Source organism: Physella acuta, unplaced genomic scaffold, assembly GCF_028476545.2.
Source record: "Physella acuta isolate Inbredline_101_S28 unplaced genomic scaffold, ASM2847654v3 ptg000616l, whole genome shotgun sequence".
NCBI classification, from domain to species: domain Eukaryota; kingdom Metazoa; phylum Mollusca; class Gastropoda; family Physidae; genus Physella; species Physella acuta.
The window spans coordinates 172,660-244,748 of NW_026732135.1; the positions used below are offsets into that span (position 1 = coordinate 172,660).

The window sequence follows — 72,089 nt, forward strand, 5'->3', positions numbered from 1 at the left end:
TTGTGCATGCCCATATGAATATACATGTGCATGCTAAATTTTTAAATAGAAATAATAACTTTGTGCCATATATCCAATTGTATTTTTTACTATTGGATACCAAACAGCTATCGGGCTATTCAAATCGATCAAACAGTTCCATTGTTGGGCAACCTAAACTGAAGAGTCACACGAATGTTCGTCTTACAATTATATACAATGATAAATGGCAGCATGCATACATTAAACACATAATTTTTTTTATTGATCTTCCGTTAATAGGACAGAAAGAAACTTATCTTAAATAATAACCGTTAGCTCGATTGGACAGCCTGGCCTAAGCGTAGAGCACTAGGCTGCTAACCAGAGTTCGAATCAAAGTTCAAATCTTTACTACATCACTGAATCTACCCAGCTCTTGTGGGTACCTATCTCATGTTAGGAAAAGTTAAGTCGGCTTGGCAAAGTGCTGACCCTCACCTTCCCTTCATATGCCGAGGTCAAGAAACATTTGAAGTCTACAGTATCTGTCCAATTGATTACTAGGTTTTAAGTGGATTGTTTTATATTACAACTGCAGGCCTACATATTTTTATATAAATTTAAAAGAAAAATTGGACACTTATTAATTACTTACAATGGATGAGAAATTCCTCACATTTTGAATAAAACATCTCTTACATATATTTTAGAAGTAAGCAACTTATCATGTTATTAGTGAGATTTAAATTAAATCATCTGAGTTATAAAGATCAAAATACAACACATTCCCTACAAAAAAGCGCAGTAAATACCAAGTCAAATCTCAAAGACTAATCAGATGAACTGCAAGCACTCACTCCAGATTAAGGGACGTGTAGCTGTTGCGGGCTTAAGTTCGAGAATTGAACTCAATATATTTGAATTTGTTCGCCAGTCCATTACCGATTGGCAACGTCTCTACAAAGGGAACCGGGAGTTTTCACAAAAAGACACTTGCTCGAATGCGACAATTTGTGTAGACCCCTCTTCAAAGTATATGTGGACAAACCTATAGAATAAATAAGCTGAATTTGTATTGTTAAAAAAATATATTCCTGTCTGTTAAATTCCGAATTTCGTAAAAGATCGAGACGGGATATCAAGCAAGTCAAAAGACTAATTCATTCCATTAAATAAATCCCAAGTAGTGGGGTTGTTCAATACAAAATATTATCGTGTCAAAAATCAAACCGGGAGTGATCTCCCCTAAACTTTCTCAAATATTCTTAAATAAAATAACAGGGGATTGGAACTCGGGCTATAGACATGATTTTTAATCCATTTTAAATACTTAAATTTTTAAAAATGGAATAAAATCTCGTAGACAAAAGAATTGCACACCAAGTGAACGCCAAATAAAAAAGTGCATAATAGTGCGCAATATTATTAGTACTTTAAAAATTTACATTAGTTTTTTGAGAAATCGGAAGTAGCGTACATTACTACTTCCATTCAACGGAAATTACTCAAAATTTGACAGAAGGTAGAGAATTAGATCTTTTACTTACATGTGAAATTTCATTTATCTATCTGAAATAGAACTCAAGTTATAGGCTTTTGAAAAATTCAAAGTAGAAAAAGTACCACTTCCTGTTACCGGAAATCGCTCAAAAAATGATTCGGATTTACGATTTTGATAAAATACTTATATATGAAATTTTTATCAACCTAGCTGTAACGGTACTCAAGTTATCGTGTTTACACACAGACACACAGACACACACATACGGACAAGATTGCAAAATTATGTTTTTCCGTATCAGTGAGGTGTGAAACGTCGAGATTTGTAAAAATATCGATTTTTTTTTTGCACGATTACAAACTTTCTCTATACTTCGTATATACGAGACAGTAATAATAAGCACAATTCTGGTGTTTAAAGTGTCTGTCATTATAAACAACGATTTTAGCATCACTTAAATTAGCAACCACTTCAACGTGTCTAGACTTTTCAAACGTATTGCATTTTTCGAGTAGTTTACTAACACTTTGAGCTCATCATTGGAAAACCCATGTCGTACTTTACTTCGTAGCAAAAAAATATTATGTTTAACAATAGGAGGGCTGAACAATTGTACAATTGTGAGAAACACACGATCTAGCAACAATTTAGACATTGAGAAGTGGCTGATACTTAAAGCGATGTTTAATCGTTAGTGTACGGCTTACTGTTGCCATAAATGGATGAATTGTTTTTTGACTCCGTTTAAAAGCTTTTTGCAACTAAATAATACGAGACATTCACAGTTTAGGATTTGACAAACGTCCACATCTAATGGAGTACTCACACTTTCTTGTCGCAATTTTGACAACGTGTCTCAGTGTCTTTGGAAATACGGAGTATACCAGAAGTGAATATATTTTTACAAGATTTAATACAGTTCGCAAAGTGTCTATGTTTGTTTGTGGGTTTGTGGTAAATCCTTTTAGTCAATTGTGACCATCCTCTAATACAGCAGTTTCGTTCAACCTTTCCAGATACGTGACGTTTTGATCACAATTCAAGTCTATGTCATTTTTATTTGAACAATTTTCAAGTATTTTTTAAAGAAATTATACAATTTTAGCTTAATTTTTTTCTGGCACGTTTGTACTAATCTATTGTGATGTGACGTAGCTGGGAGGTAGAGAACTATAGATGAACCGAATTCCTTGAGTTTGGCTCGATGGATCTAGTTCATGGTTGCTAAACCGGAAAGTCTCGAGTTCGAACCATAAGGCAGATGAGTCTCGTTAGCTGGGGACAGCCACTTTTCTAGGAGAGACAACTCCAAAATCAAACAACTTCTGCCTTGTAGTTTGTTCTTGGTTGGACAAAGGCTATGGAAGCAAATCCAAAAAGAAAATCAGGCTGAAATCGGAGTCAATGGCCTCAATGACGCATAACCAGTTGACACGTATCCTTAATTGTGATGGAGGTGTGGTCGAGTCGGCAAAAGCTCATGGTTGATAAATTCGAAAAAGTCTCAAGTTTAAACCCTCTGGTAGATAAGGCTCGCTCCCATCCGATATTAAAAATTAAGAACTAAGAAGAAGAAGCTCATAACACGTTAATAAATTGCTAAATTGATGGGTACATGCATACATGGGTACTCTCACAACATAGGTTTTGGTTAATTCATGTTAAAATGCTTTATTAAATGCTTCATTGTAGTCATATTACAATATAAAAAGAATTATTATTTCTTTAGATTTATACTCATCGCTTATTTTATTTGTATCTGCTTTTCTTAACCTACAGGGGTGCCTAAATCTCCAACCAAATTGAGAAGTACTGACGTCACCTCATCTTCGATTACTATTGAGTGGGACCATGACACTTCTAATGACCCCGTTCTCTCATACATCATTCATCACCAAGACGAAAATACCTCCCACACTATTCACGGAATTTTCGCTCAAATGTATCAGTTCAAATTCTTGCCACAAAGTTCCAAGCACATATTTTATGTGGTTGCAAAAAATGAAGTCGGGCGCAGTCGGCCCAGCGAGTCACTTGAAGTCACTACTAAAAAACGAGGTAAAACGGCCAGTTTGAGCCTCTACTTTAAAAATACGTAATGACCTAGATATATACAGAACTGCGAATTGGATAACATAAAATATATAATTTCATCAACCTAGCTTTAACGGTGCTAAAGTTATCGTGCTCACAGACACACGCACACAGTTATACGAACAAAATTGTAAAACTATGTTTTTCTGGGCACCCCGTCAAAAGAGCGCACGACAAAAGAGCGCCAACATAAGAGCGCAGACAAAAGAGTGCCGACATAAGAGCGCAAACAAAAGAGCGCCGACATAAGAGCGCAGTCAATTTAAAAAAAGACATGGAGCTAAAATTGAAGCAGCGAAAGTTGTTTCGGCTATACGAACACGGGCAGTGGAAGGGGTGGAAAAATTAAGGCAGATTATACAACAAGCTAGAGCAGGAATTTCAATGTAAGTAGCACCTCATTTGCTGGCACACGTCGCTTCCCAACGTACAATAGAAAGACAGAGAAAACGCAAGCAGCTGCCATACCCAAATCCGCAGAACGTTGCAGAGATAACAATTCCTGAACCTCTTCAAACGACAACAAGAGGGCAACATTTAGTCTTGTAGGATTCCGGACCGACTGACGTTTACAGAATGATGATGTTCGGAACAATAGATATTATCAATCGTCAATACCAGTTTTTTAGTTAGAGAAACTGTACAATTAGTTTTTTAATGTAGCAATAAAGAGTTAACATCAAACAATACCTTCTGGTCTGAGTTAATTTTCTTGTTCCTATTTATTAAATATGGTTTTTCGATCTTTAGTTTGCGCTCTTATGTCGGCGCTCTTTTGTCAGGAAATTAGTGCGCTCTTATGTCGGCGCTCTTATGTCGGCGCTCTTTTATCTGCGCTCTTATATCGGCGATCTTTTGTCGTGCGCTCTTTTGACGGGTCACCGTTTTTCTGACTGAGGGATAGTGTAAAACGTCGATATTTGTGAAAATCTCGATTTCGATTTTTTAGCACTATTACAATACTTCCTCTACACTTCTTATACGAGAAAGTAATAAAGTAGATTTGTTTTTTTTATTATCCCGAAGTTATCAAAAAAAAAGTCTAGTGCGGTTTGACACCGTTCATCTGAGTGCCATTAATTTTGGGAAGTATATGAGAATACTCTGAGAAAACATTTGTAATGTCTAATGGGCGGAACCCGGGAGGGTGCGATTTACGTCAGTACACGGTTAAGCGCCGAGAGTTCCAGAGCGGCTATCTTAGCCTTGGACATCCGTTGACTGGATGTCCTCCATACTATATTAAGCAGTAAAACTATGGCGACTACGTTCGTTTTAAACAGTGCGATAAACTTTGGATATAATGGGTTGATATATTCACTAAATCGAATCAGGACTCGGCTCGCCAAAGGTTGTTATTTGGCTCCCTGGGCCTTCCTATGAGCTTCTTCCGTTTCTCTTGCCAGCAGTTCCAAATAACTCCGTTTGTCTTTCCTTATGTGTTTCTTGACATTTTTGTTCGTTTCTGTGTATTCCTCCAGTGCTTTTAATTTAGTAGCCCGTGTGCGGCTGTTTGTTTAATACTGCCTTCTTTCTTTTTCTCTCTTCAATAATTTTCATGGTATCTGCTGATATCCATTCCTTTGCTTGTCTTTTAATAGGGCCTAGTACTTCTTCGCATGCTGATGTTAATGTGCTTTTAGTTTTTTTCCATGTTTCCTCTATCGTCTCTTCTTCTATTAGTTCTTGTAGTACCTGAAACCTATTGGGCATATGAAGTTTAAATTCATTGAGTTTAGAGTGGTCCTTTAGCAGGCCTGTGTTGTATTTGTATTTCCTTTTATTTTCCAACATGTTTTTCTTCAGTTTCATTTTTACTTTAGCTACCAGTAAGTGATGGTCTGAAGCAAGATCAGCTCCTCTCTTGACGCGTACATCCTGAAGTGATCGCCTGAACTTTTTTATGATACATATATGGTCTATCTGGTTTTCTGTAGATAGGTCGGGTGATACCCAAGTAGCTTTATGTATCCTTTTGTGATGAAAGAGACTACCTCCAATGACTAAATTGTTGGTGGCACACAAGTCAGCAAATCTTTCTCCGTTTTCGTTCATCTCACCTAAACCCTGCTGTCCGATACATTAATCATATCCTCTGTTGTCGCTTCCAATCTTAGCATTGAAGTCGCCCATGAGTATAAGGATGTTTTTCTTGGGCGGTTCTGGATAATGGTCATTAGCCTGTTGTAGAATTCGTCTTTGTCCTCCTCTTTGCTGTCATTTGTTGCGGCGTAGGCCTGTATTATGTCCGCGTTTATTCGTCTTATTTTAGTTTTAAAGGTAGCTGTTATGATCCGCGGGCAGTGTGCCTCCCATCCAATGAGAGCCCTTTGTGCTTGGTTTGATAGCATGTGTGCAACTCCTTGAGTATGTGGTGCATTTTCATCCTCATGGCCTGAGTACAGCAGTAGCTCTCCTGTTATAAGTCTTTTTTGTCCTGAGCCAGTCCACCTTGATTCGCTGACACCCAGGATAGCTATTTTATAGTGTCTCATTTCTGCTGCTACTTGGGTTGCTTTTCCAGCTTCGTACATCGTGCGGACATTTCAAGCTCCAATAATAATGGTGGACCGAGTGGAAATAATGGTGGTCGACCTGGTAGTTTCCAATACATATTGGTTTTCACCACCCGGCTTCATAAATTCTCCATCGGGAGATTCATTTTTCCCCTGGTCCAAGCTGTCTTTGTTTCTCTCTGTCTGCGTTTCTGTAGCGATAGTTGTTTTAACGAGATGAGGTTGCTGACCTTATGCTCAACCCCCAACCTGGAGGACCAGGGTGTTAGCTTTGGTCTGATCCCTACCCGCGCAGACCTTCCCAGCTTGGTTGAACCTGCCAGGAGTTTACACTCCCGCTAATATAGCTCTGGGGGTCGTCAGGGTACGCAAGCTGCCAAGTTACTTTATTACATTTCGATAATATTATATGCAGTGGAGTATACGTTGCGTACAATTCATTTGCACTTATGTGTCTAGTTTTTGACAAATATTGTAAAAAGTCCAATTACTTTGTGAACGTTTATATTCAATTTACTACATCTCTAAGTTTTGCACGATAAGCATCTATTACTAAGTCGGCCGAATTTAATATTAACTAATTGAAAAAAAATAATCTTTTACGGTGGGGGGGGGGGGAGATTTGTCTTTCTTATAATTTTCATTTCTATTTAAATTAGACTTTTTGCAAAAGTAAGAAGTTTGAATCTGAACTAATTTACAAATATATTTTCATCAAAAATCATAACAACAATTTTTATTAAACTGTTTTAAACGAGAATTATTTGTTTAGACGGTTATGTTTTACATTAATCTTTCACGTTGCACTTAACTTAAATAAAATGATGCCAATACGATGTGGTTATACATTTAAATCTTAACTAAGTGATTGTATGGTCGGTTGTCTAATTTGCTCTAATCTGGCTCTTTATGTATTTACAGGACCACCGAAAATCTCCCTGGTTCCAAAGGTCGCTAGAGTTCTCGATAATAGCAAGGTCATATTTTTTTGTGAAACTTCTGGGTACCCGAGCAATAAATATTTTCGTCGGAATGGGATACAGAGTCCTGAAAGAATCTCCGTGCTCGCTCTGACAGATTGCAAGTCGATGTTACAGATTGATCCTGTAAAGGCAAAAACGGACAACACAAACTACACTTGTTTTGCAGACTATACAGTCTTTACTCTCAAAGCGGAAGCAACATTAAAGATTTATCGAAATGACAAAGGTCTACTTGTAAAACTGCATTGCATTTTATTGTTTCATTATGTATTTAAAACTTGGCCTTTATTATATTGCTAATACATACACGAATTATTTGTTTTTGTCTTTATTTTAATGACCAACACATAATTTACTTACTGAAGTAGTATGAGAAACTAATATAAATAGTTTTCTGAAGGTAGCATAATTGATTTTTAAAAATAGATTTCTTGTATTTTAATTCATGTTTTTTTTTAATTTTATATTACTTGCTTTTTAAAAATACAACTTCGAAAATGAAATGTTAATATATGTACACCACTCGACAGTTAACCTAAAGTTAACACTAACAAACGATAGCATGTATAGGTTATTTATTGCATTTAGGATTCGAATTATTCTTTTAAAATTATTATTTATAAAATTATAGTTTGATTTTATAAGCGTTTTAGCTTTTGCTTACAATTTTACAATTATTGTTTTTGTAATCATTTTTGTTATAGGCTTACTTAATTTAAGTATTGAAAAATAGTCAAACTAATATATCCTTTATAGTCTCCTTGATTGTTAGAAAAAAATAGGCTGATATTTTATGATCGATATCCATCAATAGTAAAAATAAATTGCATTGAATTAAGTGAAACAATCTATATATTTTGATTGAATTTCACTATTATGACACAGAAATAATATATTTTTATATCACAATATATTTAAAATATACTATAATTTACCTTGCTAACTTCACTGTTACAGAGATTCCAAAAGGATTTCCTAAGTTTGATGTGCATCCCGGTACCATGCACGTGGACTATTTAGCAAACATTACCTTGAACTGCGTAGCCTCTGGCGACCCCAAGCCCAAGATTACATGGTTGAAGACTTACCAGTTGTTGAAAAGTGACGACCGTTATGTCATCTCGGATACAGGTGAATCCAGTCAAGTGATACATCGATGACATCATTTCACTGCACTTTCAGCTATAACCTATTAAAAAAAAAATTAACGTGTGCTACATAATTAATAATCATCTTTTTCTTCCGTGTGTGCTCAAGACACAGATGAAGTAGAGTTAATCTATTTCAGAGAACTTCCGCATATGAAGGGATAGTGTGGTCCGCCCTACGCTGTTGGTTTCCCTACCGTGATTTAGATACTTATCATAGCATGGTGGATCTATGAACGTTCTAATAACGAACCCATATTCGAACTCGAGATTTTGAATTATCCATAGGCAATCTCGTCCCATGCTACATAATTAGTAAGACTTTTTTCACCCTATTATTATAAACATGTTATATATTAATATTCATAAAACATCCTGTAATAATATAAATCTACCAATTTGATTTCAAAAGGCGAAACAATAATGTTTCAAGCGGATCACTACAATTTAGGTTCATATTTATGTATTGCCGAGAATACATTTGGAATTGCCTATTCAAAAGCTGTTTGGGTATACCTTAAAGGTAATTTCTAACATGTGTTATAATTTTTACTAAAAGAGAGGGTTGAAAGTAGATAATACAAATGTAGAGTAAGAAATATAAAGTCGGTTAGTATTATTAAGGAAATAATTGTTACGATTGTAGAGCGGTTGATATAAAAAGTACAGTAGGCAATATAAAGTTGACGTTACTACAATTTTCCTATCATCATCGTTATTTTGTGGCCCCTGGGAAGCAAAGGGCTGTAATTACACATTTCCAGCGGACTCGGTTTTGAGCTGCTCCCTTAATCTGTGCCCACGTGAGCCCAGCTGTCTTTGCCTCTTCCTCAACCGTTCTTTTCCGTTTTTTTCTTTGGACGGCCCATTTTCCTTTTTCCATGGGGGTTTCAGTCCATAGCATGCTTTGCAATATTTTCAATTTTCCTTATTTTTTTTTCTTATCCCTTCGGAGTACTCTTTTTCTTGAAATATGTTAATTTCATTTTGAATTCTGTTGACGTTAACAGACGGACAACTGCCCCCAAAGTTTAAAAAAGTCCCTGAAGACATGATCATCGCAGCTGGCGACGACGTGCGGCTTGAGTGCTCTGCTTATGGCTGGCCGAGACCTACTCTCAAATGGATGCAAATGTATGGGCTGATTCGTAATGTTTACCGAACTGAAACAAAGTCTATCGTTCTGTATCTGATCAATGTAACATCTTCAGAAAACTACACCTGTCAAGCGTCCTCTGATTTAGGGATAGTTGCACATACTGTGAATGTTTACGTTAAAGGTAGGTTATCTTATTAGCAAATATTCCTCTTTAGGCCTAGCGATCCATTGGGCAGGTGAAGTGGGTTCATTTATTTCTTGACCTAGGCATATGAAGGGATGGCGTGGTCATCATTTTGCACAGCCGCATTTATTTTCTCTGACCTGAATTAGGTACCCACTTGGTGGACCCGGGGATATTCTACTGTCTTGAACATGTTTTCGAACTGAAGATTTTCGGGTTAGTAGCATCGCGCTTTACCGCAAAGAAAATTGTTATTGTCTTTGTGTAACATGTCTTACGTTACTACCTGCTACACAACAGTGCCTGAATCACACATAAACTATGGAAAATACAAAGTTAAATTTCCTGACAGGTGAAAAAGTTATCCCTGAGTTTGTGGTCGTGCCGAGCGACGTGAGTATTGGACCTGGTGGAGATGTGAATTTGACATGTGAAGCTGCTGGACCCACCATGCCTTTCGTCAGGTGGATGGACGGGGCCGTAGAACTAACAGGAAATGACGACTTACCGCTAGGCTTTAGCGTACTGACCTTGATCGACGTCATGACGTCAGCGAACTACACATGTGAGGCATTTTTAGATCACGGAAAAATCACGCATCTCGTGCAGGTGATAGTGAAAGGTGAGTGCATTATGTTGTATGACAATGTGAATCTTTATTACCATACTGTTGTGAACACACTGACATTTTATTACTAGTACTCAAGTGCGTCAAGCAACAGCAACATATAAGACAAACAACCACAAACGAGTACAAAACACAATACTAAATAAAAATAATTATTGTTGAACAATAAAAGAGTTGAATACTATCGACACAAATACAGGCTATTCTAAATACGATCACGAACTAGTAAACTAACTACGACGCAGTGGCTATATATAATAAACATAACTAACCTACACTAACCTGATAGATGAACTGGACTCATCATACACGTCATCACACATTTTATATACACTAATAAAACTCACCGCATGAATATTGTACAGTGTAAAACATAAAAACAAATTTTAACCCTACTTTCCCCCCTTCATTCATTCACCGCACGTGTTCTTTATCATCTAGTAATATAAAAAAGTAAGAATCTGATATCTTACATAAATTGTAAGACACGATGTGAGATATCAATAGAGTTAATGTAAGAACATTAGCGAATTTAAACATTGACTTCTTTTCATTGATTATTGTGATATGATTTTTCTTTTAACATTTTTGTAAACACATTTTAATCAACTTCTCAGTCAATAAAATCCTTGCCAAAAATATAATAGTACCGTTAATGATTTAGTATTTAGGTAATGAAATCGATATTATATTTTAGGGTGTCGTCCATAAATTACGTCACACTCGTAAGGCGAGAGGTGGGTCCGTAATTTTGTGACAGTGTGAGAGTTCAGATGAGGTGATGTCACGCTTTGCATTATAAAAAGCAATGTTTGAAAACGAGTTTGAACCGGTGATACGCGTTTTAGAAAACTATTGTAATAAATTGTTATAAAAATTGATTAAAATGCTCCATTTAGACAGAGCTCAGACAAGATTTTCGAAAAACGCCGATGTTTTCAAGAGAATTTAACTGCAATTTTGTGAGGGGTTGTAGGCTGAGTTGTAACGTCATTTTAAAGGGGGTGGCTTTTTGTTACAATGTGTGAGGAGTGTGAGGGGTGAGGTAAAACTCGACGAAACGGTAACGTCATTTAAGGATGACTCTTTTGTTTTAATCACTTTTTTCTCCACCCCGTACGTTTAGCTGATGAAACGGTACCCCAGACTCCAAGCGGATTTAGAATCGTGAAAATCGACGATACTTCCGTTGCACTGACGTGGGACTCACAAGATGCAAACTGCTCGTACATCGTGGAGTACCATGTTGGGAGTAGGGGCGACGACTCTAGATACAACCTATCCAAATCCGGCATTTACAAGACCAGCTTGACGATTACAGACCTCAAACCCAACACAAACTACACATTCAGGGTGGTGGCTGTCAACGTAATGGGTCGTAGCTGGCCGAGCCACCCTATTCAAGTGAAGACGGGAAAAAAGGGTAAAAATAAACCGGGAGTGATCTCCCCTAAACTTTCTCGAATATTCTTATATAACTTGAAATATAAACATGATTTTTGATTACTTAAACTTTTAAAAATCGAATAGGATCTCATAGAAAAAAGAATTGCGCACCAAGCAAACGCCAAAACAAAATGTGCATAATAGTGCGCAATATTATTAGTACTTTATAAATTTACATGCATTTTTTGAGAAATCGAAAATAGCGTAAATCTGTACTTCCGGTCAACGGAAATTACTCAATATTTGACAGAAGGTAGAAAATTAGATCTTTTAATCGCATGTGAAATTTCATTTATTTATCGGAAATAGTACTCAAGTTATAGGCTTTTGAAAAATTCAAAGTAGAAAAAGTATAACTTCCGGTTATCGGAAATCACTCAAAAGTTGATCAGGATCTTCGATTTTGATTAAATACTTATATATGAAATTTCATCAACCTAGCTGTAACGGTACTCAAGTTATCGTGTTTACACACAGACAGACAGACACACAGACACATAGACATACGGACAAGATTGCAAAATTATGTTTTTTCGTATCAGTGAGTTGTAAAACGTCGAGATTTGTAAAAATCTCGATTTTTTTTGCACGATTACAAGACTTTCTCTATACGAGAAAGTAAAAATACTACACGCATAAGTCGCGTGAGTTGTTATCTTTTCCTGTTCGTGACCAAGATTAAGTAGCTCATTTGTTTACGAGTCCTCAACATATAAAAGTATAGTGTGGTCAGCATTATGTCCAGCCGCCTTAACTTTATTTAACGTGGTTTGGGTACCTATCAGAGCTGGGTAGAAAAACAAACATTCTACTAACTAGCTCTCTAGAAGTCTAGCCCACTATCGTTCGGCTACGCATTTCCAACAAATTTTACAAACTGTAAACTAAAGGAGGGCAAAATCTGATAATAAAACGCGTACAAAGATTCTATTGCCAAAATTCACCAAAAACTGTTTTTATTTGTAAACAAAACATACATGCAACTACTAACTATAATGATCTTTCTACAGTAAATAGTGAAAGAACTATCCTAATTAGTTCTACAATTGTCGGTGCTGTGTTGCTTATATTAGCTATATCAAGTGCTTACTTGCTAATAGGACTTAAAGGTAAGTCATTAAAAAAAAAATTAAAAAAAAACGACAGCTGTTGAAAATGTATAGCTTAGAATATGATTATTGTTACAGAGGAAAATGCAAAAATATTAAACATTGTATGAATATTTATTTACTTTATACAGAAGCACATACATTTACATATATATATATATATATATATATGTATATATATATATATATATATATATATATATATATATATATATATATGTGTGTGTGTGTTGTGAAGCTAAACAAATTATGTTATAATTATTTCAGCAAAATATAGGTGCGTATATTTCTATATTCCTTTTTGCACCTTTTTAAATTTACATGAGACTAGAATATGTGATAATTATAATATTATTATTATATAGTGTAATAGTTGATTATCACTAACATGATGTATATCTATTATATATATATATATATGTATGTATATATATATATATATATATATATATATATATATATATATATATATATATATATATATATATATATACATATATATATATATATATATATATATACATTCATATGTTACAGAATTTGTATTCATAGTGACAAAGTTCCCCAAATCAAATTTACGTCGCTCAACGATGATACATTCTCTATTACAACTGCATATACTGACAACACTTGCCTTTTAAAGCAGGATTTGACAGAATCAACAACCGAAACAAATGACTTCCAGCAAACTCATGTTTAAAATAAATCCAATGTATCAGATTTCTGGAAAAGTTTGAAAATTTTATAAACGCCTTAGTTTTAATTTTTTAAATATATATATATATATATATATATATATATATATATATATATATATATATATATATATATATGTTATAATCTATTATTAACTACATAATGTTACAATTGTTTCGTTAGGAATATTTTTATAACTTGTTGTATAGTATTATTAATTTGAATTTTTTGAAGAATTATTGTCTGTTTTTATTTTTTATTTTTAACTGACTGCTATGATTAAAAGTGTTATAAATGTAACACTTTTATTTAAAATAGTTAAGTTCCTTAATATTTTTTTGTGTACAACGCATTTAAAGTTTTTAAATTTTTAATAAACTAAGTGAAATAGCTTTGTTTGGCATCACAAAAATATCCCAATTTAAATATTTTTTGGAGAAAAGATAGAATCACTGTACTTTAAATATCGATACATTAGTGAATTAATATGTTACTTTTGCTTATAATTTTGTATGATAGTATTTTACTGAAAATAAATTACATAAGAAGACTAACTAAAAGAATGACTGATTGAATGACTTGCAAGCTGAATGAATAATTGACAAATTGCCTGTTAGCTTGCTAGTTAACGTATAGTTAACACAATAGCCGTCTCGACCAGGCCTGCACTGGCCTCTGTTACAAACCTAACTGAAAGTACCGTAACTTGTTTGTTTATTTATCATCATAAACCCACCATGCCCGGGTTTAGGAAATATATTACTTTTTAAATGAAATGTCTATTTGCAAATATGGACGTTTAAGTAAATCACACATAACCCTAAGCGTACTGTTAACTAACCCTAACCACAACCAACTGCTGGTGCATTACTATGCTCACCATTCGACATAAGTTGACTTTTGTAGATTTACATCGTAAGCTACTTCTTTCACTGTATAGATGTGTACATACTATGCATATTAATTTTATGATAATAAAGACTATGCCAGGAGGGAGCGAAGAAAGTTGTGTATGAATACCCCAATAGCAATATAAACATAAAGTGGTATTACAACGCCAAGGGTTGACAAAGGTACAGAATATTGTCCAAGTAGATACAGAGCAGTTTTAACCCCAAAGGGATTCGAACCTAACAATTCACGCCACACCAAATCGCCTTGCCCTCCCACCAGTCAGACGTTCGAACACTTCTCCAAATCAGCTCTACAAAAATAGCGCTTTCATGGCAGACCACTATCATTACTTGTACACGTAAGAGTTTAGGGGTCATCCATAAATGACGTCACGCTTTTTTTACGCTTTTTGCCTCCCCCATCCCCTCCGCCACACATCGTAAAAAAAAAGCAGATCCCCACTAAAATGACGTCACACCTAATCCTACACCCCCTTCAAAATTGCAGTTGAAATTTTCTTAAAACATCGATATTTTTCTAAAATCTTGTCTGAACTCTCTCGAATAGAGTATTTTAATCAATTCCTATTACAATTTACTAAAACAGTTTTCTAAATCGCGAAATAACGGCTAAAATTAGTTTTCAAACTTTGCTTTTTTATGATGCAAAAGTGTTACGTCCCACCATCTGAACCCCTCATCACACACCGTTACAAAATTATGGACCCCCTTCCCCCTTTGAGTGTGACATCATTTATTGACGACTCCTTATATTGCTATTTCAGTACAACGCCTGCATCCATCACTCTATACGTATAAATACCCTAAAAGGGAGAAATCAGTGGGCCATCTTAATGTACATACAGACGATAGTTTAATCGTAACGAACATGTGCGATAAATCAAGAATGGCTTCTTGTATACCTTTTTTATGTTTAATAGATTTCTTCGCACATTTACTCCATTAGAACCAGGAGCTTATAGTGTAGATAGGTTGCACGTTAATACATTAAAATACATTAAAAACATAGTATTGCATACCGTTTTATTAAAGTAAAACAGTTTTCATTTCTTGAATTTTCTCTGAAGTTTTTCTTACATTTCAAATAAAGTACATCACATTACTAAACAGTATATGGTCTTTATGTGTCTTTGTATTATTTGGCTGACTTTGTAGTTGTAGGTAGTGTTTGATCTTCGCTGGTAGTAGTAGCTGGGTCGTTTGATATATTAAGTAGTAACCTACACATTCGGCAGTTATTTTAATACATTAATGCATGTTATTCAAATATATATACGATTCGTAGCAAAATCTATATATAAATATCAATTATAGATACAACAGTTAGTATAATACCGTCACTTCACATGTATTACGATTGTCGGATTTACGTTTAAGGTGATCGTCTTTAGCGGGTATCAGTAAAGTAAAGTTTCCCTTTCAAACCTGACGGTCTATTGGGCAAGTGAAGTAGAGGTCACTTGTTTCTGTGACCTCGGCATATGAAGAGATAGTGTGGTCAGCACTATGCCCAGTCGCCTTTACTTTCTCTAACGTGAGTTTGGTACCCATCAGAGTTGGGTGGACTCAGGGACGGGCTACTGACTTGAACTCTCTACCGCTAGACCAGGGGTTTCCAAACTACGGCCCGCGGGCCGAATGCGGCCCGCGATGTCCTCTCATCCGGCCCTCGGAGATCTTTTTGTCGTAGGTGACTGTGGAAAAATGCCACCCCAATGAGATGCCTGGAAGAACCTCTGGCCCCCGAAGTTATATTTGATAGTTAAGGCGGCCCGCAGGCTGAAAAGTTTGGAGACCCCTGCGTTAGACCACTCCGTCATTATCGGGTACACCATTGTAAATAATGACTTACAATAGCATGGTATATATTTAACGTTAATGTATAAAACACATTATTCTTAGCACTCGATACAATAGGTTGTGGCATGGATATTTTGTTTTTGTCAAAACAAAATTACCATGCGCATAAATATTTGGTCGTTTATTTGTTTAAATTTTATCAGTACAGTAAAATATTTAAAAAACTAAATTGGAATTTTGCTTAGGACATCCAGATTTTGGGTAAATATCCAAAGAGGCGTTTGTCGTTTACGAATAAAAACACGGTTGGGTGTTTGAAATTATGATTTAGGCTGTGGGGTGGTGTTTAAGCGTGTGTTGACACGTGTGTTGACACGTGGACATGGATTTTGTAAATTTTGGTTTGGGGTGTTTGCTGTAAAAAAATATTGATACTACTTTAAAATATTAAATGAAATTTTTAAAATAAGTAACTACTTCTTATACACATGTAAAATTTTAAAACATTTCAATTCAAGCAGTCTGTAATAAAAATCAGTGCAACTTTATTTTAATTATCACATACACAGTGTTTTAAAACTATAGATTTTAAAAACCAAATTTACATTTTGATACTAAATAAAGAAAGATGTGCAAACGAGTATAATTTGTAAAAATTAAAAGAGGTGTTGTGAAAATAAAAACATTCAAGGAATAAAAGCAATGTGTTGATTGGTTGTAACAATTTTAAAATAGAAAAAGTATAATAACAAAGTCGTTTATAATTAATATCTGTGTCCTTATATCAAATATTTCAAGTTAACTATAAGCATGGACAAATGTATTGAAATTTATTCTGATAATTGCTTAAGACCTCCTGTTTCTGTTTTTGTTTTTGCTACGTCCTTAATGCCAAAAGACGAGCTTCATCAGGTAATATATTTTTTAGGAAAATACCATCATCCTTGTCAAACTGTCTCATGAATTACAAGGTAGGAACTTTCACCTTCATTAAATACAAACAGACGCCGTTTAAATCTCACAAAGGAAGTGAAAATGTATCATAAAATACAATAATGAAGAATGAATGTTAAATATGTATAGGAGACTAATAAACATAAACACATAAGTATATATATATATATATATATATATATATATATATATATATATATATATATATATATATATATATATATATATATATATATATATATATATACATACATATATATATATATATATATATATATATATATATATATATATATATATATATATATATATATATATATATATATATATATATATATATATATATATATATATATATATTTTTTTTTTTTTTTTTTTTTTTTTAATTTTTTTTTTTTAATTTTATGTATTTATTTATCTATTTATTTATTTATAAGATAATTTTACATAAAAGTATCGCCTTTTACTGAGTACAACAACATTTGCTTCTTTTACAATAACCCACCTTTCAATCAGAAGAAAAAGAACCCAAATGATGCCGCCGATACAAGCACTACAGCCAAAACAATAACGGAACTGATGAGAACAGCATTGTGACTAATCACTGAGGAGAAAATGTTACGTTTAAAGACTGATTAACCATCATATTATTTCATGAAAAAATGTTATTATTGAGAAACAAAAATAGAAAAGTTAACCTTAAGACAGTTGAATTTGCATGCTTAAAAAAATAGAATTTGGTATTAGTAAAAGAGTAGTAATCGTAGTATGTGAGATCAATCTGTTTAGTTGAAGGGTGTAACTCTATAATGTTTGTCTACTCACTAGGTTAGGATGTGGTAACTGTATTGTAGAAACATGATGTGTTGTTCTACCAGAATCAACTCACCTTTCACCGTTACCTGCACGTGGTGCTCGACTTTCCCGTGATACGACCAAGCCTCACAGGTGTAGTTTGCTGACCTTCGTACGTCGGTCAAGGTCAATGAGCTAAAGCCAAAGGTTGAGTTATCATGTTCAGTAAGTTGCACGCCATCTTCCACCCACCTGACATAAGGTACAGGTGACCCAGTAGCGCTGCACGTCAAATTTACGTCTTCACCAGGTAGAATACTAACGTCGTTGGGCGTGATGACAAATTTTGGAGGATCTTCAATCACCGTAAATGAGAAAAAAAATCCTTTCTTCAAAAATCACATGAAAATTAAAAATCCATTTGTTTCTATTATATTGAGCCATTTAAAAATAACCTTCAATGAAATTCCTCTTTCTATCATTCACGTTCCTTATTATCCATATTCGATTAATTGGTAAAGATAACACAACTTACTGTCTCATAAGTTTTAGAATTTCTAAACAAGCATTTAATAACTTTTTTACAAAATATGGTTTACCTGACAGGGACGGTAGTTACTTGTTCAAGTTTTTAGAATTAGGAAATAAAATACCGATTCCAGATATCGGAGATACCTTAAATTTATAGTTATACATTTATTTTCGTCTACCTAGCAGCTAGCTGAAAGATTAGGCTATTCTAGTTAACGTGTACCCACGACAATAGAGTCAACTATCCTGTTATCGAAAATCGTTCAAACTTGACAGAAAACTTTGCATTAAATCTAATACGTCGACGTACAGTATATAAATATATATATATATATATATATATATATATATATATATATATATATATATATATATATATATATATATATATATATATATATATATATATAATTTATTATTATTTTTAAAAATTAAATTGTATATATTTTAAATGTATATGTAACCGACCTGATCCCTTAGTTGTCACTTTCACAGACTTGCTAGACAAACTGAGTCCATTATGGCTGGAAGCCATCACTTCGAATTCGTAGGTTGTGTTAGGCTTTAGATTTGTTATCGTAAAGCTGGTCGACTCGATGCCACTTTTGAATGAATCGAAATGTAATGGATTCCTGCCCTTCCTCCAAGTTTTGTACACAATCATGTACGAACAATTGGCAGTCTGAGGTTCCCAGCTCAGTGTGACAGACGTCGCAGAGGTCTCCACGACTCTTAAGTTGCTTGGTGGTTTAGGCACTGTTTCAACTGAAAAATAAACCGGGAGTTATCTCCCCTAAACTTTCTCGAATATTCTTATATAAAATAACAGGGGATGGGAACTCGGGCTATAGACATGATTTTTAATCCATTTTAAATACTTAAAGTTTTAAAAATAGAATAAAATCTCGTAGACAAATTAATTGCACACCAAGTGAACGCCAAATAAAAAAGCGCATAATGGTGCGCAATATTATTAGTACTTTTAAAATTTACATTAGTTTTTTGAGAAATCGGAAGTAGCGTAAAGTACTACTTCCAGTCAACGGAAATGACTCAAAATTTAATAGAAGGTAGAGAATTAGATCTTTTACTTACATATGAAATTTCGTTTATCTATCTGAAATAGTACTCAAGTTATAGGCTTTTGAAAAATTCAAAGTAGGAAAAGTACCACTTCCGGTTATCGGAAATCGCTCAAAAGTTGATACGGATCTACGATTTTGATTAAATACTTATATATGAAATTTCATCAACCTAGCTGTAACGGTACTCAAGTTATCATGTTTACACACGGACAGACAGACACACAGACACACAGACACACAGACAGACACACAGACATACGGACAAGATTGCAAAATTATGTTTTTCCGTATCAGTGAGGTGTGAAACGTCGAGATTTATAAAAATCTCGATTTTTTTTTTTTGCACGATTACAAGACTTTCTCTATACTTCGTATATACGAGAAAGTAAAAAGCAAGGGGGGAATGTTTAGAAGAACACTGTACATTGTATATTGCAGTGCAGTAACATACAGCTAGTATATATAATAAATAAAGTATATATATATATATATATATATATATATAATTATATATATATATATATATATATATTGTAGATATATTTAATTTTTTATCAGTTTAAATGTATACAACTTTTCTAAAATGAAAGGATGTGATTATTTACTAAATAGCCAAAAATATATTCTAGGAAGGGTTACATTTTTTTTACATTAGTTACATGGTGTTAGGTTACAGTTTCATTAGGGTTGTCATCATATAAGAGATGGACACTAATCTCCGAATTAATCAAAACAAATTAAACCTTGTTAATGACGTATGAAACGGTCTCTGCTGTTTATACTGGTTTTAATTTGTTGTTTTTGTACCTTCAACGGTCACACGCACGTTGCGCTTGATAGTCCAGAGTGCAGATGTAGCCATACAGGTGTAGACGGATGAACTTCTCAGGTTGGTCAATGGCAGATCTACGGAGCCCGTTGGAGTGACGACAACATCATCAATTTTCTGGAACCGATCCAGCCACGTGATGTTAGGCGTCGGCCATCCATCGGCTGAGCACTCTAAACGAAGATTTTTTCCGGCTGAAACTGTTACGTCTTCTGGGACTTTTGTAAACTTAAGGAAAGTCTTTCCATCTTGTAAGGAGGGAATAGTTCAAACGTATATAACAAATAACGATTTACGAGTTTATTAGACTTTATTATTTCTACACGATTTACATAATCACATTATCTTCAACACTTTTAGATAATTTCTTTATACATTTGTGATATTTTAAAATGTGAATCTAATATTGTTTTTTTTTTGTTACTGAATATGTTGATTTTTTCAAAAATTTCAGTCAATGTAGTAGGGCTATGAGCAATTAAACCGCATTCCTTTTTTCTTCTCTTACCTACTAGTGACTACTATCTTGAAGAAGGTTGTGTTTAACATGTTAAAAAACACATTTCCCTAATACATAAAAGAGGTTGATGAATTCTAAAATTATTTTTTTTTCTTACTTTGTTTTTAATTCATCGCAACTTTAACTAATTCTATTCCAAAAAAAGTATATAAATTTAAGTCACTTTCGATAAAGTTAAATTTAGAAACGACACATTTCTAGTTACTTCCCACATCGGTATGTCATTTAGCGAGTTCATCTAAAGCAGGGGTCTCCAAACTACGGCCCGCGAGGTCCTCTCATCCGGCCCGCGGAGATCCTTTTGTCCATGGAAAAAACGTTTGTTGGTGATGGCTGAGGAACTTTGCCCAGAACAATCAAAGACTTGCCTGGAAGAAACTGGCCCCCGAACTGAAATTTGATAGTTAATGCGGCCCTCGGGCTGAAAAGTTTGGAGACCCCTGGTCTAAAGAGTTCCTCCCATTTTCTATGACGATTAAGTGAGCGCTATGGCCTTACATTATAGCATTGATTAACTGTATGCAAGTTTAGGGATTCATTTAGCCACTCCCCCAATTTGTCATGGTTTCTACTGCTCCATTATTTATCTATATATCTTTCTAGCCTTCCTTTTCACTGCCAATACGAAACGATTGTCAAGCCCGCTCACACGTCAAATAAATTTAGGATATTCTCTGTTTCCAAAAAACATCTGTTGGTGCATATTTATGTTTATAAAAGCAAATGGAGTGGATGTTTGTTTAGTCGTTTGTTTGATTTTTATAACTATTCGATGAGTATTTGTGTTAACTTACAATTTGACATGGTTTTACATGACTGGAGCAAAGCCTATCCGATAACGGCTAATACAACTATAATATTATCAACCATATTTCCAAAGAATCCCTAAAAGTAAGTAAAAGTAAAGTTCCCTTTTCAAACCTGACGGTCTTGTGCAAGTGAAGTAGAGTTCACGTGTTTCTGTAACCTCGGCATATGAAGAGCTAGTGTGGTCAGCCACATGCCCATCCGCGTTTACTTTCCCTAACTGATTTGAACCCGGATTCGAGACTAGAGGTTAGCAAACCAACTCTCTACCGTTAGACCATTCCGTCACATAAAAGAACCCTACTTAGTTAATACTTCACCGTCCACCTGTCACATTTATTCACTGTTTCAGTTAACAGCTGCACGCATAAATCTTAATTCCCCATATAATTATAGTGAAAGAGAAAGCTATACTTTTTTAAAGATGAAGAAATTCCAAATGTTTACTAGAGTTGTAGTGATAATCTTTTACTTTCAATAAAATTCGCTAATTAAAATATATTTAGGCCTATAACCTTTAATTCCATATAATATATTCAAATGTCGATGATTATATATATATATATATATATATATATATATATATATATATATATATATATATTTATAGGCCTTTATGTGTGTGTGTGTTTATGCATATGTGTTACCGCGGGGTTTGGGTCAACTCAGGAAACGATTCGTGGTTATCTTCTATACTTTCATTTGGACTCAATTCTTCACATAACAGATTAGCCCTCGCTCTATCCGTTACCAACTAACCCCCTTACAACTATTCACTCCAACTTTTATACGGCATTCGACCCTGGGATAACAATATATAAACACATCGGGGTTAACAAAATTCTAGGGTAAACTCAACTCTCTAATTCTGACCCGTAACAATATATATATACACATACAATCGTGTATTTCTGGGTATATTATATACGATTTAAGATTGAGGCTATACTACTGACCTGGTTCTCCAGTGGTAACTTCTATTGGCTGGATAGGCCACATACGGCCTAGTAGGTGCTCAGCCGCAACCCTGAATATGTAGGTTGTGTTAGGTTTTAGGTTTCTGATTGTGTAGGCTGTCGCCATAGTACGTTGGGTCAAGGGTTTGACATTTGTGGGACTACTGCTGTGGTCAGACTCTTTGTACTCGATTGTGTACCAACACGGTTCAATTTGATGGCCCCAAATCAACGTGACACTTGACGCTGAGACTTCGCTAAGCCTGATGGCGTTTGGAGGAACCGTAAAGGCTGACACTGAATAGAGCAAAAAAAAAAATAAATGAAAGAACACGGTTATAATACCAGTCCACTCATATATTAGCAAGGGGCCTTATGGTCTGTTTCAGTTTTTATAAATGATAGTTATAAAAACTGCAGCCTTACTAATACACTTTATATACTTTTGAATCTGGCACTGCCACCTCTTATTTAACTTTGCAACCTTAGGATTTATTTGAGAAGTAAATCTAATATATTTAGTTGAATTATGTATGTGGCGGACCGTCAAAAATGTTTAAAATATGTATCACTTTTTACAAACGTTCAAATTGTGTCTAAAAATATTTAAACTTAGTTTTCTAACACTTATTACGTCCCTTGACAAGATAGGAAAACACAATTACTTCCCTTTACAAAACCATTACGTCGGAGGAAAAATTATTTGTTATTACTTTGTTTTAGTGTCGGGAAAAAGTAAATACATAATAAGCATGGATTGATCAAGTGTAATGTGGTAGGTATTGTGAATACTGCCTTTATTTATTTTATACTCTGTACGTACTATTTACAAATTATTATTAGACATTTTTATTCGAGAACGAGAATTCCAGCAGGTTTCTGTCTTTTTTTTTTGGGCAGGAAGGGGAACTCGTTTATGTCTGCCGCATTACTTATAAACGTCGTCTTTTTTTTTTTATCTTACCATAGTGCATACCTTTTTTTTTTAAGCAGACGTTTTAACAGTTTATTTTGCAGTGTAAAGTTTTACTACGTTCTCGATTGTAAAGGCAAGATTGAAGAAACAATTTCTTTTAAGAGCTATGTTTATGTTGTATACCTATAAAGTTTCCATCAGATGAAGTTGTTCTTTATGTTTACTTCTTTCCGTTTGAGGATAAACTTGGGGTATTATAATTGTTCACTTAATTGAAACAGGGGGCGCAGGGTTCGATTTAGCGCCCCGGGCTATCTTGTGAGCGCTATGGCGCATACTTTTGTTTTAAACAGTGCTATAGACTGTTGATACGAAATGTTACTATAGTCTTTAAGTGAATCAAATCCCTGCGTCCTCCGGCGCCTCGACTGTGAGCTATTTGGCGCCCCGGGCCTTCCCGTGTGTAAATGACTATGCATAAGTTGGGGTACTATAGTCGTTACTTAGCTAAAACAGGCGATACCGCAGGCGCCCCAGCATGGTGTGATTTTGGCGCCACGGGATAGACTGAGACAACTTTGCGTTTATGTTTGCGTTTGTGTTTTCTTTAGGTTTGTGTTGTGTTTTTTTCGTTTGTGTTTGCGTTTATGATTGGGTTTGTGTTAGCGTTTGTGTTTGTGTTTGTGTTTTTGTTAGTGTTTGTATTTGTGTTTGTGTTATGTTTGCGTTTTTTGTGTGTTTTGGTTTTGGTTTGTTGTGGGTATATGCTGGTTTTTTAACACACATGGCATGGTCCTTTACAGATATGTCTTCACAAAGGCCAGTGCAGGGCCTGGCCAGGACAGCTTGTACACTATTTAACACGCTAAAGTTACGTCTTAAAGAAATGTAAATTTAAACGATAATTGATTGATAAAAAAAACATGGTCAATAGGCCTTGATACCGATATGAATGGCATCAACATTTTAATTGTGAATTTTTGCAAGTATCCTCTCTTAGATTTATAACAATTTAATTAACAATAAAATGATTGTAATAATAGGCCTACATATTTAAAGTAGTATGTGTTCATAAAAGTTTTGTTTTCTTATACAGCTAAAATGTGTACACATAGGTTCACATTCGTAAATAGAAAACGTTCGAAATAAATACTCATTTTAAAGCAATTTATTCTTACATGTTGTAATTCCGATACATATTTTTTGCGAATTTTTTTTTGTTTCAGAAGAGGAAAAATTAAAAAATAAGGCATAATATAACCTTCTGTGACGAAAAAATCATTTAGTAAACTGCTAAGTCTTGTTCTCTTTGTTCTACCACATTACTAACCTCTGTGTGTCTTCAGTAAAGTAATTTTAAAGTTCAATAATTTAAAGGTGTATTGGATGTTTCAGAAATGTATGAAATAATATATACATTATCCTTTATAATTGAAAATAGTTTTTTTTAATGTCTAATTTTAAGAAACGATTTACAAACATTTTAAGGTAAGGAAAATGTTTATGATTAGTTTTTGATTGAGAATTAGCATTTCAGTTATGTAACAAACTGCAGTGGCGTAGAGAGGTCGGGTGTCATTCGGTGCGGCACTTTATGGTGTCACCTCCCAGAAGCGTAGCGACCCTTCCCGGAGACAAACTTTCAATTTTCGATTTGCACCCCCCTTCCCTCAAACTTTCGATTTGCACCTCTTAAAAGACTATTTAACACTCGAATTAATCACTTAATTAAGTGGAATTATCATTTTTCTGTATATATTTTGCTATTTTTTTCCTAGGTGTCACCCCCTAAATGTTGTCATCCGGTGCGGTCCGCCCCCCCCCCGCCCGCCCCTTCGCTACGCCTCTGACAAACTGTGTTAATGGTTAAATGTAATTAAGTTTTTAGAATCACAAAAATTTTGCCGTGTTTACTTTAAAATTTCAGCATTGTGTTATATTTTAATTTTTTTATTAAAAGATTTTAAACAAACTAACAAATCTGCATTGAAAAATATAATAAGACACGACAATAAAATGCTGGAGCAAAGCCTAGCTAGATATCTGCAATATTATAATAATATATTGTATACTGCCTTATCTGCAGCCCTATTAACACGTACTAATTATAATTTGTATACATAATTACCTACAACGTAAGCGTAGCATTTTGAAAATAGGTGGCATTCGCTTCTTTACAATGCCACTTTCTTACCACACCCATAAATGTTCACCGTCCCCTACCTACCCAGAAACATCCACCAAACTATTACATCACACTCACCAACCTACTCTGACACATCCACCATCCTACCCTACTACATTCACCAACCTACCAACCTGCTCGGACACATTCACCAACCTACCCTACTACATTCACCAACCTTCTCTGACACAATAACCAACCTACCCTGATACATTTACCAATCTACTCCGACACATTCACCAACCTACTGTGACACATTCACCAACCTACCCAGACACATTTACCAACCTACAACGATACATATACCAATCTACCCTAACACATTTACCAACCTACCATGACACATTTACCAACCTACAACGATACATATACCAATCTACCCTAACACATTTACCAACCTACCATGACACATTTACCAATCTACAACGATACATATACCAATCTACCCTAACACATTTACCAACCTACCATGACACATTTACCAACCTACAACGATACATATACCAATCTACCCTAACACATTTACCAACCTACCATGACACAACCTACTCTGACACATTAACCAACCTACTGTGACACATTTACCTCACTTAATCTGACACATTCATCAACCTACCCTGACACATTTACCAACCTACCCTGACACATTCATCACTCAATCTCGACACCATAATTCATCTTTTTTTAATCTCATCTCTGTAGTGTTTGAAGATTAATAGAAATATACATCTTCGCCTTAGCGTTAGGTATTGAACATCAATAAAATCGCCAATATTTTTATGACCAATCGTGTAAAAGTTTAATATGGGCATTTATATATGAAGTCGCCTTAACAGTTCACTGCGAAATTAATTAAGCTGTTTGAGATAAATATACAATCAGTGAGTGGATTGTTAATTATCGTGCTCTTTATTCCCAGTTTTAGTCACCACACAGTTTAAAGTAAGAAAATGATAGACACCCATTTCACTCCACTTGTATAATTAAACTAACAAAATATAATCACCTGAAGCAAATGCAGTATTTCTAAATAGCCCCAGAATGGTAACCAATAGTGCAACAAACAAGAAACAGTTATCCATTTTGGTCCTACCAGAGGTTACAGATGTGCAATTATTAAACAACTCGTGTAATTCAGGAGCTTACTGTTCAGGATGTGTATCATTAATAGTGCGGCCCCATTAACACGTCTAGACAGTTGTCTACATTTAATGACGTGTTATGGAGAGTGTTACAAGTGTCTACTTATCACAAACTCTCATAAGAGGTTTGTGTACATGTACATGTGGTCTGTTATGGACAATTCTACTAATACTGCTTTAAAAATTATGTCTTTTACAAACGGAGTGTTTGAATTTCTGTACTTTAAGTATAGGACACATACTAATACTGATATCTTATGGATCCACAGTCAAGCTTGCCACTTGCAAGTTTGTATGCTTAGAGTGGGTTAATATGTCAGATTTTGAAATGCGACTGTTTTACTTCCAATAGCTACATAAAGTGTAGATCCACATTCAAGCTTACCACCTAAAGTGTGTGTTTAGTGGCGTAGCTAGGTCGGGTGAAACCCGGTGCTGCTCTTAATGGTGTCACCCCCCCCCCAGAGGCGTAGCGACTATTTCCGGGAACGAACTTTCAATTTTCGATTTGCACCCCTTGAAAACTATTTAACACTCGAATTAATCACTTAATTAAGTGGAATTATCATTTTTATCTATATATTTTGCTATTTTTTGCTTTGGTGTCACCAACCTAAATGGTGTCATCCGGTGCGGTCTGCACCCCCCGCCACCCCCCGTCGCTACGCCTCTGTGTATGCATACACAGCTATATCACCTGCCACATGTATAGGCTACTATTTGAGTATAGAAAAAGAAACTACGCCAGTCTCTTTTGCGAAGTTTGTTTTTTCTAGACATGAACAGTATACATGTCGTGATGGAGGCCAGCGAGTTGACGAGAATCTTTCTATCTTGTTGTTTACATGAATGAAATTCATTTTTTTTTATTTTGATTTCATAACGGCCGTAAAAATAATAAAAAATACAAACGTAAGCCTAAAAATAATTCAGAAATTTAATATTTTTAAAAACACAAGCCTAAAAATAATTCAGAAATTTAATATTTTTAAAAACAATGTTACAAAAAGTTGCAAATGCAGAGAACTTTAAATTTCTTTAGTTTAATGATAGATTTCTATTTATTTTCATCGAGCCTAAGTTATAACAGGATTTTTCACTTTCGTAAAAACAAACATTAATTGGCTGTACAGGAAATCCGTGATCGATAGTTATTTGTTTACAAAATTGTGCAGTTAAAGTTATAAAATAATATACTGCTATTTAAACCACATGACCTAGTTCTGCCATATTGTCTACATTTTGTATAATACAGTTTAAGATAGCCTATAAAATGTCCTTGCTTAAGTCGCCATTACCTCGTGAAAACCAAATTGCATTTGCCTTTTTTTACTTTCTCGTATATACGAAATATAGAGAAAGTCTTGTAATCGTGCACCTCACTGATAAGGAAAAACATAATTTTGCAATCTTGTCCGTATGACTGTGTGTCTGTCTGTGTGTCTGTGTGTATGTGTATGTGTAAACACGATAACTTGAGTAACGTTACAGCTAGCTTGATGAAATATATAAGTATTTTATCAAAGTCGTAGATCCGTATCAACTTTTGAGCTATTTCCGATAACCGGAAGTGGTACTTTTTCTACTTTGAATTTATCAAAAGCCTATTACTTGAGTACTATTTACGATAGATAAATGTAATTTCACATGTAAATAAAAAATCTAGTTCTCTATCTTCTGGGAAATTTTGAGTAATTTCCGTTGACCGGAAGTACTAATTTACGCTATTTCCGATTTCTCAAAACACGCATGTAAATTTATAAAGTACTAATAATATTGCGCACTATTATGCACATTTCGTTTTGGCGTTCGGTTGGTGCGCAATTCTTTTTTCTACTAGATTTTATTCTATTTTTAAAAGTTTAATTAAACAAAAATCATGTCTTTATTCCGAGTTGCCATACCACGTAGTGTTATATTAGAATATTCGAGAAAGTTTAGGGGAGATCAGTCCCGGTTTATTAAAAATTGTGTTAAATTACCGAAAATACTAAACCGTTAAATACTCTTTTTTAAAGTCCGAAAAAAAAACTCCAAACAGCCATGATTTTATAACCATGATTTTTAAAGCAATTTTATGGGCCTCTCGAATAACTTTGATACTATTCTCGCTCAGGTCCATTATACACGCGGTGTTTGAGTGTGCGAATAGGTTAACAGTGTTGTCTTTTCTCTAAACCGAACCCTAAACCTAAATACCCTCCTCAATCTCAAATTTAATCTTAAACGAAATATGCAGAGTTTCTTCCAGGCATCTCTTCGGGGGGTGGGGGGGCGAAAGCCCCCCCCCCCCCCGAAAAATTTTTACCGCCCCCCCCCCCCGAACGAAATTAAATTTATATAATTTATATAGAAAATATATACTTTTAACAGTGTCCGCCCCCCGGAAGAAAGTTTACCGCCCCCCCCCCCCCCCGAAAATTTAAAGTGACCCCCGGAGAAAAAAGTCTGGAAGAAACACTGGAAACATGTAATTAAAACAGATTTTATTTTTCCAGAACCGGCGATTTAGCCAGATCCTGAAATATAACTTGAATTAAAACCACCCACTAAGCCTATCCTTAATCCTGATACTAACGCTTACTATATAATGTATGTCTTTTCAGAATTAGACAATTAAATTAGGTGGTTTTTTTGTGTCTCTATTATCAATGACGTAAATAATATTGTGTATCTTTTTTCGGCATTCTATTCTTAATTATATTTTTTTATTGAACAATCAATGAAGTCATCCTGTTTTGTGTATAGTCGCTATATATAGATACTACCACAATACTTGATCTAATAACCTTGATCTAAACGTAGTTGCTACACATTAATTCTAAATAAAGCAGTAGTCATACCCCTAAAACTTGCACCAAAGCTCAAACTTGAAAAAATTAGCATTTAGAGTTTCTTTCAGGAATCTCTTCGAAACTCTATATTAAAAAACACGTATACCACGCCTGAAACAAAATCGAATTAATATAGAATATCAACTTTTATCAGTGTCCCCCCTCCCCTCTTCTCCATTTGCTAAAGAGTAAGGATACGATAAGCGATAAATTATACGTTTTCATTAATCCACGAATACCACATTCATGTAGTCAGGATAGAACATTACGTTTCTGTACAGATGAATGTTTAACACCAACAAAAAACATTTCTTACATCAGTTGCTAGTAAACGTACATCGAGCAAAAGTAATAAACACAGCCAGATGCGTAGCGATGGAGGGGGGGGGGGACGGGGGGGGGGGCAGGGGGGGGGGGGGCATATGTACCCGGGCGACGACCATAGGTGCGCCAAAATGGGTTTGAAAAAGTAATCGAAAGTTTGAGGGGGTTGCAAATAAAAAATCAAAGTTTGATGAGGGGATGGGGGGTGCAAATCGAAAGTTTTAGGGGGGGGGGGGGGTGGTGGTGTGCAAATCAAAAGTTTGAGGCGGGGTGCAGATCGGGAAGGGTCGCTACGCCTCTGGACACATCGTCTATACTAGTATTATCTTTTTTGTTTCAAAACATAGTTTTGAGAAAAACGCATTGAACTTACATAGGGTGCGATTTACCCTTATTCTTTCTTCTTCTTCTTCTTCTTCGTTCTTAATTATTAGTGTTGAAGGGGATCGAGATTTATCTGCCAGTGGGTTTGAACTCGAGACTTTGTTCGAATTTATAAACCATGAGCTTTTTGCCGACTCGACCACGCCTCCAACACAATTAAGCGTTACGTGTCAACTGGTTATGCGCCATTGAGGCCATTGACTCCGATTTCAGCCTGCTTTTCTTTTTGGATTTGCTTCCATAGCCTTTGTCCAACCAAGAACAAACTACAAGGCAGCAGTTGTTTAATTTTGGAGTTGTCTCTCCTAGAAGAGTGGCTGTCCCCAGCTAACGAGCCTCATCTGCCCGTTTGGTTTATTATAAATGTTCAAGGGCATTAAAGCGTGAGCATTAAAGCTATTTTCATGAATTTTGTAATAATAGTCCGTTATAGCTGTCTCACTTTTGATGAGATACGATCAATAATATAACGATTTGAAAATTGTATAATGTTCTAATACATATTTTACAGGCAGTTTCAAATACTTTGCCAAGTTTCAAATTCTATGCGGTACAGTTAAAATATTAATAACGAGCCGACCCGCGGCGTATCATACGCCGCTATTTAGTTTTTTTTTTTTCTACTTTTCAGTAATTCATAATTTGTGAATTCGACAGTACCAACGCTGCCACTGAAAATATTTCTTTAAAACACTATTAGTAGCTTGTTAAGGACGATAACCCCCCTCCCCCCTACTTCCCCGCTCTCCGTTAAAGTAAACTCCACTTAGTTACCCCCCCCCCTACTTTTAAAATCGTTTCAAACTAAATTATCTGCCCCTAATAGTCGTCACTAAACCCGCTCTGCTTGTAAATATTTAACGTGAACCACAGCTCACCAGACCATGTAGGGGTGGGGGTGGTAGGGAGCGCGTTTACAGCTTGTTTTCTAGCGTCTCCCAGAAGAGAATTATATATATAGATCATTATAGGCTACTGTTCTATAACGAGCTTTTATTGTTTAATCAGCTACCCCGAAGTCGTGCATACTTAAAAACATATAAGCTCTTATTCAGCCTAGTGGAAATATACTTATAGAATTTTTTAACCTAGAAGCTTCTAGCAACAACGAAAGTTTTGTTTATTTTTTTTTTGTTTGTACTTTTGGCAATGTAAAATAAAGCATGTCTGGTTGCTGGTAAGGTAAGTGAATTAAGTTCAGAGACTTCAACAGACTGTATAAAGGCAGAACAAACAAAAATTAGGCAAAACAAAAGTAGAGAAGATATGATTTGATATGGCATCAAAGAATAATGTAAAACAAGAATGGATAAAATTGAATAAAGAAAGGATATAAAATACACTTCAAAGAATTTTTTTTAGGAATGGATAAAATTTAAAACCTGTAACAACAAATAAATGCTTACATTATCATAACTGTCTATTACAAACAACAACATTATTTTCAATTTCTTTTAAATTACAAGAATAATCAATGATATTTAAGATAAGTATTGCATTTCCTAAAACATCATGTTTATTTACATTTTATTGTTGAACGATTATCATGAAAATTCGATTACTTTTTGTGTAAATAGAACAATGTGTAGTCAGGTCACAAAAACACACACATCGATACAAACACATTTAATCAAGAAATCACAATACATTAAACGAATATCATTTGTATGGGGCATCTATAGCCATCAAAATCGTTACAGGCTTCAAAAAAATTGATTACCGGAAATCACTCTAAGTTTGACAGAAAACTACTAATTTGATAAAATACGTTTATACACAATTCGGTAACTTAAACAGTACTCAAGTCAACGTGTTTACACACACATAAACACACACACACACACATTAAATAGAGAGAGAGAGAGAGAGAGAGAGAGAGAGAAAATTGCAAAAGTAAGTTTTTCATCACCGTAAGATTGTAAAATGCAAAAATGTATCAAAACATTTTTTTTTCACGATTGCAATACGTATTCCAATTCCATATACGGTATAGTATAAAGAAGTTAGATGTCAAACGTCGAAAACTGTCAAACTTCCATTTAATTTTAGTGCTGTGCACGATAACGATAATTTCTCTACACTCTATACGAGAAAGTAAAAACAGATTTAAAAGCTGAATTTATGTATTGTTGTAAAAGCAACCAAGTAAATTTGCTTTATGTTCGCTAGGCTTAAGTAGTGGGCTGAATCGCAGCAAAATGTATCGTCGATATAAATAACAAATCTCGCTGACGTCACGAGAATAAAGTGGTCAACTGTCCTGTTCTGGACGCGTGACTTTAGAGTCAGCGTCTTCCCTGGCGCCCAGGCTCCGTTAACTTTAGATAAGACGGTGACTGTTAGTTTTCCTGTTGTTTTGTTGGGTTTCAGCTTCAATAGTAAGTTGTAGTTTTTCCAGTCGCTTATGATGAACAGATCAAAGCCTTCGTCAGTACCATACTGGGCAGATATGTAAACCTAGGATAAAGGAAACAAAATGTGAGATTAATTGTTTTGTGAATGAGACACGGTTATATATCTATATCTATATCTATATCTATATCTATATATATATATATATATATATATATATATATATATATATATATATATATATATATGTGTGTGTGTGTGTGTGTGTGTGTGTGTTTGTGTATGTGTGGTGTGTGTGTGTGTACGAAATCGTTTTTTTTTATGCGTGGTCAGATCACAGTTCATATTTGAGCTAAGTTTCCTGGCTCGAGTTATTAGGACGACTTAGCTCAGATGGGATAAAAGACTCACGTTATGATGATCATTGAGCTGACCGTTTACACGTTGAGGTCACATTACTGGTGGAATATAACTTTATCTGGCCCAAAGATATATGTGATGGCGTGGTCTAGCGGTAGAGATCTAGACTGCTAAGTATATCTACATTGAGTTCGAATCCGAGTTCTAGTCAGTAGACCGTAAGTGGGTCCACCCATTTCTGACGGGTACCTAACTAACGTTAGGGAAAACAAAGGCGGCTTGGGATAAACAAAACACAATACTGGCCACGCTAGCTCTTCATATGCCGAGTTCACAGAAACAAGTGAAAGCTACTTCACTTGCTCCATAGACTGTAATAGACGTTAAAGTACAAATAATATTCCGAACTATTATGCACATTTTATTTGGCGTTCACTTGGTGTGCAATTCTTTTTTCTACGAGATTTTATTCTATTTTAAAAAGTTTAAGTATTTAAAATGGATTTAAAAATCATGTCTATATCCCGAGTTTTCATCCCCTGCTGTTTCATATAAGAATATTCGAGAAAGTTTAGGGGAAATCACTACAAGTTTATTTCTACAACCAAATATCGTCTGGTCTGAATGACTATTTAACTAATGTAAAACAAGACATCGTCTACTTACCATAGATCCAACAGAAAGACCTTGTACTGTTGTCTGTTTATCTGTTAGCGGTGGCAACTTCCATTCAAGTTTCCGTGGTAGAAAAATGGACGATGACGTATTGAACGCTATCCCAGACACGTCTACATCAGCGCAAGGGAAGCAACTCTGACTGTTGTAGTTGTAAGATATCTTAGAGCTCTGGGGAAAATACTTCCTGACACAACCTAACGCTGTGCTAACACTTGTGTAAGGGACACAACCGCTGAAGTACACACCAGGAAACTCTTGCAACTGTGTTTTACATCGGGTCGTAATTTTTGTACTGTCGCATACTTGAACGCTGACAGACGAGAGCGAGGCTGCTTTGCACAGAAACATGCAATGCACTTTCACAAAAATTGTCAACAATGTTAACTTTATCATCATAAGGTCTAATCTAGTTGAACATGAAGCTAAACCACTGCACCATTCAATGATAAAAAACCTATTATTCCGAGGTTAAAAAAATAAAATGAAACATAAAATTATTTATAAAAAAAAAATTCACAGATTAATTTGCACGGATTATTTTAGTGATATTAATACAATTAATTGAAATGCACTTCCTACATTTATTTTACTTAGAAATAAGTAGAAGCGAATTTTCATTTCTAAATACAATGCCTTAGCTGATATTTAAGCAACCATTCTTCCCCTCATCTTCTAGTCAGTTTGTAATCTAGCCTTGCTAGAATAAGGTGTATTGAATCTCCGGACGGAAGGCTTTAATTAAAAAACAGCTAGTGCCTTTCAAGTTGCATTAAATATAATTTATTTATAATCAGTTCCTTGTACTTAATATTTCAATTTTAATCAAATGTTTTTTTTTTATAAAAGATATTTTTTTTATATTCCATTTTAAAAAATCGATTCATGTGAAGATCGGTATCGACTTCTTGCTGTTCTAAAGCCAGTTTCTTAATTTTAGCTTCCCGTTCGATTTGTAACATGAGCTGAGTATTATTTATGAGTGTGTTGTTTCAAAAGGATATCCTGCGAGGCAAGTCTGCACGGGCACTGATTGAACCGAAGCCAGCCATGCATACAGAAAATACACAGCTCAAAATGACAAAATATGTTTCAAGCATAAACATAAAAGGCTATATATGCTGTTAAATTAGTTATAACATTATTTTTTTAATTATTTTAGTTTTTCATGAACAGTTTTCTGAAATACCAAGTTAACTAAAAATCTAGATATCTTTATTTCCTATAGCAGCAACTAAAGAAAATACGACATTTCTATAAAATTTGAAAAATTAAAATTCTTCAAATTTTTCTCAGCTTAGAGACAATAAACATTACAATATTTAACATTTCCTAATTTAAAAAAAAACAGTGTGTTCCACAGTATGTGATCTATAGTGACACTTTTTACCTTTCAATGTTTGCTTAAGTTTTACTATTTCCTACATTGGCTTCTAAGAACATATTCAGATTTACAATAGTAAAGCTTCTTTCTCACATGTAATTCTATTCATTGCTAATGGTTTACTGTTAAACTATACAAAACGTGTAATTGTATTTATAGAAATGTTGAATTGCGATATTAGAATAGCTGCATTTTAAACTAGTTATAGAACTTTTTTTGTAGTTCGGCCAAAGCTTATTATATGAGTAAAAAAATGCAAAATATGAAAAATATGAAAAAGTTTGGTTTTTTGTGAGTGAACAAATAGTATTTATACAACAGGAAACAGTAAACAATATACAAAATATGAGTTACAATTATTTTTTTCAAATACGTTTTTCCTTATAGAAAAGTTTATAATTATATGCTCTAGGATTATCATTACCACTGTAAACAAGTAATTAAAAAAAGTCTAGTGACAATTTTAGCGCAATTTACTTGTGTTATCTAAAAATAGCTCTGTCGTAGCGTAAATCAAGAGCAGGGTTAGTAAAACCATTGGTTAGTTATTAAAACGTTTTTTATTAATATTTTTTCAGTATTTTACATGTTTTATTTACAATAGAGTAACATGACTAAAAACCATTGCGCGCCTAGCTACCGAACGTGACGTCGCAGCCATTGAACGTGATGGCGCAGCTATTGAACGTGATGACGCGTGTGGTGTGGTTGCATAAAATGCCTACTTATTGGGTCCAAATTTTAATTAATTCAAAAAATTTTTTGTGACCAAACGAAAGGATATTTTTGAAAACTTTCTTCGGCAATATTGTTCTAAATTATGGCAGGAATTGATAGGTACATGTTTCAAGTCGCTAAGTGGTCCGGTTGCCGAGATATGGGCCAAAAACTGCATTTTTTTGAGGTTTTTTGGCTTTTCCGGGAAATCCATGAAAGAAACCCGGAATTTTTATAGCCTATGTTCATCCTCGTAACTTGCTTAACATAATTGCTTTTGGAACTAGTCCTCGATATTGCTTCGTTGAGGAGGAGATACGACTTAAAGCTGCGGACACACATCCATCCATCCATCCATTCATCCATTCCCAGAAAAGACGAGTTAATAAACGCAATTCTCCAGAATGGAAATTGCGCTAAAAAATGCAAAATATGAAAAATATGAAAAGTTTGGTTTGTGAGTGAACAAATAGTATTTATACAACAGGAAACAGTAAACAATATATAAAATATGAGTTACAATTATTTTTTTTTTCAAATACGTTTTTCCTTATAGAAAAGTTTATATTATATGCTCTAGGATTATCAATACCACTGTAAAAAAATATAACGTGTACTTTTAACAGAGTTTCATTTTTGCGAAATGTTTTGTTTCTCTCCCTTTGTTCCGTGTACTACTTTACTGTTGTTTCAATATGCCGCACTGTTAAATACTATCCATTTTTAAGTAAACCGAGTAGGCTTTATTGATAGACTATCAGGCATCACATTTGGCCGTCTCCCGCTCACTCTCTCTCTCTCTCTCGTTTAGATCCGGTCAGTTAATTTCCATGTTAGACAACAGAGGATCAACGTTTTGGTATGAAGATCTTATCATCTTTGTCAGTAAGCGACTTAAATTTCATTTTAGGAACTTTGTCCGTTGGTACAAGTGTCCTGGCATATTCAAGATTAGTATTTCGTTGGATAAAAAGTGCATTTAAAAGGGAGAGAGATAGACATAGATAGAATTATTTTAAAATGACGGTATTGCTTATTCAACTTAGTCAGTGTTTTTTCCAGATTTTTTTCCAGACTTTTAAAAAAAATATTCGTGGGGGGGGGGGGGGGGGGGGGGGGGGCAACATGTTCCGGGGGGGGGGGGTCGTTCATTGGGGGTTGGGGGCGGTAGACTTTCTTCGGGGGGGGGGCTCCGCCCCGAGATGCCTGAAAGAAACTCTGAACGTAATGGGGGCTTTGATAACAGAGTTTCTTACAGGCACCTCTCCGGGAGGGCTCTGCTCCCCCTCAGAAAGTCGGGATGGTTATTGGTTTTGGTGGCCGGAAAACATAAAGAACAATTAGCCGACCAATCAAAACAGCCGGTAGAAATGAATTTAATTTTATTTATTTTGAAATATCCTATAACTTTCTTTAGGTGAGGCTTGATTTTAAAGAGGTAGTAAAATATAAAATAACTAGCATTTCGTTGTCCCCGCTGATAATTTCACCTTCCCTGATCCGACAATTTCACCTGCATTGCCCTGATATATACACAGCCCTTTCACTGCCTAACATAGTCAACATCTTCCCGTCCGTCCTCAACATATTCACCACCCTCCGCCCCACACCCAGCATATTTACAACACACCCTTACCCTCAGTTACACATTCACCACGCTTCACATCTCCCTAAGATATTCACCACCACAACGTCCCTCCACTACATATCCACCACCCTCCCAGCACTCGCTAACATATTCACTATGGGGCAAGTGAAGTAGAGTTTATTTGTTCCTTTGACCACGGTCTACTTCTAGGCTCCGCCGTCCTCTAAAATTGAGAAAGGGCTCCATGACTAATGAACTCAGGATAAATGCTATCATTGACAAAATATGTCACAACAAAATATTTATAGTATTTGTGAAAAGTAGCTGTCATTTGGTTTTTATTTTCTTTTTACTCATAATAACTGTGAGAAAAGATTTGTCACATAGGTTTTTCACAATACATTAATCATATTACAATTGTAATTAGATTATTTAAGAAAAGTTGAGCTGAAGTTATAATATTTAAAATATATTCACCATGGACATTTTAAATATTTCCAAAATTAAAAGACGAAACATGATTATGATAACAAAGAAAACAAAGAACCACATTTGGCCTAAAAAATTTTCAGATCCTACAGTATAGTGGTAAAATATAATTCATTTATATAAAGCGTTTTATATCGCGTAACGAAATTATTCGCCAATGTCTGGAACAAAAATGATGGTGTTTTTTTTTTCTACAGATTGTACATCACATGATGTCGAAGCCACTTTAATATGTCTAGACTGTTGTTACAATATATCTAATCACGTGATGGTCAGATCTTTATCAGAGATGTATACTTTAAAAAAAATATCGAGTATGCATGCGTTGAACGTATGTTTTTTTTTTACATACAATAAAAAACGTGACGGATTACTGTATAGCCTATTTAGCGTTGAGAATATACCATATATACGCAACTTGGTCTTCCAAGTTACATACATCTTTTATTGCAACACAACATCAAATCAACTAATTTCCTTACCATGCTCAACGGGTTTCCTTAATACTACATCAAGCACAAAAGTAAAAATCAAAATTATCAGACATTTTTGCATGTGAACTAAATATAAGGAAATGGTCGTTGATGAAGTCTCTTACAAGTGTTAAAGATATATATTTATTTTTTCTTCAGTGCATTTTAAAGCTTATTAATATAAATGCATTTATATTTGCTATTTTACTGTTATGGTGAATCAACTTTTCTTCATAATCATATTACATTATAATTACAAACACTTGACTGACAGATTTTCCAATTGTATTGCCTTGTGTTTAAGTGCGTCAGCTCTATTTTAAGGGCGCCACTTAACTACACAGCATCATCTGCTTACTCTAGCTTTGACAGCTGAAAGATGATCTCAGTTCCTGGCGTATGTGTATGCGTATGAGTATGCGTATGCTTAAATGAATGTATATATGCTTTCGTGTGTATATGTGAGCATGTGTATACTTGTACGTGTACGTGTAAAATATCGGAACGTGTACTTTTACATGTACCTGTACTTTTAGTAAAAAAAAAACTTCTACCCATTTTTCAACGTCTGCGTCTACATACACATCTCCGTTAGCATCTAAAAGGTGTTCGCCGGTGGTATATATGCATAATGTGTTTAATAGTACGCATTCGCATACTGGGGACAGCGTGGCCTAGTGATAGAGAGCTTGATTGCTAACCCTAGAGTTTCAAGTTCAAATCCAGGTTCAAATCAGTAGAACGTCCCGGATTCCACCCAGCAGGTCATAGTGGTGACCATACTATCCCTTCATATACCTAGGTTACTGTGTGTTGGGCACAATCGGGAAATGATAATGATGATAACTACATAAGCGACTCCTATCATTAAATTTGAATGGACTTATTAACAGTTAACTATTTTAAATATAATATGATAGAATCAATGATATATATATATATATATATATATATATATATATATATATATATATATATATATATATATATATATATATATATATATATATATATACATATACATACATATATACTTTTTGGGCCCGAAAAAAAATGCTGGGGGGGGGGCGGGTGGTGGGGGCGTTTTAATAAGTTTTGCCGAGGGCGCTAAATAAGCTGGGCGGTTGGGCTGAGTGCTGATAACACTATCCCTTCATATGCCGAAATTCAGTGAAAAAGACTAACTCTAATTCATGTGAAGCAACTGTCATAGGCACGAATATGTTCACTCAACGTTATTCTAACTAGTATATTAATCGTTCCTACCATTTACATTTATAATCACAAAGTATAATACCATAAATAATAATCATTAAAAAAGTTTTAAAAAACCCACGTTTTCTGATTGAACTAAAAAGTAGAAAATAAATGCTATAGGCCCTACATCACAATAATGCAAGCGATCACTCTACTATAAGCGATGAAAAACGTGGGGCGCCGAAGTAAAAGTTATATTACTATTGATTAGATAATACTATTGACTTTTATTAGGGAGCTTGTAGAGAGTCAACAGTATTAGAAACTGTAAGAAAATCACGGCGCCCCACGTTTTTGCTCGCTTATAGTAGAGTGATCGCTTGCATTATTGTGATGTAGGGCCTATAGCATTTATTTTCTACTTTTTAGTTCAATCAGAAAACGTGGGTTTTTTAAAACTTTTTTAATGATTATTATTTTCTACTTTTTAGTCTTTGTCTGTTTGTTTGCATTAAAATCTTGCTATCGATTTTATCTTTTCACTTTTTTTGGGTAAACGAAGACAACTCGTAAAAAGACAACTCGTAAAAAGACAACTCGTAAAAAGACAACTCGTAAAAAGACAACTCGTAAAAAGACAACTCGTAAAAAGACAACTCGTAAAAAGACAACTCGTAAAAAACACGTTGTTTGAATACGTTACTGACTAGAACACATAGATTTGAACCCGTGTCGAGTGGGATAGCAATCGTGTGCCCAACCACTCGACCATATCGTCTCCCCCAAACTGGTCTACCTCCTGTAAGTTTAAACTCGGTTCAAGCTAAATTCTCTGCCCCTAAGCCTGTGGCGACATGTGATCGTTCGCTTCACTGCGCGCGAGGTACGCGTCGCTGGTTTTTTTTCTAATGGCTAGCAGAGGAGAATTATATATATAGATTATATAGCGGTCTAAAATGCTCAATAAAATGTTTCCATTGATCAATTTAGTAATAATAACAATTGAATATTCAATGGTCATCCAAAAGAAAGCTTCCCTGAAAATTTCAGCGCGCTAGCTAACTGGGAAGTGCCAGAAATTTCGATCGCAAGATTTGATTGGAAAGACAAACACACAAACAGAGAAAGCAAGTTAAAGAAAACGTGGGAAAAACAGACTATTTCCTGTTCTCACATGTGTATAATGCGCTTGCGATGAAACACATCATGATTATTACATGTATAGCACTTCTAAGTCGCACACGATATAGCAATCGTCTAGACATATTGAAGTGGGTGTGTCTTTAAGTGACCTAAATTGTGTTTTTAATGTAATATATGATACTAGCTGCATCCCGTGCTCCGCCACGGTAAATCTTTTTTAAATGTACCAACTTTGGAACAGAACAAAACAAACAAAAACAACACAAACACAAAAAACAAAACCACAACAACACCACAACCACAACACAACCACAACACAACCACAACACAACCACAACACAACCACAACACAACCACAACACAACCACAACACAACCACAACACAACCACAACACAACCACAACACAACCACAACACAACCACAACACAACCACAACACAACCACAACACAACCACAACACAACCACAAACAACACAACCACAACACAACCACAACTTCAACACAACCACAACACAGCCACAACACAACCACAACACAACCACAACACAACCAAAAAACAACCACAACACAACCACAACACAACCACAACACAACCACAACACAACCACAACACAACCACAACATAACCACAACACAACCACAACACAACCACAACACAACCACAAACAACACAACCACAACACAACCACAACTTCAACACAACCACAACACAGCCACAACACAACCACAACACAACCACAACACAACCAAAAAACAACCACAACACAACCACAACAAAACCACAACACAACCACAACCACAACACAACCACAACCACAACCACAACCACAAACAAAACACAACCACAACACAACCACAACTACAACACAACCACAACCACAATCACAACAAAAACACAACCACAACACAGCCACAACACAACCACAACACAACCAAAAATCAACCACAACACAACCAAAAAACAACCACAACACAACCAAAAAACAACTACAACACAACCAAAAAAAAAAAAAAACAACACAACCACAACATTAGAATCACCACCAAACAACACGCTTTTTTAGGCGTCCGCGCCCAAAGAGAGCCTTTCCAACATTAAAAATTTAAGTCACATAAATAGATCCTACTCCATAACTTATAATAAAACAATGCGATGCAAATGAATGTACGGCAAGTGGTGTTTACTTTTATGGTTCTAAGAAAACACATTGGCAATGTAATTAGAATTACCACCGAAAAACACGCTTTTCCCATTCGTCCGCGCCTAGAGAGAGTCTTTCCAGCATTCTCTATACTATAATTATAAAATTTCACCATCTGTTAACACCAAAAAACAAAAACCAAAAATAGTGATTTTGAGAAATCATAGAGTAATTAGAAAATAATATAAATAATCTTAACATTTTTCTCTTTTAATTATGAACCTTAACATAGACTAATCAATGCGGTAGTAATAAAAAAGAGATTAACTTAAATTATTGTTGCGTTAAATATATTTTCAAATTACCTCCCTTGAAAAAATTACCACACAAAAAAAGTTGAATTAGTTAGTTTTTTCGACCTACTTTTATGGAAATGTATCCATTTTTTCTAGGAATATAAACTAAAATGATATTTGACATTGATTTTTTTAATATGTTTTAGCAATGTGCAAATATTTAATATTTTCATAACGTTATGCAAAAAAGTAAACACAGTGGCATTTATAAAATAGCTCTATGCCGCTATATAAACAAACCCTACTCTAATACTTACAATAAGACACTGCGGTGCACTGAAAAGCACAGCATGGTGCGAATGTTTACTTTTATGGTTCCAAAAGCTATAGCGATGACAGAAGGAAGGAAGGAAGGAAGGACTGACACACGCTCAGCCCGCTTATATTATAGACTAGCTGCATCCCGTGCTCCGCCACGGTAAATCTTTTTTAAATGTACCAACTTGGGAACAGAACAAAACTAAACACAACACAAACGAACGCAAAAAAAAAAACAACGAAAAAACAAACACAACACTCATAACATAAACACAATTTAAATGCAATCATAAAGGCATATTGCTCACAGTCTAGCCCGTAGCGCCAAATCGCGCCCTTTCCGGTGATTTGCACCCCCTCAAACTTTCGATTTGCACCCCTCCCCCCCCCCCCCCCCCCCCGTGCTGTATCCCGTGCTCCGCCACGGTAAATCATTTTTAAATATACCAACTTTGGAACAGAACAAAACTAAACACAACACAAACGAACAAACGCAAAAAAAAACAACAACGAAAAAACGAACACAACACTCATAACATAAACACAATTTAAATGCAATCATAAAGGCATATTGCTCACAGTCTAGCCCGTAGCGCCAAATCGCGCCCTTTCCGAGTCCCGGCGGACGCGTCTGACACAGTGAATGACTACAAAACAGAGGCGTTGCGACCCTTTCCGGCGCCCGGGGACAAACTTTCGATTTGACCCTCCCTCAAACTTACGATTTGCACCCCCTCCCCTCAAAATTTCAATTTCCACCCATCCCCTCAGACTATCGATTTGCACCACTTTTGATTTGAAATTCCCCCCGCTCAAACTTTTGATTTGCACCCCCTCAAACTTTCGATTTGCACCCTACCCCCCGAAAGATAGAATAATAATAAATAATATACAATAAAAAATAGGCAATATCTATAATATCCGTGTTTACCTACCATATATCACTTTATCAATTCACGCATTTTTTTCCCAGTATTTTAATTTTAAAAATTTACAATTGAGTTTCATAACTAAAACCATTGCGCACCCAATGTCTATAATGGTGGGGAATAGTTGATTAAAAATTATAATTAGTAAACAGTACATTCAGTGAATAAAAAGAAATAAAAGATAGCCTTTTATCAATCAATGTGCTAATAATAATATTCCAACAATAATGTACTCTTACACGTCAGCATAATTTGCATTCACATTTTGCTAATTATATTATTCCAACAATTATTCCGTCTTGCAGATTTTGCATTCACATTTTTAGCGTGAGTTCAATTTATCTTTGAATTACCTCCATTGGCCAAATTACTAAACAGTTTAATTAGATTTTTCTAACCTACAGTTATTTTGTTATTAAAATGTATCCACTTTTTCTAGGAATATTAACGAAAACTATATTTGACATTGATCCTTTTAATATGTTTTAGCAATGTGCGTGTATTTAATATTCTCTTTACGTTATGCAAAATTGTACAAACAGTGGAAATTATAAAATAGCTCTATGCCGCTATATAAACAAACCCTACTCTAATACTTATAATAAGACACTGCGGTGCACTGAAAAGCACAGCATGGTGCGTAGTTTACTTTTATAGTCCCAAAATCTATAGCGATGACGGACGGAAGGAAGGAAGGAAGGACAGACACAGCCCGCTTATATTATAGATTAGCAGAGTACACGACACATTCAGAGGCGTAGCGGCCCATTCCTGAGCCTGGGGCTAACTATCAATTTTGCGCCCCCCTCCCTCCCATTTCTATAAGTATTACTGAAAAAGCGCCCTCCTCCCCCCGTTGGGACTTTTTACTGGTTTATATCCCGTAACAATATATATTTCATTACCATAAAATTGATATAGAAACATGTTTTAAAAGTTAAATCGCTATGTAAAACCTTGAAGCAGTTTATTTTCGTAATTATGATTGTGTTTAATTCAATACTTCAGCTTCAAATTAGCGTGTTAATTACATTTTAAAACCCCTTATGACGCCTTCTTTGGTTCGGTGCCAGAAGCGGCCGTCCCACCCTCCATCCCTCCCCTATCTACGCCACTGGAAAAAAAAAAATATTATTTAATACTACTCTGAAAGATTTTTCGCGATTGAACATGTTTAGTTGGACAAATTTCAAAACATTTGGAAGTTATACTATATATCACCTGTTTATTGGGCGTTATCTGCCCCAAAGATCTATGGGACGGTTTCAAAGAATGTAGTATGACGTAATAAACAAGGGAACGAACTATTGACAATCATGAGCTCAAAACATTATTAAAGTAGCGCCCCTTGATATTTATGAAACGCTAATTGTTAGAAGCCCCGTACTCTGTAACGATCATAAAAAATCATAAACAATCTGGATTGTATCATAACCTCCACCTAAAAACGGAACAATACATCGTAACAATAGTTGCAAAACAAATAGTACAGTGCATAACACGTTTCTTTAAATTACAATTACACAGAAATTCACGTTTGTTAAAATAAAAGTCCAATCGAGAATAGTCAACTTTATTACGTGTACGTGTACGTGTACGTGTACGTGTACGTGTACGTGTACGTGTACGTGTACGTGTACGTGTACGTGTATATGTTACCGAGTCTATTTACTTGTAGTGCCAAATGTTACCGAATGTTTTTACTCGTGCTATCTTTGACCAGCACACAACATCGACCACAATACAGATACTCGGAAGTGCAGGTTTACATTGATCTCTTTATTACATTAATCAATAGAAATGCTCCACATAACAATGCATCAATGTTCCACAAGAATACAATGAACCAACTGACCCCCACTGTCCTCACTAGTCCTCACATATCAGAATGCACGTGTCCATCGTTCCTATTCTCACAAATCACAACACGTCCACACAGTTCAGTCTTCAACTCGGTTCTGCGCTTTCTACCGGTCGCCTTCCCATTATATCCCCTCGTATTCGTAATCCTTTCCATTCGTTGCATCAGACTATGAACTACGCAGTTCTGTCATATCGCTTCCCAAACTACGCAATGGCTTTGTGTTCGTTATCAGTCCACACCCCCTGTATCAGTAGCATCAGCCCAGTTTGGCCTTGATCGTGTCTTTAGTTGACAGACTGTATTGCGTTCTTATCGTCTTTAGTAACTACACTAGTTACATATATATATACATATATATATACATATATATATACATACATATATATATATATATATATATATATATATATATATATATATATATATATATATATATATATATATATATATATATATATATATATATATATATATATATATATATATATATATACACATATATATATACACATATACTTATATATATACACACACATATATATATATATATATATATATATATATATATATATATATATATATATATATATATATATAATTTGAATGTTTATACTTAGGTTTGTTCAGTCGTAACCTAAAACTGATTTAAAGTACCAACACATTAAGTGACTTGTATTGCTTGTTTTGATACTCACCAACACGTGTTTACCTTTCAGATGTGACTGATAAGATTAACCCTTACCTGGCTTTCATGACAACATATTTCAGTCTGCGGGTCTTTGACGCTCTGACTTGCCATGGAAATGTGAGGATCATTTTTCAATTAGTATTTTATTAGGTTCTTGTGATCACTTTCAAATAAAACGGGAGTGATCTCCCTTAGATTACCGGGAATATTTATGTATAAAACATATCTAAATGGTTGGGATTGCAATTTCAGTGACATCAGTCGATTGAAAAATACAAATTTGCTACGAAAACTGATCTTTTATTTTAAAAAATGCACAAATACAAACCGTTCTTAGAATATACTAATTTTAAAAGTAGGCTTCGTATAAATTCTCTGTTCTGTTCTTAAGCGTGTCTGTTTATTGAGATATGTAGAGTAATACTTTAAAGCCGTTGAAATTCACTCTAAATTTGAAAAGTATTAGTGTATATGATTCTAAGTATGGAATTAGTCCACTGAGACCGTAAACAGCAAAAAGAAGAAAGTACCCCTCGAAATATTGAAAGTAATCAACGTATAATATGTTATATTTACAAATAAAATTTTGACTACGTAATAAACGATTCCTAAGTTACGATTTTAAACAGAAACGAGTTAAGAACCCCTTCAGGCAGAGGCGCTACGAGGCATGGGCGGAGGATGCGGACCGCACCGGGTGACACCATTTACAGGGAGGGGGGGGGTGAGGGGTGAAAATCGGTGACACCAAGACAAAAAAATGCAAGATATATAGAACGAGCCGGCCCGCGGCATAACATACGCCGCTATTTAGTTGTTTCTAGTTTTCAATAATTCATAATTTGTGAATTCGACAGTACCAACGCTGACACTGAAAATATTTCTTTAAAACACTATAAGTAGCTCGTTAAGGACCATAACCCCCCCTTCCTTCCCCCCCCCCCCCTACGTTTAAAATCGTTGGCTCTGCTTGTAAACATTTAGAGTGAACACAGCTCACTAAAACCATGTAGGGGTGGGGAGGTAGGGAGAGCGTTTGCAGCTTGTTTTCTAATGGCTCGAAGAAGAGAATTATATATATAGATACATATGTTTTTTCTAAGTTCAATGAATTGTTAATTAAAGTTAAAAATTATTTAAAGTACATATTTACGATCGCGACAAAGGAAGGGGGGAGGGTGACACCATGAAGTAAACATGCACAATAAGTAACAGGCTTACATCTAACTATATTAACACCTGACTAAAGATAAACTTTTAACGGGTGCGAGGGGTGGGGGAGGTTGACACCAACTGCAAAATGTACAGAGAACACATGGGAGGGTTGGTAGAACCATGAGGTGCCACACCGGGTGAACCCAACCTAGTGACGCCACTGCCTTAGATAATAAGAAATCGTTTAAACGTTGTGTGAGGCCATAGAGTATTTTATTGTTTTCATTCTTTGTAAACTTCTTGAATAAGTAATTTTAATCTATAAAATACGTGTCCTAAGGTACATCTTGTGATGCGACCTGACACAGAGGTACTACATATAGTCAAACAGCTCATAAACAAGACAAACACCCTGCTGATCTACGGGATTGGATTTCACTATTCATTTGATTTTAAACTAATTGAAACTAAGGTAGTAAACGTTAATCTATCTAATAATGTTTCTCTGTGGTTTCTTTTGCTGTCCATAAGCATGTGTCTATAATTCTAATGCATTGCAACTTTTTTTCTTTTTATTGTGTTGTCCTATCACCAGAACTAAATGTGATATTTATAAATTGAAAAAGCCACTGATTTTCCCACAAAACAGTAGTTTGTATATAGTATGTTTACCACGCAATTTATTCTCATGCCGAGTTTACTGAAATAGGTGAACTCTAATTCACAAGCTCTACAGACCGTCCTTTTTAATCAAACTTTTGTATACAGAAATAAATGCGTGTTAAATAGATGTCTACTTTATATCATTTGACTACGTTTAACCCGATTCTCTTTATTTGAATAAGTAGCCTAAATGTTATTTTATGAAAACCTTAGAATATGATTCGTTTAGACTATGTATTTCCGGTTTAAGGCATGTAAAATTATGGAAGGGGTTACGGTTATATTTCAGAGGGGAGGGCGATTGCGCGGACTTAAATTTCCGAGTAGTGCGGGTGGAAGGGGGGTGACACTAAGCAAATTCAACAACTCTATGTTATTCCAATTTCATTTGGTGATAATTTGAAAATTTGGGACACCGGTGTCCCTTGGTCCTGAAAGGGTTAAAATATATTAGTTATATATTTTTAGTTTCGTTGGGGAGAAGAGGGGCGTTTCTTCCGGGGTTGGGTAGGGTGGGGGCGGGGGGCCTTCACTCCGAAGAAGATGCTTTAAGAAACTCTGCTAAAATTTACTAATTTAACAAACAAAATTTATGTTTTCTTCAGTACCTGAAAACCTTAAAATGTGTTTCGTTTAGACAATTTATTTCCTGTTGAGGGGCAGTGTAAAATTATGGAAGGGGTTACGGTTATATTCCTGAAGGGAGGGCGATTGGGCGGACTTAAATTTTTAGTAGGTGCGGGCGGGAGGGGGGGGGGGTGACACTGGTTAAATTTTATTTTTCTATACAAATTATATATTTTTAATTTCGTTGTGGAGAAGAGGGGCGTTGCTTCCGGGGGGGGGAGGGGGGCATTCACTCCTAAGAAGATGCTTTAAGAAACTGCTTAAATTTACAAAATTAACAAACAAAATGATATTTTCTTCAGTACCTGAACCCCATGTTCAAGCTGCGGTCCAACGCTACCTGGCCTAAGGTCATCTGGTTCAACTCCCACTCTGTGAGTCTGTTGAAAACACCCACCAGACCTGGTTCAACTCCCACTCAGTGGGGCTGTTGAAAACACCCACCAGACCTGATCAACTCCCACTCTGTGCGTCTGTTGAAAACACCCACCAGACCTGGTTCAACTCCCACTCTGTGCGTCTGTTGAAAACACCCACCAGACCTGGTTCAACTCCCACTCTGTTGGGTCTGTTGAAAACACCCACCAGACCTGGTTCAACTCCCACTCTGTTGGGTCTGTTGAAAACACCCACCAGACCTGGTTCAACTCCCACTCTGTGCGTCTGTTGAAAACACCCACCAGACCTGGTTCAACTCCCACTCTGTGGGGCTGTTGAAAACACCCACAAGACCTGGTTCAACTCCCACTCTGTGGGGCTGTTGAAAACACCCACAAGACCTGGTTCAACTCCCACTCAGTGGGGCTGTTGAAAACACCCACAAGACCTGGTTCAACTCCCACTCTGTTGGGTCTGTTGAAAACACCCACCAGACCTGGTTCAACTCCCACTCTGTGCGTCTGTTGAAAACACCCACCAGACCTGGTTCAACTCCCACTCTGTTGGGTCTGTTGAAAACACCCACCAGACCTGGTTCAACTCCCACTCTGTTGGGTCTGTTGAAAACACCCACCAGACCTGGTTCAACTCCCACTCTGTGGGGATGTTGAAAACACCCACAAGACCTGGTTCAACTCCCACTCAGTGGGGCTGTTGAAAACACCCACAAGACCTGGTTCAACTCCCACTCTGTGGGGCTGTTGAAAACACCCACAAGACCTGGTTCAACTCCCACTCAGTGGGGCTGTTGAAAACACCCACAAGACCTGGTTCAACTCCCACTCAGTGGGGCTGTTGAAAACACCCACAAGACCTGGTTCAACTCCCACTCTGTGGGGATGTTGAAAACACCCACCAGACCTGATCAACACAACGACCAAATCCAACGTTACAGCAAGCTGGTGCAAACAGCGATGGACAAAAGGGGAATTCCCGTTCTCAATTTTTACCAGCTGACACAAGGCGTCATGAGCTACGATCGCTTGCACTACGGGAAAGGTGTCAATGACGTCAAAGTTCGGATATTTTTAAACTACTTTTTAGAAAACAGGAAATATTTTAAAATTCTGGATACATCTTAGAATTCTTTGTGAAATAGTTATTTTTAAATGTATTAGCACTGGTTTTTTAAACATAAATTTGTGATGTTATTGAAAACAAAAGTGTACCCGCTAAATAGACTTAAGGATTTCCATATATCAAAAGCGATATAAAATGTGGTTTGTATATTTATAAACATATATTATATTTTAGGAACTATAATATATACATGTATATCTGAATGTATGCGTGTATATAAGGGATGGCGGTAGAGTTCTAGAATGTTAACCCGAGAATCTTGGGTTCGAATCAGGGTTAAATCAGTAGAACGTCCCTGAGTTTACCCAACACTATTGGATACTTAATTCTAGTTAGGGAAACATAGTGCTGACCACACTATCCCTTCATATGCCGATGTCTCTGAAGCAAATGAACTCTACTTCAACATTCTTGTTGTGTTTCTGCTAATGAAGGTACATTTACTAGTGGTTGAATAGTTAATGAATAATAAAATAACTTATTGTTTACTAGATGCAATTGGTCCCATCTTTTTCACTAGTAATACTTTTATAAATATATTATTATATAACTATCAATCTATTTTAAATCCATGTTAACCTTCAAATCACTTCAATGAAGTTATTATCACAACTACACAAATAATGCAGGTTTCTGCTACACAACTGTTATTTTCCTAAATCAAATTTACGACTTAGGATAATGATGATGTAAGCTTGCACGTCACATCAATAGAGCACGCCAATACTTGAATTACTTTTGATACTCACACAACGCTTAAGATGAAAATAAAAGTAAAACCCGGGAATTTTTATAGCGCTTTTGTCCAATTTCAAAACGTTTTACCAAGTTTAAAAAAAAAGATGGAGTGTCACAATTTAAACTTGTGCATCTAATTTTTTTTTAAGGTTAATATTTTTATTATTAAAAATATTATCACTGCATGCATCCATTTCCCTTATCCATTGAGTTCATTTTTACATTATTTATGTGATCGAGGTTTGCCGTACAAAGTTAATTTAACTGGCCACTATTTAATATGACTTTAAATTTTTACTGAAAATTACAATCCTAATCATCCCCCAAACAAATATTATCTGTGGCAAACAGAAATAAAATCTTATACTAACATTTCCGGAGGTGGGCGGGGGGTGGACACTGTTATAAGTATATATTTTCATATAAATTCCATTTCGTTCCGGGAGGGAGGGGGATGAGCCCCCCCCCCCCTAAGAGATGCCTGGAAGAAATAATGATCTCCACTATCGTGTTTAAACATCTCTATGTTTTCAAAGTGCCTGAAGTGGCAAAAACTGTTTTGATAGATAAAGTAATGACTAATATTTGAAAAGGAATTTAATAAAAAACAACACGGGAATGGATGTTTAAAAGTAGAATAAACTAACATAAACCAAAAACGTTAAAGAAACAGATACATCAAAACTAAGATTGCAATGGTTCTAAACTTATAATAAGAACAACATTATAATTTAAAAAGGTCTTCGATCATTACGAAATTTCACAATATTCATTCAGAAACAAGCGATAAACGTGTAGTCATATATATATATATATATATATATATATATATATATTGAATACTTTTTTATAGCTAAAAAGATATACAATACCTATTAGTGTGTGTGTGTGTGTGTGTTGAAGGCGATGTGTGCCAATCACATTTAACTGTATGTTATCACCAATAAATGGCACATGGTCTGTTCAATCAACGGTAACATTTTTTTTTTAAAGACATCCTCATTTTGAGACAGCTTGGGAAGCGCATATTCGCATATTTGTTTTTCTTCAAACTGTTCTGTGATTTTCTTCTATTAAAAAAGCTCAAAATGTTTATCTTAATGCGCATGCATTTCTTTCTTCACTGTCATGTAAATGGGTATGACATCTACTGGCAAAATCATCTTTTTTGTTTTCAAACCTGTTTATATTTAAAACTGCATTTATTTTGCTGTATAAAAAATGAAAAGTAAAACATTGTGCAAGGAAGGTTAATTTGAAAAAAAAAAGTCCACTTGCTTTTAAAAACTTAACATCCTTTTAAGTAAGGAAAGTGATGGAACACATTGATTACTTCAAGTGCCTATTTAACATGTCATGAAACAGTCTATTGTGCCCGAATCATAATTATACGGCATTAGCAAGTGTTAGAATGTACTATAAGTTACAATATTTCTAACTATTTCTAAGTCTAACTAACATTCAAATGCGTAAAATATTTTTTAATTAAACATTTTAATGATCGCTTAATGTAATACTTCACGATAAAATGTTGAAAATGGTTTCTACACACAACCACCTTCGTTACTATATTTCAGCTTTTATAATTATGATGATTGTCACAACTGCTTACTGTGGTAAGTTGCTTACAAGTTCTCCACTTTTAATGGTTTATCGATTTTGTCTTTGAGGATTACACATTACATTTGTTTCTTAAATTACATTTTCTAGGGATTTTCAGGAGGGTGCATTTTGCTCCGTCCTAAGCAAGCATATTTTCCATTTCCGAGCTGCCTAAGTTATCACTTACACTTTTTCAAAGCAACAAAATTAGCTCGTTAGTAAATTATAAAACATATTGAAGTAGGCCTATAACTTCTATTTATAGAAAAATATATTTAATCTGTAGTATATGTTGAAACTTATATTATTAGCATTAACGTATTTTATTGTCAGGAATAATTCCAATTCAGTACTATATTTTTGCAACAAAAATAATATTACTGACCACGTGGGATGGATAGTAATCGTGTTGCTGTAAAAACAAAGAAGACACATGTCTTTATCTGTTTACTTTAGTTGGTATATATTTAATTAGAATGTTTTCAAGTACACAGTTGCATGTTGGTTACTGGTACACTATATATACTGTTTAGTATGTTTTCTACTAAACCCAAGAATAGACGAATGGCCATCACCGTTTCCCCCTACTCGCTTAGACAACCGATGTTTAGTTTATAATCTTTTTACATCGATGGGGTATAGACTTCAAATTGGATTGTAAACGACACATTTGCTTATGACATTTGCTCCGTGTATGGTTAAGTGGCCACTGATGTAAGATACGTGATGGTTTGGAGCTAAACATTCATCTGTACGAAACCGCAATACTCTATATTTACTACGCGAATGTATTATTAACGGTTGAATGATCACTTATCTATACATATAATTCTCTACATGGAGACCACAGAAGACACCACCAAGTACGGGCTTAGCCGTTCCTACCCCGCTCTCTTGGCCTATCGCTACCACCAACACTCCACCAGTCTGGTGAGCTGTGGTTCACCCCGAATGTTTACAATGTGACGACTATTAGGGGTAGATAATTCAGCTTTTAACCAATTTGAAACCAAGTTCTAATTGATCTTTTCATTGTCGTCTGCAAATTGTCGTCACAGACGGCCGCTTTTATGGAGTCGGGAGGTGGAATAGGGGGAGGAGGGATGGGGGAGGAGGGAGGGGGGGGGGAAGAAGGGCGAAAGAGAGGGTAGTGTCAAATTTACAAATTATGAATTACTGAAAAGTAGAAAATAAAACAACTTAATAGCGACGTATGCTTACGGCGCGGGTCAGCTCGTAATTTATAACTTATCAAAACTTTAGGCCTCAGCAAGCGGCTATTACCAGGTGTCAACAAATGTATAGGTTAAATTTAAGTAGTTATAGATATTGTATTGATTTGAGTAGACCGAATAACAAGCAGAACTTTATCTGGTTTATAAAGTTTCAAATCTTTTCATGGTTTCCATTGCAACCAAACATGTTAGGGGCGATTTAATATGATTTTTTTCTACAGTTTGAAAACTATTAACATATTGATTTATTTACCACCCTATACCATGTTTAATAAAAAAAATCATACATTACATTTACCTGTGTAATAAATGAAAGAAATAATAATGCGCATTTGTTTTAATATACTACCATCGTAAATTAAAAACAAAAATTAAGTCCATGAATCTAAAAACTAAACAAAAAATAGAATAACAATATGCTGGTTTAGATGTATCGAAATATAGTTCGTAACGAGTAGGCCTACTATTAATTTTTTTTTGAAACAGATGATACTGATATTGAGACATTTACAGTCTAGAGAGGATTGTATTTTACTGCAAGCAGCGTGGTGACATTGCAGACACAGAAATTCATATACAAGATGAATCTGGTGTTATTTTAGCTCATTCTGCTGGCAGTTCCGAGATTTATTTTGAAAAGCAAGCAGCTGAATGTTTTAAATCTGGAACTTATACCTGTTATATCATAAAGAGAAATAATTTGCTAGTGCTGTTGTCCTTATTTGGAGATGGATATTGCTATTTCTGATTTAATTATTGATAATAATTCGCTAGTTTTGTGGATAATTTTATGTATTTCTGTATGAATAATTGATATGACATATTATTTATTTAAAAATAATAAAGTGAAAAAAAAACAACTTAGTTTTGAATGAAAATACACTAAAATGATATTGTTTAGTTTAAATGAAATAAGTCCATGATTCTAAAAACCAAATACAAATTGGAGTTAGAATAGAATGGTTTAGAAATAGCAAAATGTGCAACAAGTATTATTTTTTTTCAAACAGATGATGCTAATATCGAGTCATTTACTGTCAACCAGTCTAGAAATGAAACTGTGTATATTAACAGAAATGAGAGGACTGGGTTTTACTGCAAGCAGCGAGGTGATTTTGCAGACAAAGAAATTCAAATACACGATGAATCTGGTGCTATTTTGGCTCGTGCTGTTGGCAGGTCAGAGATTTATTTTGAATTGGAGAGAGCAGACTGTTTGAAATCTGGAACTTACACCTGCCGGATCTGGAAGAAAGATAAATTAATTGCGGCTGCTAATGCTGATGTTCTTGTTTTTAAATGTATATTGTTTTATCTGTTTTAATAATTGATAATAATTCGCTAGTGAATTATTTGATGTATTTCTTTTCGTTAGTCTGTATGTTAAAAATATAATATACACAATTTTACACATGTTAGTTTATGATAAGTGTATTGATGTCGTGGGTAAGGAATATATTGTTTCTTTGTGGCTTTTTACCATTTATTTAGCAATGTATGTCATGATGCGAGTTTAAACTGCAATACCTAAGTGTATCAAGCAATTAATTATTTTTATACATACATTTTATTTTCCATATATATATCCAGGTCCTCCTATTCCGTGCTATTTTACGGATTCACCCAAATTGTTAAGAGCAAACCTTGGAGATAAAATCACAATTACAATCTGTGTGATAACACATCCGGACGTGTTTACTTATTTGCAGATTGTCTCTGTGAATGGACGAAAAATTACAGATAACAGAGCTGATAGAATTAGTTACTCTATTGAAAGGGTCCCAGCTTCACAGATTCATTATTATGTTCATGTTTTCATATCATGCATATTAGAGATGGACTTTGGCGTAATTACAATAACTGGTGAAACCGCTTTATTTCCTATTGTACCATACACGTTAAAATTGGGGCAAACTAGTAAGTTGTATGACTTAGCTTTTATTTCATAAAAAGAATGTGCAAAATAATAGCATTTAATAAAAATGCATTAAAAAATAAAATTGGTTAGTTTAAATTCATGCGTAGTCTGTAACAAACAAAATTTTGTATTTATATTATAAAAAATATATGTATAGTGATGTTTCAATAAAATTTAATAAAACTGTTGTTAGAATGCCTGTTTTATTTTAAATATAACCAAACACTTTTTTTTCAGTGGGTACCATCCATCAATTTTTAGTGAACGATGAGCCTTATAAAACCAATGTTATTGCCAAAAGCAAGGATCTACATTTTCTCTGTAATACTTTCGAGCTGGGTAACGGCGTTGAATTAAAAATTACATATGAAAAAGGCGAAATCCTGGCTAATGCAAGCGACTCTAAAGAACTGCGATTTAATTTGACTGACGATGGATGTGACCGATCAGGAAAATATCAATGCGAGTTCTGGGATAAAAATGAACTTGTTGATATAAAGACTGTTTTTTTACTTCTCAATGAATGTAAGCGATACATGTTTAATACGTGTAATAATGATAGTTAGTTTTATAAATGTTGCTAGTTTACGATATTGTCTTTAATAGTCTGAAATCTCAATGATATTTAATTTACCTTGCTGCTAATCATTAAAAGCCTAAATGTGAACGACTGTGTGGCATGTTTTAAGCATGGTGTCAACACGTCACACACCTTAAGCCGCCTGCACACAACTACACTGCATTCAGCTGTTTCAATGTTCTGATGCCAGCACTGACATTTTTATTGCTTTAGTAGGAAACTTATTTTACTATCCTTGAGATGTCTATCAAGGAAGTTCAAACGTCTAAATAGTCTAAACACTATCAACTGATATCTTCACTTCTTACACACACATTTTTTTAGCAGCCACTTGCTGACCATAGAACTGAAAGATTTTTTGAAGTTATCTCGGCATTTATTATATTACCCTGCTTCATCCGTGCGTCATATCAATCAAACAAAATACAAAATATAAATTACAGTTAGACAACGGCACTATTATTTTGACCGATAATCGCGCCCAAAAAATTGTACGCTTTTCAATGTAGTGACTATTCGAATTATGTCTTAGAAACTTGATCTATCTTATACTGTACATAGCTTCGTCAGCATCCATGTCGTCACTCTAGTACCACCTCTCATTGATAACTGTTTGTTTGTTATCCATTGAAGTCGAAATTTACTTATCTCTTGCAATAGTAAAAAATACGAAGATATATTTTCATCTTAATTAAGATATATTGCTGAAGTGACCAAAAGTGTATCTTCACTCATTTTTAAGTTAAAGACTTTTTATTTTGTTCACTCAGTATGATTGTTTATCACCAAATTTTGGAATAGTACTTTAACCCACTTCCGAAAGTCGGATTGAGCTGAAATTTAACGCAATGGTACATCTTGCATAACAATACAATTTTTTATACTCATTACTATATTCAATTATTACATATTATGCCCTGTACATTTTTCTTCCCTAAAGGTCCTCCCATGTCATGTCCCGGCATGAGTCAGCTGTTTCTCACAATGGAAGAAGAGACACCGAGAATATCAATGTGTTTAATATATGATTCTCGTTTGGCTGATAACTTCGCTGTTTCTCTGAATGGGACTCTAGTACCAAAAGATAACACAAGTGGAATGAGGTTTGAAATCGAAGATGACATCGTGTCTGGCATTTACATCTACCTGCATGTTTTTCTCCCCGAAATCCCAAGATTAGGACCGGTTATTATGGATATATTGAAAAACGAATCACTTATTTTGAACTATACACAAGAGCTTAGTTATGCGGGTAAGTATATGCTATAATTGAATCTATTTAATAAACTATTTTATAATTGTACATAATAATCTGTAGGCTACATTGGAATAAAAAAAAGAAGTACCGATCCCTTTCATACGTTGTAATCCATAGGTCAGTTAAAGTAGAGTTAATGTATGCCTTGACCTCGGAATTTGAAGAAACAGCCTTTGTGCGATTGAATGCTAAACTTTGTTTGCAAAATCGGATGCGTGAAAGTACAACATTTAAATGTTGCTTAAGTATAGAGAAAAAATTGTAATCGTGCAAAAAAATCGAAATGTTTGCAAATCTGTACATTTTACAGCTCCCTGAGTTTTGCAATCTTGTCAATATGTCTGTGTGTGTGTGTGTATGTGTGTGTGTGTCTGACAACACGATAGCTTGAGTACCGTTACAGCCAGGTTGATGACATTTCATAAATAAGTATTATATCGAATTTGTAGATCGTATCAACTTTTCAGCGACTTCCCATAACCGAAAGTGGAACTTTTTTCTACTTTCAATTTTTCAAAAGCCTTGATAAATGAAATTTAACATGGAAGTAAAAGATCTAATTCTCCGCTGTCAAATTTTGAGTAATTTCCATTAAAGGAAGTAGTAATTTACGCTATTTCCGATTTCTAAAAAACGCATGTGAATTTATAAAGCACTAATAATATTCCGCACTATTATACAAATTTGGCTTGGTGTTCACTTGTTGCGCAATTCTTTTTTCTAAGAGATTCTATTCTATTTAAAAATAAACCGGTAGTAATCTCCCCTAAACTTTCTCAAATATTCTTATATAAAACAAGAGGGGATGGTAACTCGGGATATAGTTATGATTTTTAATCCATTTTAAATACTTAAACTTTTTTTAAAAATAGAATAGAATCTCATAAAAAAGAATTACGCACCAAGCGAATGCCGAATAAAGATGTGTATAATAATGCGGAATATTATTAGTACTTTATAAATTCACATGCGTTTTTTGATAAATCAGTATTAGCGTAAATTAGTACTTCCGGTCAACGGAAATTACAAAAATTTGACAGAAAGTAGAGATATTGATATTTTCTTACAAGTGAAATTCATGTATCTATCTGAAAAAGTACTCAAGTTATAGGCTTTTGAAAAATTAAAAGTAGAAAAAGTACCACTTTCGTTTATTGGAAATCGCTCAAAAGTTGATACGGATCTACGATTTTTATAAAATACTTATATATAAAATTTCATCAACCTATCTGTAACGGTACTCAAGTTATCGTGTTTACACACACACAGACAGACAGACACACACACACACACAGACATACGGACAAGATTGCAAACTTATGTTTTTCCGTATCAGTGAGGTGTAAAACGTCGAGATTTGTAAAAATCTCGATTTGTTTTTGCACGATTACAAGACTTTCTCTATACTTCGAATGTACGAGAAAGTAAAAAGTGTAAAAAATTAAAAATCATGTCTATATCCCGAGTTGCCATAGTGTTATTTACGAATATTCGAGAAAATGTATGTGAGATCACTTCCGGTTTATTTATCATTGCGATACATCTAGAAATACGTATGAGACAGACACAAAAAAATACTCATTTCTAATTTCAGAGGAATGGATCGGAAATCTTGCGATCAAATCTTTCACAATTAACAACAGATCTAATAAAACAATTTTTGTTAACCTGCAAGACCCTGTTTCTTTTCTATGTGAGATAACTTACAGAGGTTCTGACAGGGATGTCAAAATAATGAATGAATCGAAGGAGACACTTGTCATTTCAAAAAACAGCACGGTAGCTAAATATGAATATAAGCAACCTACATGTAACATGTCTGGGAAGTATTGGTGTCTGACTAATGAAAAGAACAAACTCTCTGATGTAAACGTTATGTATCTGATGGTTGAAAATTGTAAGTTATCTTTTAAGAACAAATCCATTTTCAATTTCATTAAGTTAGAGTACTTAATTTATAATTTTCTTAAAGTAAAGAATAGTGAATAATGTGTTACGATAGAATACAATTCTAAAGTTCTAAAAAAATTAATTATTATTCTGTAGGCCTTTAACAGCATACTAATATTATACAAATACTCATTATCATCTTTTCCTTTTTGTGTTCATGACACATGGGGCCGCCACAGAAAGCTTCCTCCACTTTTGTCGGTCACTGGCAATGTTCATGGCAGTCCCCCATGACAGTCATGTTTCTCCAATCAGCTTCTCCACTGTGAACCCCTATGTCTACCTTCGCCTTCCCTGCTTTCTTTTTCCCTGAGACGTCCAGTTTAGCTCCATTCCTGCTATGTCTTCAGAATTAATTCTTAGGACGTATAAAACTAATAATTAAGTACAAAATTATATAATAATTTGTTTACCTTAAAGAGCGACAACTACATTTTCTAAAGCACATTATGAGCACAAATAAGTCGTTATTGGTTATTGATGATGAATGTTCAACAAACAAAGACGTGTTATACATGTTTTTTTTTTTAAATTGTAGGTCGACCAATGTTTTGTCATCAGTTTGGATCAAGTACAAATCTCTTCTCACCACTTCAAAAAAAAGAGCATACGATACGTGTATGTGTTATAATGCACCCTTCATTTTCGAGTACCTTAAATATACAGACAGACTTTATGTACCGTACTATAATTCAAGTGAAGCATTCTACTGTTTTGAATGAAAAGAATTCCGACATACACTATCAGATTGATCTATTTCTAGAAGTCTTAAACAGCAGCTACATTGGTGAAGTAAAAATGTTAATACTATTTGGCGACACTTACATTCTTCCATTTAAAATTGACATCGGCGAACAAGGTAAGTTTTAATTCCTAAGATTCTCAGTGAAATAAAATAATAATGTACATAATAATGTGTGCTAGTTTATATTTATTTAAACTAACGACCATTTCGACGCTGGGGTCGTGAAAGACATAACTCACTTTCTACCCAAAAACGTTATGTTTTCAAAGACACCCACACCAACTGCGAAAATTAAAAAAAAAATACTATTATAAATGCCATCAACATCTTTAGATAATCTTTTAAAACAAGACACAATACTTAAAACTAAATTTAGACATGCATTTAAAAATGACCTTTGCAATTAATACAATGTAATCCTGCAATTTATTTTGTGACGTTTAAGCGAAATCGTAGTCGAATTGTACCTGACTCTTGTTAAGAAAAATAAAAACGGTAGAATTGATGACCGAAATAACTATTCATATTCAAGGTTAATGAAACAGTGAACGCCATTTCGGTTACTCCATGTTTGAAGTGGAACTTACTGACATTCACTCATGTCACCGCTGAGCCCTTTGTTAATGTTTTACGTCTATTTCGCTAACAATTTTTTTTTCTCAAAAAGAAGCCTCCAGAAATCACAAATGCATAACATTTCGATTTTCAATGTATATCAAGCCACTATTGTTAGCAATTTTCGGTAAAATATTCGGCTACATAACATAGTTCACATAAGATGAACAAAATATAATATATCTTGTAACAATTAGGTTAAGAATAAATCACTAAACTAAAAATTTAAATATATATATATATATATATATATATATATATATATATATATATATATATATATATATATATATATATATATATATATATATATATATATATATATTTACATATATGTATGTATTTACCATTTATAATAATGCATTTAGAATCTCCAAACGAAGACCATGTTGCTTTAATAGCTGGTGTTACAACTGTATTATTTGGATCTGTTATAATATTCTATACCGTCTATAGGCGGAGAGGTATGTTTAGATTTATGAAGTAGAAAACACTCACATATTAATTTTAAATGGTACAGTTATGTACATTAGCTTCACAAAAGGTAAGTTACGGAAGACGTGCACACATTCAGACACTCAGACACGCATATATATATATATATATATATATATATATATATATATATATATATATATATATATAAATAAAAAATAATATAAATATATATATATATATAAATAAATAAAAAAATCATATAAATATATATATATATATATATATATATATATATATATATATATATATATATATATATATATATATATATATATATATATACATGAAAATATTCAAACATGCTGAATTATTTTTTTACAGCGAAAAATAGGTATGTTAATCATTTTCCATAATTCATAACTATATTGAAATAAATTATGAACATTATGAACATATTTATATCTGCTAATTTGATTATTTTTTAAATTTATAAATGTATTGCAATATACAGTTTAAATTATTGAATTAATAAGACAATTTTATTTATGTTTTTTTACGATTACCGAAACTGAGACATCTGTGGATCAGAAAAAAATATATTTTGCGGGTTTTGTGTACTAAACATGTATTGCATTGATGCTGTAAGTTTAAATATGGTGTAATATAGTGTATATATAGGAAATATATACTTATAACAGTGTCCCGCCCCCCCCCCCCCAATCCGAAAATATTATACCGCACTTCGCCATCCCCAAAAATTTCAAGCCCCACCCCCCCACCCCCGGAGAAAAAAATCTGGAAGTAACTCTACATGGAATAGACGTGATTTTCTTAAATCCTTTTAATGATACCAATGTATAAGGTGTCATTAGATAAAAATAAACTTGTTTATTACCGAGTAAAATATTCTTCTTTTTAAACACCTTTGTATTTATAGTATATTGTTACATACTAATTATTTTTACAGAATTGTATTGAATGCCAGCAGCATATTTGGTATGGATTCTATATTTTCTTGACGTATATACATTAAATTATATATCACTATGCATAGGTAAATGCATCTTTCACCAAATAATGTTTTAAACATTATATCAAAACTATTGTTATAAGAACAAAAACGCTTATTTAAAATGCTAATAAAGCATTTTAAACATATGCAATTTACGGTAATGTTTATTAAAATAAAAATAAAGTTTCTAATAAATGATTCTATTTAAGTGTGTAAAGATAATTTATGTTATTCAGGATGCATTAGATAAACGCATTATGTATTTCTTAACACTAATTCAGAACAAATAGACGAAGAGTTCTACAACACTATAGACGATACTACGAAGAATATGCATAACGCCCAAGAGGAAGACGTATGGTGTTATTTTAGAGATACCAGTGGCTGTGATGACGATCAAAATGATGAAGTGAATGTCCCACGTCTACCACCACGACCTACGGAGCAACAATACATTGACCTTGCCCTTGTACCGATTGGAAGCCGAGAGGGAGGTCAGCTTGCGAATAAGAAATTTCATTCTAACGAAACAAATGAAAGTATTCTGAATGCTATAACTGGTAAAGACATTGATTCAGCTGTATCACAGCCATCTTGTCTATTCAAAGAGAGTCCTTTAATGGCGATACAAACCATTGCTGATTGTTATGTTATTGACAGAAATACCGACAGGCTATCGGTTTTTCAGAAAATAAATCCTACATTTGAAACAATAGTTCAAGCCGTTCAAAACGAATCAGAGACTCAAGTAAAATTTATCAACACTTACTCCGTGCCGGTGCCTGGTAAAGATGATAACGATGAACACAAGTATTTCCCTTTTCAACATGGTCGAGAATTAGCTGAAGACTTTGCCAAGAATGTCACGAGTAAGGTAGATGATGAAGGATACCTGGTCCTTTTAGAGCCTTTAAAGACAGATGTACCTTTCGCAGGCGCAAGTAACATTGATACCACACACATTATGCGATGTCAAAATAGTGAGAGAGAAAATGATCAAGCCGAACCAAACCTAACTACAACACCACCATACGAACACACTGGACAAATAAAGAGGACTGGAAGTGAGGATTATTTAATTCCAATACATCAAGATTATGTCGATACTTCGTTAACGGCTAGCAACACAGAATTGGTTAAAAAGCCGTTTTCTACTAACAATCCAAATGATAATGACAACGGTCATTTTGAAAACTGCGATATCCCTTCAATACCTCCTGCCAAATGTAATCCTCCTTCATGTTTTGGTTACCTGGATTTGGACGGATCGCAGGTACAAAAGGATGATACTGCTGATCAAAGACATTCCGCAACTAACAAATTGATTAGGCACACAGAAGATGACCATGATTATATAACTCCAATAGACACCGATATGGATTGTCTGCCCTTGTCTCAAGGATACCATGATTGGGACGGATCACAAACAAAATCAGTAAACCTTCAAAAAGTCAAGGAGACAATTTGAAATTATCTGACCTTGCTGAAAGTAGTTATGTGGTATTTATGACGCTTTTGTATAGCCTTTCGAGTATTCAGCGTTATATTTGATTCATAAATAAAAATATAACATGTTTTTGTATAACTTAAATAGCTTTAAAAATTGTTGTTATAAATAGCTCATTTTATAATTTTTACTTGTTATTTACAGATGTAGTATGTATTTTGTTAAATCTAAAATAACATTTAATGTTTCTGTTTTAGTTTAATACGAATGCTATTCTTTTATGAAAAATTATTCTATCGACATTTATAGTATAGTTCGTCGGGTAGTATTGTTGTTAATTTCTATCGGGAGAATAAGAATAGAACTCTAAAGAAAATCAAACAATCTAAAAAAAAGTATAGGTTATTACTAAGCTTAAAACATGTAATAGGTTTGCATAATTTTTTTGGGTTAAGAAATAAATAAAACAAAGCAAAACATAGACCGATGTCTTTACTTTTTATTTATTTATTTTTTTTTTTACTTAAATAAAATTAGAGAAAAAACACACTTTATTACCATTACCATTATTTACTTATTTATTTTATTTTTTTAGGTTCATGGTCTAAAAAAGAACTTGCTCAATTATTTCAGATGGTTTAATAAAGGGAAATTATTTAATAATTTTTATGCTAAACGGTTTGGTTGGTTAATTTCCTTGCATTCTTGTGAGCTGTTAATAACAATGCAACCTTTAGCTGGATGTGGTCTAAACAAGTCTTGATACTGCGGGCTGAGGCAAAATAATGTAAAAATATCGAATTATTATTTTCTTTTAAAAATGTATTTTACATCAAAGAGTTGACAAGATTTTTTTTCTGCTGCAAATATTTATGACAGTTAAAAATAGTGTTTTTGTCCACTTTCAACTTATAGTGGACGTAGGAAAATTATATTAAAAAAAGATGCTTAATGTAAAAGTATTCGATGCAGAGATCTTGAACATGTGTTTGTTTAAGTATTTAAGCCTTATAGAAAGTAATCAATCTTCTTCAATCTTCAATTTCTAGTAATGTGTATTCAAAACTTTAAGAAATAATTTTTGAATACTTTTATTTTTTAAATGGCCAAGTCATGCAAAACTGTTTTTGACTTTTTAAATTCCATGCTTATTTACTAAAACAACAAATACATCAGATTTTAGTCGAAAAGCCCATTAAATTTGTATTTCATTTTAAAATCCTTTATGATTTAAAAAAAAAATATGGTTATAAAAAACGTAACGCCTGGTTTAGTCACATTTAATTAAACATTTAATGTTTAATTAATTTTTATGACCATATTTATTTTTATCACATCGTACATGATTTTAAAAATAAATTAAAAATTATTGGGCTTTTCGATTAATTTTGGGACTATTCAATCAATTTTGTTTTCATTAATAGCTGTCTGGCAAATATATATTAAACATCTGCTTTATATTTTTGTCATCATTATTTATGTTAATTAACATTAGCCACACACATATTATTGATTACAGTGCACTCCATTTGTCAATATTAAAGATTATTAAAGATTATTAAAGATTATAACATCAATGTATTTGTTTTTTTTTTTTTACTTTTCTGTATTCGCTATGATCACTCAGTCTCAGCTTAATAGTTATGACAGTGTAATTTGATATTAAAAATCTTTTATCTTTATTCTTCGCGATGGATAACAATGTTTAGGCACCTTCAGACTGGTATTGTAAAATAAACCGGGATTGATCTCCCTTAAACTTTGTCAAATATTCTAATATAACACTACGGGGGATGGCTACTAGGGACATAGACAATATTTTCAATATATTTTTAATTACTTAAACTTTTTATAATAGAACAGAATCTGGTAAAATAAAAGAATTGCACACCAAATGAACGCCAAATAAAATAAGTATTCTAGTAAGGGATATTAGTACTGTATAAATTCACATGCGTTTTTTTTAGAAATTTGAAATAGCGTAAATCGCTACTTACGGTTCACGGAAATTACTCAAAATTTGATAGAAAGGCAGAGAATTAGAACTTTTACTTACACGTTAAATTTCATTTATCTATCTGAAATAACACTTAAGTTATAGGCTTTTGAAAAATTCAAATTAGAAATAGTTCCACATCCGGTTATCGGAAATCGCTAAATGTTTATACGGATCTACGATTTTGATATCATACTTATATATGAAATTTTATCAACTTAGCTGTAATGGTACTCAAGTTATCATGTTTACACACACACTGACACACAGACACACATACACACAGACATACGGACAAGATTGCAAAACTATGTTTTTCCGACTCAGGGAGCCCTAAAATGTCGAAATATGCAAAAATCAGTAAATAAATAAATAAGTTATAAATCAATATATATATATATATATATATATATATATATATATATATATATATATATATATATATATATATATATATATATCGCTAAGAAAGTAGGGAAGTATACAGTTGTTTTGGCTACTTGCCAAAATTGTGTTTGGTTAAAGGAAAGGGGGAGGGGTAACTAAAATGATATGGTGTCAAACACATTTTGCATCAGTTTATGACGTAAAAACCTAGCGGAAATCCTTATGATTCACGTCTGGCATAATTGAATAGAAGAATGATTTATTCTATATGACGTTGTATCCATCCAGGTTTAAGAGCTTTGATGCAATATTAGACTGATAGAATTTAATAATTGGTTTACAAAAATGTGTATATTCGCATTTCTTGTTTTTTTTAAGTTAAACATAATACAGCAATGCTTATGTTTGAGCAATTAAAAAAAAGCATTCAACAAGTTTTATTAATCAGAAATTACAACTACAGCATATTGACATGTATGGTGCATCTGCGATGTTGATTAACTGAATTGGCATTGTTGGTGTCATTATATATTACAAATGACAAAAATAATAATTTAAAAGTTATCAATTGTCCTTTTAAAATAGTGGATGTGGTCAAAAATTAGAAATTAGTTTGAGGAAAATGGGAGATATTAACTATTTCTAAAAATGAACACAGTAGCACTTAATGATTTAATGAGAGGTAAGCGAAGTACTCGGGATACCGAGGCACAACCTGATGGTTTAAGTTGAAAGATATTAATGCTGCAAATACGGACACCCATAAATAGCGCAAATAAGGTAAGTACTGTGAATTGTGAAACATTGTGGTGAAAAAAAAGTAATTTTTTAAACTAAAAGGACTTTAATGTCTGTGTATTTTTAAAAAAAACAACATATCGATTCAGTGCACTTTGTATGCTTCTTTAACTATTAATTAAAGGACAAAACAAATTAATGATATTTTTGCACAATTCTAACTAAATTGAGATACATACTCATAATTTTATAGGCAGCGATGTAAATTTTGACAAAGCTGATTGGAATATCGCCATTCAAGAACATTGGCATTGTTGATTAGGACAGTAAATGCTTTTTCCGACCATGGGAAACTACTCTGAAAACTGGAAACGTCTATCAATAAACTTAGCTTAACTCCCTTTGTTTATATACCTGTATAATTACTTTAATTTTTACTTAAGTTTTTTCTTGTGACGAATTGATAAACTAACGTCTTTTTTTTTATCTGGAACGATTTTATTTGCCTGAATTATTACTTCAACACTGTTACACTTTTCGTTATATGAATTGTGGCTCGTTGTGTACCAAGGTCAAATAGAACACAATCAACGAAGATAATATATTCCATTCACATGTCATTTTCACCACATGAAATGACTAAAAATGAAATGACACGAAATGGCAAGAAATGACAAGAAATGACAATGCCAAGAAATGACAAGAAATGACAAGAAATGCCAAGAAATGCCAAGAAATGCCAAGAAAATGACAGGAATGCCAAGAAACGATAGGAAATGACAAGACATGACAAGAAATTACAAGAAAAGACAATAACAAGAAATGACAAGAAATGACATGAAATGACAAGAAATGACAAGAAATGACAAGAAAGGACAAGAAATGACAAGAAATGACAAGAAATGACAAGAAATGACAAGAAATGACAAGAAATGACAAGAAATGACAAGAAATGACAAGAAATTACAAGAAATTACAAAAATGACAAGAAATGACAATAATCGACATCACATGAAAATAAATGACACGAAATGACAAGAAATGACAAGAACTAACACTGAGTGTCCACCACATAACCTTCCTCCTCTTCCATGGGATTCACAAACTTGCTCACCCTAGCACATCCCTTTAGTGGAGGCCACTCACACTCACTATTCTTAGTGCCAACACATAAATGTTTTTTACACGACCACTTCACAACAAAAAAACAACATATCTGTTATTTGTGTTAATTTAAAAAAAATGTAGATGAACAAATCAATAAATTAACACATTAGCGTTTTTATTTTTATATTATACTTAATAACGCAAAAGCGTATATGTTGTATCGTAACTTTGATCGCATTTTAAAAAAAATGTATGTGTGTTATAAAAATACATGTACAAAAAAAGTAAATGTTAATTATACATTTTGTAGATTGGTATACATCGCATTACATTATACACCTATCTAGAAAATTAATGTTTTATATTTCAGTGATTTATATCAGCTTTTTCCGCAACATGGTCACGTTTATAGATTTTTTGTTCACATTCCTTATTCTAACACAGCTGTCGTATATATATATTTATATATATATATATATATATATATATATATATAGAGAGAGAGAGAGAGAGAGAGAGAGAGAGAGGGGGGGGGGAGAGAGAGAGAGATAGAGAGAAATAGAGAGAAAGAGAGAGATAGAAGAGAGAGAGACAGGGAGAGGCACACGCATTAAATTCTTATTATCTCTTCCACTATTGCTCGATACAGTGTAAGAATTTGTTTTTTAAGTGGCTTAAGTGAAGACAACTGGTGTGATCGATAAAGCTAATCTTAAGAAGAACGTCAAGAAAAACAGGAGAGTGTAACAAAAGCGCAATAGAAGAGATTTTTAAATTTTATAAATGCCTAACTGCAGCGGCGTAAAAAAAAAAAAAAGTCAAGTCATAATTCAAACGAAAAAGAAATTTTTCAGCATTTTGGTATTAGGCTAAATACATAACGTTTCACGTTTCTCACCCCTCCCACTTCCCGCGTAAAACGTCGTCTCAAAATCAGCTACTCCACCTCTTAAGTGCGTGATGTCATTTATGATAGATGTCAAGTCCTAACCTCCAATACACATTTTGAACAACCTTTGTTGTCAAAATGTTGATACCAAATACCCAAAATGAGTTATATGGGGTTGTCCATAAACGATGTCACATATGCTATTCTAATGTGACGTCAAGTTACGCAGGACTGCAATTTATGACCTATAATGAAGGGGTGATCGGGTGGGGGGGATGAGTGACGTCAATTATGGAAGACTTCTATAAAGCTGTGCTCAATGAAAATGAGGAACATAAAGCGTTCGTTTTCATGCATGCCTTTGCTCATAACGAATGATCATAACTATTGCAAGCCTGTTGTCCTAAGCGGTGTTAAACAACCTCAGCACATCATCCCAACCAAAAAGGGCATGCCACTAAATGCCTACCCACGAAAATAGGCCGCACTACATTGACTCCAAATGAAATAACTTCTGACAATAAGGCTCACACCAACTAGCTCCTGGCAACATCGACTATTGAACATATCAAAAACTGATGAAAGCAGAAGGTAAAGAAAAAAACCATGTGGTATTCAAATGTAACTAATTAAAATTTAAAACTATTTTTATAAAAACAATAATCTTAATTCAGGAAAAGTGTAGGCTTAAGACTAATGTCTACAGACAAAATAAACAACTAGGCTTAAATGGATCACCCATAAAGAGTGCCGGCGCCAGGTTAATAAGCGCCCTAGGCAAAACTTATGAAAAGCACTCCCCCCCGCAATTTTTTTCATGCCCCCGTATTATCAGAAGCGTAGCGACCCTTCCAGGCGCCCGGCGACAAGCTTACAAGCTTAAGATTTGCACCCCCCTCCCTCAAACTTTCAATTTGTTTTTCCAACCCATTTTGGCGCCCCCCCCCCCCCCCCATAAGGACAGCGCCCTAGGCGACAGCCTAGTTCGCCATATAGGTAGCGCAGGCCCTGTTAATAAATGACATCATACTTTTCCCGATAAATTCCCTTTCCCCCGATCGTCACTAAAAGCAAGATGATTTAATATTATATCGCAATTCTACTATACCCGAAGGCGTAATCACAATTTCTAACGAAAACGAATATATTGTTCATCTTTTCTTTTTTTAAATATTTTACCCCGTCCCATATTTTGAGTCCAACGTCATTTATGAAGAATATGGACGACCTAATAATAAATAATTGACAAGTTCATCAGTACAAAAGGGTTTAATAAATGTTGGGCCTCCCAAAAGTTTTTGAGATCTTGTATGTACATACATACATACATACATAGCCTTCATTTCAATTGAAAGTAAATATAAGAAGGCGGCCCTCTGCACTACTTATATAAAACAAGACAGCTATGTATATTAAACAACAAAGTCAACACAATATACAGACGAATAGACATTTGTATCAAGGGAAACTACTCTAAATTTTATTTGGAAAGATGGCCGCTGTTTTTATCTACTAATATTCATCTCAAACACCTAGTTTAAAGTTAGTTTCATGTTATTTAAATTGTTTTGGTCACTGATTGTTATTTTAATCAATTATCTGTTATATTTTGTAAAATTTGACTTAAATAAGCTTATTTAAATAAAATATATTCATCAGTTACCTCTCCCGCACATTACTACTGCAGCCGAATTGATTACGCTAAAACGATAGATTACCGGTATAGGTATAGGTGTAGGTGTAGATGTAGGTGTAGGTGTAGGTGTAGGTGTAGGTGTAGGTGTAGGTGTAGGTGTTTGTGTAGGTATAGGTATAGGTGTAGGTATAGGCGTAGGCGTAGGCGTAGGCGTAGACGTAGACGTAGACGTAGGCGTAGGCGTAGGCGTAGGCGTATATTGAATGTAGGTGTAGGCGTAGGTGTAGGTGTAGGTGTAGGTGTAGGTGTAGGTGTAGGTGTAGGTGTAGGTGTTTGTGTAGGTATAGGTATAGGTGTAGGTATAGGCGTAGGCGTAGGCGTAGACGTAGACGTAGGCGTAGGCGTAGGCGTATATTGAATGATATAGATGATATAGATGAAATAGACGATATTGATGATGTAGAAGATATATATATATATATATATATATATATATATATATATATATATATATATATATATATATATATATATAATATAGATGATATAGTTGATGTAGATGTAGATAATATAAAATAGATTATATATTAATATGTTTGTAATTGTGTATGCAGATAGAAGTTTTAAATCGTTGAATGACAGCTGATTAAACTAGATGCGAATTAATTAATTTCTTAAAATCAAGCTGTATAAAAGAGATGCCAGAAAAAAACTCTGCCCTCCACCCTTGTAATGTGGCGTGGTTTATAAAGGACACCAACCCACAAAACCTTATATAGTAATTATATACATCATTCCCACAGACAGATCCCCAACCTAATCAGAGGCATGGTGACCCATTCCGTCGCCCGGGGTTGACAACCGCTTTATCCGGAGTTTCTTTCAGGCATCTCACTTCGGAAGGTGGGGGTGGGCACACATCGTCACAATATGCCACCCCCAGCTATACAACGTCCCAATATGCCGACCCAGTTATACATCGTCACAATAAATGACACCCCATGTATACACTGTTACAATATGTCGCCTGCCTCCCCCCACTCAAATGACCTCACAAGATAGCTTTACACCTCTATTCTAATTGGTATTTTTTAAAACGAAATTTTCTTTCTATCAAATATGTATTGATCAGGATCAACATTGAGTAAGATGTATCTTCTTTTATTACAACTTCCAATCAAATACGCCAAATATTTTTTTTTCAAATTCAGTTCCACATCACCTTTTCTGAACCCATCACCCACTACTCATTACCGTTGGACCCCCAAACACCCCCCCCCCCTACATTTCTGCTAAAATTAACAGGGGCAACATGTAGCGTTCATGTTTTCTTTGTGAAGCGCGACTACTCTATTAATACTGTAGACAGCATCATTCAAGCATGGTTACTTCCCCTTAAGATAGGATAATATCTGTATATGTTACTATGAGATTGGGGTATGTCATGCCGAACACCCCCCCCCCCCCCACCCCCACACACAGACAATATGGAACGCAATATTAAAATCAAAGATGAAATTTATAATTCAACCATTGTCCACCCACCCACACTATGGTAAACTGATGGGGCGAGTAGTGTTGGTGTGTGTGTGGAAGGGGGGGGAGCTTACAAAATAGGTAAAATAAGGTTCTTCATTAGAGGCATCTTATTTATCTAATAAAATACATCAAGTTTCAAAGACTAGTTCTCTCTTTCTTCGTAAGCTGTTTAAGAAGCATTCTTAAATTTAAGAATGCTTCTTAAACATTCTTAAATTTAAGTGGGACGGAGTGGTCTAGCGGTAGAGAGCTGGACTACTAACCCGTTAGTCTCAAGTTCGAATCCGAGTTCAGGTCAGTAGACCGTCCCTGAGTCCAGCCAACTCTGATGGGTACCTA

The 72,089-nt window shown here is 34.3% G+C and overlaps 2 protein-coding genes across 2 annotated transcripts; one reads left to right on the forward strand and one right to left on the reverse strand.

Annotated features, from left to right (window-relative positions):
* Positions 1-2,206: 2,206 nt before the first annotated feature.
* Positions 2,207-13,347, forward strand: LOC131947912 (receptor-type tyrosine-protein phosphatase F-like). Its single transcript, XM_059309313.1, has 10 exons — positions 2,207-2,351; positions 3,242-3,520; positions 6,994-7,281; positions 8,013-8,186; positions 8,616-8,726; positions 9,214-9,483; positions 9,839-10,108; positions 11,241-11,537; positions 12,571-12,669; positions 13,316-13,347. Exons 1-10 carry the CDS (start codon positions 2,276-2,278, stop codon positions 13,345-13,347), a joined length of 1,896 nt encoding a protein of 631 aa, XP_059165296.1. The 5' UTR covers positions 2,207-2,275.
* A 4,379-nt stretch (positions 13,348-17,726) lies between these two features.
* Positions 17,727-22,844, reverse strand: LOC131947913 (receptor-type tyrosine-protein phosphatase F-like). The gene is made up of 5 exons (XM_059309314.1): positions 22,557-22,844; positions 20,252-20,521; positions 18,828-19,124; positions 17,923-18,183; positions 17,727-17,731 (listed from the first exon to the last, which is right to left on the reverse strand). The coding sequence occupies exons 1-5, from the start codon at positions 22,681-22,683 to the stop codon at positions 17,727-17,729; spliced, it is 960 nt and encodes a 319-aa protein (XP_059165297.1). The 5' UTR covers positions 22,684-22,844.
* Between the last annotated feature and the right edge of the window lie 49,245 nt (positions 22,845-72,089).

Coding starts and splice junctions, on each gene's coding strand:
- LOC131947912 (XM_059309313.1), top strand. CDS start 2,276: ATGGAGTACTCACACTTTCTTGTCGCAATTTTGACAACGTGTCTCAGT. Junction 3,521..6,993: donor AGTCACTACTAAAAAACGAG/GTAAAACGGCCA, acceptor ATGTATTTACAG/GACCACCGAAAATCTCCCTG. Junction 7,282..8,012: donor GATTTATCGAAATGACAAAG/GTCTACTTGTAA, acceptor TCACTGTTACAG/AGATTCCAAAAGGATTTCCT.
- LOC131947913 (XM_059309314.1), bottom strand. CDS start 22,683: ATGGCGACAGCCTACACAATCAGAAACCTAAAACCTAACACAACCTAC. Junction 19,125..20,251: donor CGTGCGTGTGACCGTTGAAG/GTACAAAAACAA, acceptor TTTATTTTTCAG/TTGAAACAGTGCCTAAACCA. Junction 18,184..18,827: donor AGTGACAACTAAGGGATCAG/GTCGGTTACATA, acceptor CGGTGATTGAAG/ATCCTCCAAAATTTGTCATC.